The 72,089-nt window shown below is 38.4% G+C and overlaps 2 protein-coding genes across 7 annotated transcripts; one reads left to right on the forward strand and one right to left on the reverse strand.

Annotated features, from left to right (window-relative positions):
• Positions 1-23,423: 23,423 nt before the first annotated feature.
• On the reverse strand, positions 23,424-30,892 carry LOC110944743 (glyoxysomal processing protease, glyoxysomal). 4 transcript variants are annotated; one of them, XM_035990429.1, is made up of 14 exons: positions 30,714-30,892; positions 30,588-30,634; positions 28,254-28,326; positions 28,122-28,178; positions 27,953-28,015; positions 27,305-27,433; positions 27,112-27,189; positions 26,903-27,009; positions 26,715-26,800; positions 26,337-26,431; positions 25,639-26,164; positions 25,385-25,541; positions 23,875-23,966; positions 23,424-23,780 (listed from the first exon to the last, which is right to left on the reverse strand). In XM_035990429.1, the coding sequence occupies exons 1-14, from the start codon at positions 30,777-30,779 to the stop codon at positions 23,545-23,547; spliced, it is 1,812 nt and encodes a 603-aa protein (XP_035846322.1). In that variant the 5' UTR covers positions 30,780-30,892; the 3' UTR covers positions 23,424-23,544. The 4 variants fall into 4 exon arrangements, with proteins under 4 accessions (XP_035846322.1, XP_022042092.1, XP_022042088.1 ...); XM_022186400.2 differs by having other exon boundaries at positions 23,424-23,783; XM_022186396.2 differs by having other exon boundaries at positions 28,254-28,389.
• Positions 30,893-37,343: 6,451 nt separating this feature from the next.
• On the forward strand, positions 37,344-42,048 carry LOC110944738 (putative E3 ubiquitin-protein ligase RING1a). 3 transcript variants are annotated; one of them, XM_022186386.2, is made up of 10 exons: positions 37,344-37,494; positions 37,609-37,654; positions 38,773-38,831; positions 38,949-39,030; positions 39,113-39,233; positions 39,688-39,729; positions 39,802-40,209; positions 40,289-40,396; positions 40,476-40,670; positions 41,744-42,048. In XM_022186386.2, the coding sequence occupies exons 1-10, from the start codon at positions 37,425-37,427 to the stop codon at positions 41,771-41,773; spliced, it is 1,161 nt and encodes a 386-aa protein (XP_022042078.1). In that variant the 5' UTR covers positions 37,344-37,424; the 3' UTR covers positions 41,774-42,048. The 3 variants fall into 3 exon arrangements, with proteins under 3 accessions (XP_022042078.1, XP_022042081.1, XP_035846324.1); XM_022186389.2 differs by having other exon boundaries at positions 40,289-40,387; XM_035990431.1 differs by having other exon boundaries at positions 37,615-37,654.
• The last annotated feature ends 30,041 nt before the right edge of the window (positions 42,049-72,089 follow it).

Here is a 72,089-nt window from a genome sequence, read left to right on the forward strand (position 1 = left end):
ACCTAGTCCATTTTGAAGTGTTAATGGTTTTCACCCATGGTTTTGCAAAACCATGGGCTGGTATTCAATGAACATAGTCCACATTAGGGGCTCCCATGGTTTTAGAAAACCATGGGCACACATGTAAGGTCCAGATCAAAGCTCAGTTTTCGAGGAACGATCTTAACGGTTCTAGAAATCCTATATATACCCCATCCATTTCACTTCAAAACCCACAATTTGAAATCTGATTTATGCTCTCTAAGTGGAAGTATATGCTTCCTACCTGAGAGAAAAATCGGAATCAAATCTTGCGGGGACCTTCTGTAAGCGTTCTTTCGTTCTTTTCATTCGTTTTAGCGTTAAAGTCAAACTGCGTTTGACTTTCTGCATTGACCAGTTTATGGTCAATGTGAAGTTCGTTTGAACTTCATAACGTGAGCATAATCACGATGGTTATAGTCCCTAGTGACTATACCTACTGATTACCATGTTATCTAGGCTCAGTGACGAGTTGTAGTTTCGGCCAAAATGCGTTTTCTCGCGTATTTTGTAACCAAACAACTCTAGGATATCAAAACCGTTTGTTTTGATATCAAAACCTGTTTTCTAACTTAACTAAACATGTTCTAGCATGTTTAGCTCGTCACTTTTTAGATTAGTGCTTGTGTAGAGTCGTAAGTCAAGCGGACTAAACACCCGCTTAGACTTTCGAACACGACCCGTTTGGTCGATCATTAGGATCCGACCAAACATACTTAGTGACCATAGTTGTATAGGGAATAACCTTCCGAGGTTATACCTTATGGTCAGTTAGGTTTAATTAGTCGCATGATAAGTAGTTTATATGCCTTAGGTAAATTACCAAAATACCCTTTTCATACATAATTGGTGATTAAGCGTATGTAACCTAAACTTTTGTCACGTAACTAATTATGTAACATATTTAAACATGTATTGGCATATAATACTTGTCATAGGACTAGTTAGACGCCTCAAACGCGTTTTACGCGAACGACGCGTTAAAGTTACCTTAATGGGTCACAATGGGTCGAAAGCACTTAGGTTAGGTTTCAATTTAGGATGTAGGCTTTGTTAAACCATATCACATGAGTTCCAACACTCATTTGGTTTACAAGACCTCATTCTGTCCGATCGTCCGATTTAGGCGTCTATTGTTTGACTAGTGGTTCGATTACTAGGTGCTACTTGATTTCTCTGGTTTGCTTGAGTTCTATTGATTGAGGACACTTTGCACTTCATGTGAGTACATAGTTCCCCTATTTTACTGTTTTCAATTGTTTTGGGGTGATTCATATGTACGAAATGTTTTCAAAGTTTAAACGATGATTTCAAAAACGATTAAAACGATTAAAACGATTTTTACTAAACTAATAACGATTTCAATAATGTGAACAAAACTTATTGGTTGTAGTTACATAACAAATGACATTCATTAGCATTGATCAAGCCGACCAGTATTAGGTTATGGTACCATAGGATCTGACAAATCCCGTTACTTTACTACACCCATGGTTATGTGTGGGGGTTGTGGGTAGCGACTGAATCTGATGTTTGTTAACTTACCATTTGGTGGTTTGTTAATTCGAGAAGCGAGAAGCGAGGTGATCGAGTCACGAAGGTTTGAATGTTGTTAGCGAGATGACCATAAATAGTTTGTCACAAATTAAAACGAGGATGATTTAAATGATTTTAAACGAGTTAACAATTTGAAACGATTTCAACGAGTTAAACGATTTGGGTAAACGATTGTTTTTTTATTAGTGTTTAGATAACGGGACGGGTGTAATGTGATGAAAGCATGGTGGATACGCCGCTGGTACTTTCTATATATAAGTGTTTTCATCATATTACATATCGTGGCGTTATTTAGTTCACTTGGATAAACGATTTTGAAACGATGTCACACAACGATGTTTTTCTAAGAGATATAAACTATACGAATTTTTAACAAGTTTTTACAATATGTTTTACAAGTTGGTTTTCTAAAACAAATGTTTTTGGGTTAAGAAGCATGGCTACGAGATTTTATAAAACTATAATCAACTTGATTTGAGTTGGTTAACTATGTTGCAATACATTTTTCAAAACAAGGTTTGTATTTTGACTCTTGTAGTCTAATAAAGTACCGCAACATATAAACGAGCCATGATTTCGATACTCTTATAAAACCTATGTACTCGCCAACATTTCTTTGCTGACTAAGTTTTTACATATGTTTCAGGTGTTGATGCTTGATTGATTTCTAGGATGCATGCGTCACATAGGATCTGGACGAGGCCTTAGTGACACAATAATAGTGATAGACGATGTAGAACTTGTTTATTCTATGTTAAGACAATGTAATGTTTAAATTATTCAATAAAACGAAACTATTTTGTATCCATGGTTGTGAAACAATAGCTTCTGTTACAACACTCCCCGACGTTTCCGCCACGGTTTGTTGTCCTACGTGGTCGGGGTGTGACACCAGGTGACACCGTAATTTACGGTGTCCACCGTAAATTCCGGTGGACCTGGCGAACTGAAGGGTCGAGTAGGGTATCGTATGTATATAAAAAAAATGAGTCACGTGAACAAAACCCCAGCCAGTCAAATCCCTTTCTTCTTCCCTAACCACATACATTCATCTATCACTCTCAAGTTCCCCACAAAATCCCCAAACTCCATAACCTTCCAAGCTTCATTTCTCCTCCAATTCTTAACCAAATCAAGTGAAATTTAGGTCTAACTTGATTAATTTTTCACGTACTTGCTGATTTTGCCAAGAGATTTGCGAGAAAATGATGTTTTCTAGTCTGAATCACAAACCCTAGGTTCGAAAATTTTGGGGGTTTTTGAAGTTCTTGCTTCACTTGTGTTTCTAGCATTTTCAAACAAGGTATGGAAGTTTATTTGCTATGTTTTGTTGATGCATTGTGAGAAGGAAGGTTATTTTTTGTTACTTGTTCATACCCACTTGCTTGTTCCTAGATTTTGTTATGAAAATGGTTACTTGAACATTGTTATGGTTTGTAGATGTAGGGTTGATGTAAAGTTGTGAACTTTTTGGGAATCTCTACATTGTAGAGATACCATGCCCAATCTTTGAGAAAATAATTATAGAACTCTTGGTTCACTAACATCTACAACCATAGTAACAAGCAAGTGTGGGGATGTTTTGGAGAAAAGGGTCTAACTTTTTTGTGTTAGGTTGTGTTGTTTGCTTTGCTATGTGTGTAGGAAAATGGTACGAACGTAAGAAAGAGCGGGAGCTAGTTCATCTTCTTCGTCGAAAGGTAAGGGCAAACAGCCGGAAGTACAACCAAAGAAGAGGCGGTACTTGGGTAGAGTTAATGAGAGTGAAAGCGAGGATGAAGAGATGGTAGAGTTGGATCCGGCTAACAAGCCAAAATGGGAGTCGGGTCCGTTGGACGAGCAACCGGATGAATGGCAGCCAACTCTATACCATGATAGTATGAACCGATTGAAAAACAAGGCAGCTGCATTCATTTGTGAAAGGGAGGTGAGAGAGGTTGAATTTGGGTCATTCAATGTGTTTGCCCAATTCCGCGCCCTAGGATGGGAGGCGGCTCTCAATTGCTATGATAAGGATAGCAAGAATTTATTCATGGATGAAATTCAAGAATGGATGGCAACCCTCAAGTGCAATAAATATGATCGGCCGTCGCAAATGAAGTTAACGGGTGAGGTGAATGGGATTCCGGTAGAGATGTCTTTTGATACACTCTGAAAGTTGGCAAGGTACGACAGTTTTCCGGCTCGTGACTACATGATTCCTAGTCTTGATGACCTTTTGATAAAACCGGAGAAGCATCCTCGTTGGAATGATATGTTAGCGGCGTTGTTCTTGCCCGGTACTTATAGTGGAGTCTTGTACCGGAAGAACTTGAAAATTGAAGGGAAGTTGTTGTTAGCCATTTGCATTTTGAATGTCATCCCGAGAAGATGAGATAAGGAGCAAGTGAGATACCCGGAAGTACCCGTTCTCTATTCGTTACTCAATGGGTCCCCGCGTTTTCCAATTCGATATTTGATTATGAACCATCTCTTGATTTGTCGAAACAAGTTGGGGAGAGATATTGTCCCGTATTGCCGGATTATCACGGGATTGATGAAGCAATTTAAGGCAATTACGTCGGAGGATAGGGGACACCCGAAAAGGCATCAGCCTTTTACTTTACAGAAGATGGGTATCGGGTGGACCTACACCCAATCGGAAAGGTATCATAAACTCAAGTCGGAGGGTCAGCGATGGCGAGCACTGAAAGTTGATGCAAGAGCTCTTCTACCGGGAGAGGAGGACGAACCGGAAAGTGATGCGGAACCTCCAAGTGGTGACGAGGATTATGTGGATGAATCTCATGGTGGTGAGAATGTCAATATGGGCCAAGGGGGCCTAGGTAGAGGATATGGTGGTGCTTTTTATGATTACACGGAGCATTCATATGAGCCAAATTGGGCCTACGACGGCACGATGCAAGAAGTTATCGAGAACCAACGTCCTCTGGCACCTATTTTTGAGTCATGGTCGGGTTCGGAGCGCACGTTATTTGATCAACAAACGATGATGAGTGCTAGTATGGAGCGGTCTTTGAAGCATAACTTCGATCGTCAAGAAGCATGGAATCGTGCACACGCCTACTCCCATGAGCTCGAGATGAACAACCGGTATGAAGATGACCAAGCGAGAAGGATACATGCGGATTGGCATGCCGGGCGGCCCGTGGTTGTTGATCCACCTCCGGTGGATTATGCATCTTTACCACCCTACGATGGTAGTGTATTGTGACACCCGAGGAAAACCAGTAAACGATATAACTTACCTAGCTTCCTCAGTAACCGCATGCTAAATTTCGGGACGAAATTTCTTTCAAGTTGGGGATAATGAGACAACTCGAGTTTCCAAGATTCCAATTTCGCATTTATTGCATGTTCATTGTTTGATTAGTTGTTTATTTGCACAATTGATTTACTTTGTAATTGTATACGTTTTGATACAATAAAGTGTATTGTGATTGTGCATGGTTATGTGTTAAGATTTGTCAAATGTATGAACTTGGTGGTGAAACTGTGAAATTGTTTGAGATGGTGTACTATTGTAAAATATAATAATTAAGGGTGTATAGAGTAATTAGTGAAACTCTAAACATTCTTAACCCTAATCATTCACTAATCACCACACACAACCAAAACACGTACTTGCTTATGCTCTGATCTTCTCTGGCAATCATCATCATCATTGGCACAAGTTCTTAATCACCCTTGATTCCACACTTTCACCTAGAATCAACCCAAGGTAATTGTTTAATCATTGCTTGTTGTTAATTGTTGATTGACTGATTCATGTAAACCCTAGTTTCACATGTAATGATTTTGTGTTGTCGAATTCTGATTAGTGTGAATTGATGTTGATTGTTGTGTAATCGCTGCCTGATGATTTAGATGATTGATTTGTCAAACTATTGATGATTGATTTGATTCTGCATTATGAAAGCATGAATTAGGGTTTTGATCGTACGAAGGTTAGAACGTAACTATTTCAATCGATTCTGTAAACTAGTTCTGGAAATCACGTGTCTGAGTTTTGTAATGATATGTTAATCCGACCTTTGAGTGAAATAGTCTGAGTTTTAGAAGGCATGCCATGTCCGAGTTTTTATAAAGAAACACATGGAGGTCCGAGTTTTGTTATAGATATCATGTCCGACCTTTGTTAAGTTGTAAGGTCCGACTTTTACTTATAACAATCATATCTGACCTTTGTGATATATATATCATGTCCGAGTTTTTGTATCATATGCATATGAGTCCGACTTTTTAAGGTTCAAGGGCTGTCCGACTTTTATAAGTACATAGGGGAGAGTTCGAACTTTTTGATATGATGTCCGAGTTTTGTATGGGGGTGATGATGTCCGAGTTTTAACCCCCACCCCCTTAGTCCGATCTTTAAACATTTGAAAGGGGTCCGAGTTTTGTGAGCCCAACCCATTGTCCGACTTTTTTTTCTGAACAGGGAACCCCCCCCCCCCTTTGTCCGAGTTTTGCTAAGAGAAATGTTGTCCGAGTTTTCATGAATATATGTTGTCTGAGTTTCATGCTTTTCCTTGTCCGAATGTTAGTAAAGAATGAATGAGTGGTCCGACTTTTGTGAGGTGGTGTGAAGTCTGACTTTTGAATGATTAAAATATAGAGTTGATCTTATCTGGTAGTCAATCGAGGTGGTTGTATAGCATGTGCACTTTGATATTATTTGTCTGTGTATTTATGAAACATGTTAATTCCCATATCTGTTTGGATTGAAAAGTAAGTGCAAGTGCCTTGTGAACATGAAATCATGGAATGAATCCGCTTTTGAACAAATGCATGCTAAGTGACTACTTGCTAATACTAGACTGAAGTGTTAATTGATCATGAATTAAACTATATGTACGCTACTTGCGCAATAATTGTGTGGTATGTGAACGAGCAATACATGAATTAATTGTATGTAAAGTATGTGGGTTAGGTGCGCCTGAAACTGATTGATGTTGGTACTCATGCTAGGACGTGTTTGATCCATTTGGGACAAGTAGTGTAGCGTAGTTTAACATACCGAGCAAACCAAGGTGAGTTCACATAGCCAAGGCATGGGATTCCCGGGTTGGGAATTGGGTTGGGAAGATTTGAATTGGATAATTATTCGTACTTACACTATTGCTAGACTATATACCATCGTCCTCAGGTTAGTCAGGACACTTACGTAAAACCTACGTAAACTAGTATCTACCACTGTCTCCCGGGTCGGGAGGACACTTACGTAAAACCTACGTAAACTCATACCTACTACTGTCTTCCGGGTCGGGAGGACACTTACGTAAAACCTACGTAAACCCCACGCGTACCACTGTCCTCGGGGAAGGGCACTCACGTAAAACCTACGTGACCTTGTACGTATTCCTGTTCTCGGATTAAGAAGAACACATGGTTACAATAGTCTAGTAAGGATAAACATGGGAAGCCCCCATTAGTAATAAATATAATCATGGGAAACCCCCACTATTAGTACATACATACGTGGGAAGCCCCCACTAAATGATCATACGAATTTCTGCTACGAACTTACTTTCTGTGAACTCGCTCAACTAGTTGTTGACTCTCTGCTGCATGCCTTGCAGGACCTTAGGTACATATGGAGCTTGCATAGGGAGGAGCAAGTCGTTGTGGACAAGGATCGTGAATGCTATGATTGAACGTTATGACATTACATACTTATTTATGATTGGGCTTTTACTTATTTGCTTCCGCTAAACGTTGAACTATTACTTATGTTTTGAACACCTTTCATATGGATGGGTTTGGTTTAATGACATTTACTTTTACTATATACATTGTTCTATATGATTGGTGGCTTGATCCTGGTCAGTCACGCTCCCAAGCGGTAGTACTCCGCGTGTGGATTTTGGGGGTGTGACAGATTGGTATCAGAGCCATTGGTTATAGAGAACTTAGTTTTAATATGGGAAAACGTTTTTATTAAAACCAGACTATAACCAGTACAGTGCTCAACGATCCACAACGACGCTTCGCTCCACGTGCAAGACTCAACATCCTAGGTAATAAGGTTTATGTTTATTGCCTACTTGCTAGAATTACATAGAACTTTGCTCGTGGTATGCTTAGATTACATTACTTGCTATTCGTTATTACATGAGGACACCTATGTGCTTACACTCTTCTGTCATCGCACTACTCGCGAACCATTCTCACTTACACTACTTTTACTATGAAGAACAATGGCTGGACGCATTAACATGACTCAAGCCCAGTTGACGGCTCTTATCAATGAACAAGTTGCTGCGGCACTTGCAGCTGCAAACGCAGGAGGTCAACACGTTCAGCAACCTGTCTGCACATTCAAGAACTTCATGGACTGTCGTCCAAGCACATTCAGTGGCACAGAGGGAGCAGTGGGACTACTCCATTGGTTCGAAAAGCTCGAGTCAGTATTTGAAATGTGTGAATGCCCTGAGGATCGCAGGGTGAAGTACGCCACTGGCACGCTGGAAGGAATTGCGTTAACTTGGTGGAACGCGCAAGTTCAGATTTTAGGGTTGGCAGCTGCTAACGCCACCCCTTGGAATGATTTCAAGGAACTTATCAAGAGGGAATACTGCACATGGGATGACATCCACAAGTTGGAAGATGAGTTTTACCATCTGAAAATGATAGGGTCGGAAATCGAAGCTTACACGAAACGGTCGAACGAACTGGCCATCTTGTGTCCAACCATGGTGGACCCTCCGATCAAGTGCATTGAGTTGTACCTCAAGGGTCTAGCATCAGAAATTCAGAGCCATGTGACATCGGCTAATCTAGACAATATCCAAGACATTCAGCGTCTTGCTCGACGCCTCACAGATCAGGCGGTGGAACAGAACAAGTTGCCCAAACGTATCAGCGCTACTACTGCTACCACATCAGCCGCTACTCCTACTACCCCCAGTGACAACAAAAGAAAGTGGGAGGGGGATTCTAGCAAGGGTTCAGCAACAGTTCAGTCTCAGGCTCAACAGCAGAAGATTGATCACTACCAGAGTCCTACTCAGCAATCTTCTGGTGGTCACAGGCAGAAAAGGTATCAAGGATCTCACCCCAAGTGTCACAACTATAACAGGCATCACAGCGGCCAGTGCAACAAGGGTCGTTGCCAAAGGTGTCTCAAGATGGGTCACGAGGCCAAAGACTGTAGGAGTCCACGGCCTGCGAATCAGAACCAGCAACAGCAATTACCAGCTCCACAAAACCCGCAGCAGCAGCAACAACGGGGCAACAGGGGATGTTTTCAGTGTGGGGCTGAAGGTCATTTCAAGCGTGATTGCCCCCAGTTAAACTAGAACCAGAATCGCAACAACAACAACAACCAAGGCAATGGTAACAACAACGGTGGGAACAATAACGACAATGAAGCTAGGGGTCGTGCTTTTGTGTTGGGTCGAGGTGACGCAAGGAACGATCCTAACGTAGTCATGGGTAAGTTTCTTCTCGACGACTTTTACGTTACCGTTTTGTTTGATTCGGGTGCGGATACAAGTTATGTGTCTCTTAATGTCAGTCAAATGTTAAAACGTGCACCCAGTCCCTTAAACACCAAACATGTCGTAGAGTTAGCTAACGGAAAAAGTCTAGAGGCCACACACATAGTTCAGGGTTGTAATCTTATCCTCGCTGGTCAGACTTTCTCCATCGACCTCATTCCTATAGTTCTGGGTAGTTTCGACATCGTCATCGGCATGGATTGGTTGTCCAAGCAGCAAGCAGAGATCATATGTAAAGAGAAGATCATCCGTATTCCTCGTTCTGGTAAAGAACCTCTCGAAGTTCAAGGCGACAAGAGTGGTGCTGTGGTTGCTATCATCTCCTTCCTGAAGGCCCAAAAGTGTTTACGAAAGGGGCACACTGCCATTTTGGCACTAGTTACTGATGCATCAACGAAAGAGAAAAGAATAGAGGATATTCCTGTGGTACGCGAATTTCCTCAAGTGTTTCCTGAAGATTTACCTGGACTACCGACTCATCGCCAGGTCGAGTTTCAAGTCGAGCTAGCTCCAGGAGCAGCACCTATAGCTCGCACACCGTATCGTTTAGCTCCAACTGAACTGGAAGAACTGTCTAAGCAACTACAAGAGCTCTTGGATAAGGGCTTCATTCGTCCAAGTTCTTCGCCTTGGGGAGCTCCAGTACTATTCGTGAAAAAGAAGGATGGCACTTTCAGGATGTGTATAGACTACCGCGAATTGAACAAGGTCACAGTGAAGGACCGCTATCCTCTTCCTCGTATTGACGACTTATTCGACCAGTTGCAAGGGTCGAGTTACTATTCCAAGATTGATCTAAGGTCAGGTTACCATCAGCTGAGAGTCCGGGATGAGGACTTCTCTAAGACAGCATTCAGAACTCGCTACGGCCATTACGAATTTCTAGTCATGCCTTTCGGGCTTACGAACGCGCCTGCAGTTTTCATGGATCTAATGAACAGGGTGTGCAAACCCTACCTAGACAAGTTCGTCATTGTCTTCATAGACGACATTCTGATCTACTCCAAGAGTCAGGAGGAACACGAGCAGCACTTACGACTTATCTTGGAACTTCTTCGAAAGGAGCAACTGTACGCCAAGTTTTCAAAATGCGACTTCTGGCTTCGTGAAGTCCACTTCTTAGGCCATGTGGTGAACAAGGATGGGATTCATGTCGATCCATCCAAGGTAGATTCGATCAGGAACTGGCCTGCACCGCGTACGCCAACGGAAATACGCCAATTCTTGGGTTTGGCGGGGTATTACAGACGATTCATCAAAGACTTTTCAAAGATCGCACAGCCGCTTACAATGCTCACACAGAAAGGTGTTACCTATCGCTGGGGTAATACACAAGAAACTGCTTTTCAGTACCTAAAGGATAGGCTTTGCAGCGCGCCTATTCTCTCATTGCCGGAGGGCACGGATGACTTCGTGGTATATTGTGACGCATCGATACAGGGTCTTGGTTGTGTATTGATGCAGCGGGATAAAGTTATAGCTTACGCCTCTCGTCAACTCAAGGTTCATGAACGGAACTACACGACGCACGATTTAGAGCTGGGAGCTGTTTTTTTTGCACTTAAGATATGGCGACACTACCTGTACGGTACCAAGTGCACAATTTACACCGATCACAGGAGTCTCGAGCATATCTTTAAACAGAAGGAATTGAACATGCGTCAACGACGATGGGTCGAGTTACTTAATGATTACGAATGCGCCATCAAGTACCATCCAGGCAAGGCCAATGTCGTGGCTGACTCCTTCAGCCGGAAAGACACTACACCTAGGCGTGTACGAGCACTGCAGCTCACTATTCAGTCCAGTCTTCCTGCACAGATACGAACTAATCAGATGGAAGCATTGAAACCCGAAAACGTCAAGACTGAAGCCTTACGCGGCTCAAGGCAACGAATGGAACTGAAGGAAGACGGCGCCTACTATGTAACGGGGCGTATTTGGGTCCCACTATATGGCGGATTACGGGAACTGGTAATGGATGAAGCACACAAGTCTCGCTACTCGGTACATCCAGGGTCGGATAAAATGTACCACGATCTCAAAACAACATATTGGTGGCCTAGCATGAAAGCCCACATCGCGACTTACGTCGGCAAGTGTTTGACATGTGCAAAAGTCAAAGTGGTGTATCAGAAACCAACGGGCCTACTACAGCAACCCAAGATACCGTAATGGAAATGGGAAGAAATTTCCATGGATTTTGTTACAGGCCTACCCAGATCCCAGCATGGGAATGATACTATATGGGTGATCGTGGATCGACTCACCAAGTCTGCACACTTCCTGGCTATTAAGGAAACGGATAAGTTCTCCACTCTCGCAGACGTTTATCTTAAAGAAGTTGTTTCGAGGCACGGGGTGCCCACCTCCATCATTTCGGATCGGGATGCACGATTCACGTCAGAGCTATGGCAAGCGATGCACAAATCTTTTGGCTCACGGTTAGACATGAGCATAGCATATCATCCTCAGACGGATGGGCAGTCTGAGCGCACGATCCAGACTCTCGAAGACATGCTTCGGGCATGCGTTATCGACTTCGGCAACGGCTGGGAAAAGCATCTCCCTTTGGTGGAGTTTTCATATAATAACAGCTACCATACCAGCATTCAAGCCGCCCCATTCGAGGCATTGTACGGGCGTAAATGCCGGTCACCTCTCTGTTGGGCAGAGGTGGGGGATAGTCAGATCACGGGTCCAGAGATTGTAGTGGACGCCACGGAAAAGATTGCGCAGATACGGCAACGTATGGCGGCAGCTCGCGACCGTCAGAAAAGCTACGCGGATAAGCGTAGGAAACCATTGGAATTTCAGGTCGGGGACCGGGTTTTACTGAAAGTCTCACCCTGGAAGGGTGTAGTTCGCTTTGGCAAGCGAGGCAAACTAAATCCGCGGTACGTCAGACCGTTCGAAGTCATTGAGAAAATAGGCAAAGTGGCCTACAAGCTAAACTTACCAGCTGAACTCGGTGCAGTTCACAATGTGTTTCACGTGTCGAATCTGAAGAAGTGCTTGTCAGATGAGACCCTCATAGTTCCATTGAAGGAGCTCACTATCGACGAGCGGTTGCAGTTCGTCGAGGAACCTGTCGAAATCACGGACCGGGATGTTAAGGTCCTCAAGAACACGAGAATCCCTCTTGTTCGAGTTCGTTGGAACTCCCGTCGCGGCCCAGAGTTCACCTGGGAGCGTGAAGATCAAATGGAACTCAAGTATCCCCAATTATTCGAAAACCGTGCAACCACTACTGAAGCTGAAACTACTACAGCAGAATTTCGGGACGAAATTCCAAATCAACGGGGGGATGATGTGACACCCCAGGAAAACCAGTAAACGATATAACTTACCTAGCTTCCTCAGTAACCGCATGCTAAATTTCGGGACGAAATTTCTTTCAAGTTGGGGATAATGTGACAACTCGAGTTTCCAAGATTCCAATTTCGCATTTATTGCACGTTCATTGTTTGATTAGTTGTTTATTTGCACAATTGATTTGCTTTGTAATTGTATACGTTTTGATACAATAAAGTGTATTGTGATTGTGCATGGTTATGTGTTAAGATTTGTCAAATGTATGAACTTGGTGGTGAAACTGTGAAATTGTTTGAGATGGTGTACTATTGTAAAATATAATAATTAAGGGTGTATAGAGTAATTAGTGAAACTCTAAACATTCTTAACCCTAATCATTCACTAATCACCACACACAACCAAAACACGTACTTGCTTATGCTCTGATCTTCTCTGTCAATCATCATCATCATTGGCACAAGTTCTTAATCACCCTTGATTCCACACTTTCACCTAGAATCAACCCAAGGTAATTGTTTAATCATTGCTTGTTGTTAATTGTTGATTGACTGATTCATGTAAACCCTAGTTTCACATGTAATGATTTTGTGTTGTCGAATTCTGATTATTGTGAATTGATGTTGATTGTTGTGTAATCGATGCCTGATGATTTAGATGATTGATTTGATTCTGCATTATGAAAGCATGAATTAGGGTTTTGATCGTACGAAGGTTAGAACGTAACTGTTTTAATCGATTCTGTAAACTAGTTCTGGAAATCACGTGTCTGAGTTTTGTAATGATATGTTAATCCGACCTTTGAGTGAAATAGTCTGAGTTTTAGAAGGCATGCCATGTCCGAGTTTTTATAAAGAAACACATGGATGTCCGAGTTTTGTTATAGAGATCATGTCCGACCTTTGTTAAGTTGTAAGGTCCGACTTTTACTTATAACAATCATATCCGACCTTTGTGATATATATATCATGTCCGAGTTTTTGTATCATATGCATATGAGTCCGACTTTTTAAGGTTCAAGGGCTGTCTGACTTTTATAAGTACATAGGGGAGAGTCCGAACTTTTTGATATGCTGTCCGAGTTTTGTATGGGGTTGATGATGTCCGAGTTTTAACCCCCACCCCCTTAGTCCGATCTTTAAACATTTGAAAGGGGTCCGAGTTTTATGAGCCCAACCCATTGTCCGACTTTTTTTTTTGAACAGGGAACCCCCCCCCCTTTTTGTCCGTGTTTTGCTAAGAGAAATGTTGTCCGAGTTTTCATGAATATATGTTGTCTGAGTTTCATGCTTTGCCTTGTCCGAATGTTAGTAAAGAATGAATGAGTGGTCCGACTTTTGTGAGGTGGTGTGAAGTCTGACTTTTGAATGATTAAAATATAGAGTTGATCTTATCTGGTAGTCAATCGAGGTGGTTGTATAGCATGTGCATTTTGATATTATTTGTCTGTGTATTTATGAAACATGTTAATTCCCATATCTGTTTGGATTGAAAAGTAAGTGCAAGTGCCTTGTGAACATGAAATCATGGAATGAATCCGCTTTTGAACAAATGCATGCTAAGTGACTACTTGCTAATACTAGACCGAAGTGTTAATTGATCATGAATTAAACTATATGTACGCTACTTGCGCAATAATTGTGTGGTATGTGAACGAGCAATACATGAATTAATTGTATGTAAAGTATGTGGGTTAGGTGCGCCTGAAACTGATTGATGTTGGTACTCATGCTAGGACGTGTTTGATCCATTTGGGACAAGTAGTGTAGCGTAGTTTAACATACCGAGCAAACCAAGGTGAGTTCACACAGCCAAGGCATGGGATTCCCGGGTTGGGAATTGGGTTGGGAAGATTTGAATTGGATAATTATTCGTACTTACACTATTGCTAGACTATATACCATCGTCCTCAGGTTAGTCAGGACACTTACGTAAAACCTACGTAAACTAGTATCTACCACTGTCTCCCAGGTCGGGAGGACACTTACGTAAAACCTACGTAAACTCATACCTACTACTGTCTTCCGGGTCGGAAGGACACTTACGTAAAACCTACGTAAACCCCACGCGTACCACTGTCCTCGGGGAAGGGCACTCACGTAAAACCTACGTGACCTTGTACGTATTCCTGTTCTCAAATTAAGAAGAACACATGGTTACAATAGTCTAGTAAGGATAAACATGGGAAGCCCCCATTAGTAATAAATATAATCATGGGAAACCCCCACTATTAGTACATACATACGTGGGAAGCCCCCACTAAATGATCATACGAATTTCTGCTACGAACTTACTTTCTGTGAACTCGCTCAACTAGTTGTTGACTCTCTGTTGCATGCCTTGCAGGACCTTAGGTACATATGGAGCTTGCATAGGGAGGAGCAAGTCGTTGTGGACAAGGATCGTGAATGCTATGATTGAACGTTATGACATTACATACTTATTTATGATTGGGCTTTTACTTATTTGCTTCCGCTAAACGTTGAACTATTACTTATGTTTTGAACACCTTTCATATGGATGGGTTTGGTTTAATGACATTTACTTTTACTATATACATTGTTCTATATGATTGGTGGCTTGATCCTGGTCAGTCACGCTCCCAAGCGGTAGTACTCCTCGTGTGGATTTTGGGGGTGTGACATGTATCATATCCAACCCCGCCGCTCCATCATTCACAATGGCTTGATCCACATCAACGACAACAAGGAGCTCCACAACAAGGTGGAAGTGGTAGCGGTGCATTCGCTTTTGGAGAATGGAACGAGATGATGTCGTCCATTTTCGGACCGCCTCAACCGCGCTACTACTAGTCAGGTCGTGCTCCTTCTTGTATATTTTGTGAATATGTGTTATTTTATTATGTCTTCGGTCGGGTGGATGGGTGGAGTTAGTTTGTTTTGTTATGATTTGGGTTGGTAGAGTTGGTGGTGTTATGTCTTTAAAAGAAGAAAAACATAAAAAAATATAAAATGAAAAATACCAAAAAGAAATTTGTGGTTTGAGTGTTGAGCTTTCATTTGGTGTTGAAAAGTTTAAGCGATCAAAGCCTCTCAAAACCATACATTGGGGTCATTGTATCCCAAGTGTGGGGATGAGGGGAATTTTTGGGATTTTTGAAATTTTTTTAAATTAAGCGAAATAATGTGAAAATTTGAAACAACTTGGATTAACCCCAAATGATGCACCGGCAACCCTTAATACCCTTTATTCTTGGTGAGAGTTGAAGCCACACATGTAAATAAATAATACTTGTCTTTGATGAGAGTGGCAACGGGTGGGGGTGCATTAGAACTTGTGCTTTGATATGGTTTGAGTCTTTAGTTGGATATGAATGCGAAAAGGATAAGGGCATTTAGGTAGCCTCGTCATTGGTGTGTGCGAGTGTGGGATTTGGGGGGTTGGACCTCATAAATTATATATATGAGCTTGGTTGCGAGAGGGGCGGGGGTTTTGACATTTAGTTGCCCATTTTGTGCCTTAAAGCCTATCGTTTGTTGCCCTTAGCTAGTTCCTAAAAGTTACCCAACTTAATCTGGGCTTATAGCGTAAGTAGTAGTTGTAGTATTTTGTAGAGGCATTTGATGTTATGATGTGTTTGCTTTGTTGAAAAAAAAATGAAAGAAAAGAAAAGAAAAAAAAATGGGAAAAGCAAAGGAAAAAGAAAAAAAAAGATTGATGTTCCATTGTCTTGTACATAGTAGTTTAAGTCTGCTTTTTGTTAGTTTGTTTTATTGTGTAATAAAAGACCGGGTTACGTTTTTGCTACTTCATATATATTTCATTTCCTACCCATTCGCCTAGCCTTGTTACAACCTTAAAGTCCCTTAGATTTGCATTCATATTTGACAATTATAGGAGGAGGACCGATTTAGGTACAAGCTTATAGTTGTGAGCCACTCGTTTGCCTTTTGTGTGTCTAGCTTGTAGTTGCTAGTGTGCTTACTTGTTGCCGAGAGGAGAGGCATAGCGAGGGGTGCATTATTTTGGGTGTTAAGAAAAGGGGTAGTAAAAGGATTGCATGTTTGCGCTTGATTTATGTCGATCGCTTGTTTTAAAAATGGTTTGATGAGTTGCTTGGGACAAGCAACGGTTAAGTGTGGGGATGTGATAGGTGGTCCATAAGACAACCCTTAATGATGTTAAAAGATGAATTTATCCTTCACTTAATCGTGTAATTATCTTGAATTAGATAACTACAGTTGCATATGTTTCAGGTATGTTTTGGGAGCCAAAAGTGGATAAAACGCTGTTTAGGATGGAACGGAGTGGAACAGGGCATGCATGGAAGGAAAGAAGGAAAGAAACAAGAAGATCAGGGTTCCACCGTAATTTACGGTGGGTACCGTAAATTACGGTAGACCCTGAATTTGCCCACTGCTTCTCACGTTCCGTGAATAGCCGGGACTTGTTTCTCGAGAAGAGATGGGAAACATGCTCAAGGCCCGTATCAATAATTATGATTTTACGTATGGACAATTCCTCAATATCTTGTTCATTCGCATCCCACCGTAACACAGTTAGATCTCACCGTAACACTTTGCAGACCACTGTAATTTATGGTAGAGACCGTAAATTACGGTGGAGGTGACGGAAAACTTGTAACTGCCTCATTAAAACAGTTTTTGGGGGTGCCTTTTCATCTTATCTCATCATTGGACGTTTTCTCCGCATATTGGGGGCGATTTTGGCTAGTTTTTCTTGGTTCCAAACATTTCTAAACAATTGGTTTGTGTTTTCGATTCGTATGAACATTAATCGTTGTGTGATGATGATGTACCAAGTCATGCGTGGCTAAACTTTTGGGGATCATCCTAGATGTAAGGTTTGCTTTTGAAACACTATGTTTGTGCTTGAATTTCTAGAATAATAACTTTGAATGTTTGTTTAAGTTATTATGGTGTTTGAATGTTTGTTGTAAAGTGTTGATTTTTGTTTGATGATAATCTAAACCATACGTTCTTGGTGCCGTTGGCAATCGAGATATCATGGGAGGGATTAGGGTTGGATAATTGTCCATTGATCATCGGGTAAAAACCTCGCATTTTATAATCCGAGTACTTAGTTCCCTTTCATCACAAACAGGTAATCAAACATGAGCCATGTCTATGTGGTTCTTTCTAGTTAAGCATAAACATTAGTGTGGATTAAAACCTGAAATCTAGGATGGTCGCTTGTTCCTAATCTGTTTACAAAACCAATCTTTGATTTGCAATTTAATTAGTTAATATTAGTTCTTAAAACCAAAACAATCAACTCTTGAATTTTAATTTCTGCATTTTAGGTTAATTGTAGTTAAATCACAAAGCTATAACATAAACACATTTTCCACATACTCCCTGAGTTCGATACCCATTTACCGCTATCTACTAGTTGTAATTTGGATTAAATTTGCGTGTACCACGACAAACACGTCAGTTTCCACTTAGTTGTTTGTACAAACTGTTATGGAGCATCATTTAATCAAGATCGTCCCAGATCTAAAGGGATTTTCACAACTTTTATACAAAATCTGATGGAATGTCACTTGTTTTCCGGCTCAGATCTGAAGAACACCACGTTTTACAACCGATTTTTAGACTTTCTTCAACTTTTATACAAAATAGTGGCGAAATCAGACTCAAACGGACTTTCGACTCTTCCTTTAGTCAAAAGCCGGCTTGGACCGGAAAACGGACCGATTGACGGGTCCAAACATGAAACACCACCAGAAACAGTTCGTCGGTTCGAGAAGGGATGGTTCCCAGCCGACCGAACGAGCTGGGTTTGGTACATTTTCGTTGTTTGACGTGTCGTTACACCGTCTCCGTTAACTCAAAAACTTAGCAAATTTCACGAAAACTACACTCACTGACCATCTGTCCGAATGGTCATCCAATCAGATGACCATTCGGACAGATGATCTGATTATGATGACACTTGTTTGTTTTACAAGACACTATCGGATGACCATTAGGACAGATGGTCTGATTATGATGACACTTGTTTGTTTTACAGGACACTATGATCATAACATTTGAAACTTTAACAGTTCGCAAACACCCACTGTTCGAATGGCCATCCGTTCGAATGGTCATCCGTTCGGATGACCATCCGATCGGATGGAGTCCATCTGTTCGAATGGTCATCCGACCGGATGACCATCCGCTCAGGTATTCTTTCAGACACTTTTACTCGATTTTCGCACCATTCGACGCTCTGTTCCCAACCGGGTCAGCACTTAGAGGACTTATGCTCTGTTCCCCGTACGCAGGCTGATCCAGTGCTCCCTTCTATCCAATCTTAGCTGGCGGCCAAGTTTGTCAGTTTGGCAGATTTGGCCTCTGGACTTGTATTGTCGCGTTTTGTCACTTTTAACCCCTTTTAACCTAATATTTAGGTTATATAAAGGTGTTAAGGCATGTGTAACTTGGATTTTGTCTAGAAATGTCGTGGATATCATTTCGTTCGATCGTACAGTTATGTGTTTCGTAAAAAAATATAACATTATATTGAACGCAAATATGATCGAAATTGTTTAACGATTGAAATTATGCATTCTTGCCAATAAAATTCAAGATTTTATTGAATACAAAAATGTTCGGAATTGTACAATGATAAAAAAAGTACAGATGTCACACTTTTGATATCCTTTCGTGACATTTTTTTGAACTCAAGCATCTTTGAGTTTTGTAGAAAGAATAAGCTATCTACTAGCTTGACCCACTCCGAATAAATGACATCTGCAATGTGACAACTCGAATTTCCAAGATTTCTATTTCGCATTTATTGCACGTTCATTTATTGTTTAGTTGTTTATTTGCACAAATAATTGGCTATGGAACTTTAACGTTTTAATACAATGAAGTGTATTGTGTGATTATGCATGGTTATGTGTTAATTGTGATAGACTTGTCAAATGCATAAACTTGGTGGTGAAACTGTGAAACTGTTTGAGATGGTGTACTATTGTAAAATATAATAATTAAGGGTGTGTAGAGTTATTAGTGAAACTTATATGATACTTAACCCTAATCCTTCACTAAACCTCACACAAGAAACCAAAGCACGTATTTCACATTCTCTGGCAATCATCACCATCATCATTGGCAAGACATTCATCACTTTTGTTTCCACATTCTCTCTAGAATCATTCAAGGTAATTGTTTATTGATTATTGTGATACTTGTAAACCCTAATTGATTGGTTGATGGTATCAATTCTTGATTATGTGTTCATGAAAACCCTAGCTCTCATATGATACTTCTGTGATTTTGATTTGATTCTGGATAATTGTGAATATGATGATGATGATGATGATTAGTTACATGCTTGATAGATTGTTCTTGTGATGATTATTGTTGTTAAGCATTGATCGATTGATTATGATTTTGCCGTCAATATGTATGAAATTAGGGTTAGAAACCAAGAAACGTAACTGCTTTAATTGCAAAGAATGAAGGATTAAAATGTTTGTCAGAGTTTTATTGAATGTGTTTTGTCTGAGTTTTATAACAAGATAGCTTGTCCGAATTTTTAATGGGGTAAAGGATGTCTGAGTTTTGTTATAGCAAATCATATCCGACTTATTCATGTATTGATAGTCTGAGTTTTGGATCCTTGATGAGTGTCCGACTTTTAGACATGAGATTGTGTCTGAGTTTCATATATATACATGATGTCTGATCTTGTTAGATGTGAAGGATCCGAGTTTCATAACACTTGGTGATGTCCGAGTTTCATAACCACATATACATGTCCGAGTTTTTAAGTGATAAAGTCCGAAGTTTTGGAAGTTGTAGTGGTCCGATGTTTATAATCATGCTTGTCCGAGTTTTGATCAATGCATATGGTAGTCCGACCTTTGTCTTTGTGTTGTGTATCCGAGTTTTAACCCCCTTATGTTGATGTCCGTGTTTTGTGAGGTTCACCAAGTGTCCGAGTTTCTTTACATATAGCATATCAGGTCCGAGTTTCACAACACAAGGACCGAGTTTTGGCCATTACCCCTGGTCCGACCTTTGTGGGGACTTGGGGAGTCCGAGTTTTAGAGGGGGGGCAGCCCCTCCCTTTTGTTCGACTACTATGTTTACCTGTCCGACTTTTTAAAGCATAGCGATGGTCCGACTTTTTGTCTATGATGCATGTTATCTATATTTTTCTTTTAATATTCATGTGCCGCCAAACTGAGATGATGATCGATATTGTTTAATGGATATTATATGTCATGGTGTGGTCCAATAGCCCCTTGAGGATTGTTTGCAATTGTCGGCCATGTCTTATAATATTGTAGGTGGTTAACTTTTGTTAACTCCGTTAGCAGACTCTGTTAATTAATTAACGGTGTTACCCTGTTATTCCTGTTATGTTTATAAACCCTGATAAGTTGCTAACTTAGTTAAGACTGTGACTCTCTCAGGCATGTTAATCAATAACCATGTTAGTACAAATTATGATGAACATTTGTGTGAAACATAAATTGTATGAGAACTTACTAACTGCTTACGGGGTGCATGTTGCCAATTGCTAAACATACTTGTGACATAGATTACATGTGAAGTATTGCGAACTTGAACTGATTAATTATACGTGCATACAATAGGACTTGATTGATTACTTGTGAGTGCATAACCTAGCATACCGAGCAAACCAAGGTGAGTTCACACAGCCAAGGCATGGGGTTCCCAGGGTGGGAATGGGATTGATTTATTTATTTGTACTTCTTTAGATAATGGAACGTGGTGATGTGATCCTCGGGTGAGGAAGGTGATTGGTTAAGATACTGCTAGACTAGTGATGCTTATAGAACTGATCTTCGCACACATGCCTAGGAAGGCTGCGATAATATGACTAATCTTCGCACACATGCCTAGGAAGGCTGCGAACTATACACTAAAACTTCGCACAGGTGCCGGGTGGCCGCGATACAAACATACCTAGTCTAGAATACTTGAGAATTTTCCCTAATCTTCGCATACATGCCTAGAGGGCTGCGATACGAACTAATACGAAACATGACTTAAGGAACGAACACAGGGCTTACTATACTATTTCAATTACTGAACTATTAACTATGAACTCGCTCAACTAGTTGTTGACTCTCTGCTGCATGCCTTGCAGGACCTTAGGTACTTATGGAGCTTGCACAGGAAGGTGCATGTCGTTGTGGAGCATGGATCGTGGATGTTATGTTAAACTTTAATACACTTGAACTTATTACTTACATTGGGTTTTCATACTTATGCTTCCGCTATACTTTGAAACTATAATTACGTTTTGAACACCTATCGTATTGAATGATTGGTTTGCATTTATTTTACTTGATATTAATTACATGTTCAATATGATTGTGGCTTGATCCTGGCCAGTCACGCTCCCAAGGCGGTGATACTCCGCGTGTGGATTTTGGGGGTGTGACATGCAAGATAGTACTCTTTGTTGTACTGCATCCTGTTCAGCGTAAAATGGCATGGATGTTCAAACCCAATTATTATGTTGTTGAATATCGGTGACTGATATATGATGTTGAGATCATTGTTCGAACCATTCTCTCTAGAAATGCAAGTCAAATCCAAAGATTATGGGATGCAACTGCCTCGAGTATTATGGTCGGACATCCTTGGTCACCTCGCGTATGCTGCTCTTTCCATGCAATAGGATAATTTTTCCATGGCCAATGGGTACAATCAATGGTGCCCAACATTCCAGGTAACCCGTGGATGAAACTCTAGTAACCATTGTGCATTAATTTTGTTAGGCCTTCTAAGATACTTATCGGAATAAAATTTAACAACATACGCGCAAGAATTACCTAGGCACATGTCGGTCATGAATTCAGTATTGCGTACGTATTCATCTGTTGTGTCGCTTCGAATGTCGCATGCCAATTGACGTATGGCAGATGTGCATTTCTAGAGTCGTGAATGACCCTTTCGATTAAACGCATCGGTTCTTAGCGTAAAGTATTCATAATTGTCAGGCAAATCCACAATTCGAAGGAAAAGATTGCGACTCATATGGAACCAAACATCTAAAGAAGTTTTCCCCGAACACCGGCTCAAGAGCAAAATAGTCGTTCTAGAGACAACCTTTTGCATCTTCATGATTCTTGTTTATCACTTTACGCTTCCTTGGAGGTATAGAACTTGATCCTTCTCGTCTTTTATGTTGTGTAAGAGCCAAAGACATGTTGTCAATGTCATCACAAACAATTTGTTCAAACCGTGGTCTGGGCTAGTTGCATGAAAAGTACGCTCGAAATCTAAGGACGCATAAACTGAATTGCGAAGGGAGATTCCGGTGTCTCTTTATCACTAGAACTCATTGTGAGGATTATGAGATAGTTCAGAGATGGGTTAGAGAGAATTGTATGAAAAATGGGTTGGAGATAATTGTGTGAGCTAGGGTGGAGAGAATTGTGAATGGGTTGAAGAGATTTGAGTAAGAAATGGTTTATATAAAAAATGAATTAGAAAAAGAAATGTTTTGGTTTTAGAGGAAGCGGCCCACCTATATAAGTCGGTTGGAGGTCCAGACAATCGGACTTGTTACGTATCGGACAAGCTTGACAATGTTACCGGACAACTAGACGAGTGGTCCCCTAGGAGTTATTGTTTTACTAAAAAGTGAAAAAAAAAAGTAAATGCCACATAGGTAGGAAACATCTCACTTACTTTTTTTTCTTTAACCACTTTATTAAAATGTTGTTTAAATTACATTACATATATAAAAATAATTAAAACAAAAGATTGTGATGTAAATGTTTGATTGGATAAAACAATTAAATGGGAAAGATGGACGTGGGTAAGGGGTAAGGGGTGCGGCTACAGCCACGGGCAAAAGGGCTCACACCCCATCAACAAATGGTAGGGTTGGTGTGTGTGTCGTTATTATACTAATGTGTCATTGAGTGAGAGCACATAACACATGATCTCCAACAATGTGCTAACGTCCAATGCCACATCAGCCCAAAAGGACGTGAACATAGGGGGCGGGGCGTGAAAGGCTCAAGCTCACTGTGTGGCCACTTAGCCTTGAGTCACGTTTTTACATACATTGGGACAATAATGCAATATTATTAGCAAATAGATATATTAAGAGTTTATACATTTGATTATAATACATTACAACAAATCACATATTCTTGGCCAAGAAACGACGTGATTACTGTTTTTTGTCACAACTTGCTAGGAAGAACTTTTGAAGAAGCAAGACCCGTCTTGTCAGGCGGAGATGTTGGTTTTAAAAGTTGTGTTTCAGCTATAAACTTCGCAAATCTTGAACCCTTGGGATCTTTAATGCCATCTCCACGTGATCTGGGCTTGGGGGATACGGGTGGCATCAATGCCCATACCGCAGACAGATGTTCATTGGGTCGGTCAAGATCTTCCAAGATCGATAAATCCTTCATGTCTACTACATACAGTTTCAACAAAAAATCACTCAATTTACACATTACAAAGCACAAGATACAACGAATTAATGCATGATGATGATGAAGAAGAACCTTTTGAGAAGTTGAAAACTGGCTCCAATGCTGCACATGGAATGCTGAAGTTTAAATGAGGTATCACAGTGCCCCCACCATGCCTAGCATTGCTGCACCAAAAGTCAAAATCTCATTAACCTGAATAAAAAGTCCAAATTTGCAGATTCGACCATTTTAATGGTGAAGAATGAATCCATGTTTGACTTTGACAAAACTTATTTTTTTGGCCGCTGGATGGTAAAAGACATTTGTTCCATTGACTTTATACAAAAAGTCACCCGAACATGAGAATAAGATAACTTAGGGGTGTTCACTGTTTGTTTTTGACGAAATGTTGTGCTGAACCACTAACTATGGTTTCAGTGAACTACAAGCCAAACCAGCTGGTTGGGTTGGTCAGCCATGGTTTTACCAATTTGGCGGTTTGAACCAACCTTTTCCTTTTTTTTTTTTTTTAACCGTTAGTTTATATATGACATAGTTGTTGAAGGCGCACTCAAGGAGCAAAGGGTAGCCTTGAGACCCAGTGCAAGGCGCTTAAAACGTGAGGCGTATAGTATAAAAATACAAATGTTTTTGGATTAGTTTTGCTTGTTTAAGGTTCATTCCAGGCTTGTTTTGGGTTGGTATATCGTTTTTCAGACGATTCTTAGCCGGAATTTTATCCGAACATGGCCTGAAAAAAAGCGCCTGAGGACCTGAGAGTGGGGCTTTTGAAGCAAAGCGAGAAGGCTGTGCTGGGCCTGAAAAGTGAACCTAGGCGCGGGCCTTGACAACAGAGATTTATAAACTGAGATATTCAAAAATTAAAAAGAAGACAATAAAGGTTAAAAGGCCGGTTCACTTTACACGGTTGGATCCAAGCTCCACGCCCTCAGCCAAACCGCCAAAACCAAACTGTGAACCAACCACACTATAAAAACCTCAAACCAGCCGACTTGCTTCAGTTTGGACGGTTAACGGCACCTCTAAAATAACCTAATATATATATTATCCAAAAAGTACTAGAAATTAAAACCTTTAATGGTGAAAGGAAATGAAAAGTTGAACTTTAATAGCATGAATGCTGGGGCAATGAAAATGGCATCCATCATCAAAAGAAAGATGGTCTTTTTAAAGGTGTCAATTTAGACTCATTTAATTATACATGGGTCTATCCGGGAATATTTCATCTCTAACGGGTCAGACATGTATAATAAAAACAATAGACTGAAAGGAAACAGGTTCAGCGTGTTGTCCACAGCAACTTTTCGACCCCTCAGGGGCGAGGCTTTGTTTTTAGTAGATTAGGGTTTTCTATTCAAAAGGGGATGGCAGCGCAGTTTGTTGCCCGTCTACCTGCTATCCTTATGTAATTTGACTTGTTCATTGGAATGAAAAAAAAAACAAATTAACGTTGTTAAAAAAAATTACATTAGCATAACTCTTGTATTCATATTTGACACGTTGGATAAAAAGGTGGTTGACACATCCATCTTGCCAAACCAAGTTTCATTGGCAGAAATTGATGAAACATATAATACCATACCTTGTAACAAGACTGATCATATGACCATCCGAATTAAGAACAGCACCACCACTACCACCAGGATGCACGGCGGCTGTTGTTTCAATCATTGCCGGTGCCTCTCCTTGTGCTTTAACTACTTTTGCTACCACTCCAACACAAGATGAAGGAAGAAAATCTGAACATGCCAAAAATCATATTATGACAGATTTTGTAACGATAGAAAACTTTCGCCAATCACTAAAGAAAGATGGTCATGAAATTAAAAAGAATACCACAACGAGGTCCAAAAAGCCCATGTCCAGTAACATAAACCTTTGATCCAGGAGAGGGACAAGTGAAATCCATAACAATAGGTACAAGTTTATCAGGCACAAACTCAAGTTGCAACACTGCAATGTCCAGAGGACCTTTAGAAACGTAGACTACGCTTGCATCACACCAAATCCAACGCTCCAAATAATCCACACGAACCCGTATGCTCTGATGATTTCTCTTAGATTCAAAGGCCGCCGTATCATTTGAAGGGGTAAAAAAGATATTTGACACGGTTTTATGACTGGGTGCTGTTTTCTTAAACCTCCATGGCTCCAGAAGGTGAGCATTTGTGAGAATAAGTCCATGGTTGTTAAGTAAAACACCAGATGCCCACACACCATCATTGATAGTGATAAGACATATAGAAGACATTGCCAGCTCAACAGGATTTGGATGTTTCACTGAATCTTCTTTCAGGGTGGTTGTGTTGGTTGGTAGGAATCCGGCACAGGTCTTTATAATGGCTTCCCATGGAATTACAAGCTGCCATCACACCCAACCCAACTATTAATATTTGTGAACAGAAAGAAACACATATGTTTATATGAGCTTGGATTCTGTTTCATTGCTAAATGGATCGATATTTTAATAATTTGTATTTATAATCGCATTTAATATATCGGTTTGAGAGGGAGGGGAGTAAATATTTTATCACCTGGACTTCAGCACCAGTACCCCTTTGTCTCAGTGGTCTTGTAAGCATACCAACAATCTCTGATTGTTCCCCAAAAACTGGACTACCTTCCATTCCTGAAAAATAAAAAAATAAAAAATTATATAGCTAAATCTGTAGCCTAACTCAGAAAAAAAGGCGGAAGTCAAAAAGGTTAGTTTTAGTACCCAGAGCCAGAACATCTTTTGTACAAAACTTTCAGATGTTTATTTAGAATAGTTAGTGTGTAAAATAATCTAACTTACTAGAGTTGAGTTTAGACCCATTTGGCCATTTCCTCTAAATTACCCAACTGACACGTTACATGACCCCTTCCTGCCAGCTGTACATTGATAAAAGAAATGTGTTATGTGCACGCACCAGGAAGACACCGAATGTCTGCCATCAACAGTGATGCTTTGGAGGAAGTAGGAGGGTAGCAGTTGGAAACATAGCCAACTGATATACTGCTCCATGTAGCAAAATGTCAATTCATTCATGTAGTCAGTCAGTCAGTCAAGGGTAAGTAAACATACATAGCCCAGCCAACTCATTGATTGATTGATTACCTGTTACAGAAATGAGCAGGAGACAATACACCAAATGGAGCACCCATTGCTACAACAAGATCACCCCTCTTATTTCCGGCTGATGATGTCTTCAGCTTTGGCAGATCCTACACAAAATTATTTTCCAACTGAAACAAAAACAAATAAAAAGGCAGCAAAAGCAGATTTAAAGGACCCTTCCTTTCTACATATAGAAAAACAAAAAGCACCTCAAAACTTGTTGAAGAAGCTTTCAGTATAGCAATTCGAGTTCCATTTAGACTTGGTTCAACTTGACTTTTGACTGCCTGAAATAATCACTCACAACATAAGCATTCCTACAACTAAAGCCAGCATCAGGTAATAGGTTGAAATGGGTCGTTGTATTCTAGTGTGGACCATAACTGGATTGGTGGAACATACCTCCTCCTTCTGTGTAGCATCAAAATATGGTTGATTGTAAGAGGCCAAAGTCCAACCAACTTCCCAGCCATGATCCAATGATCCACCCACTAAAGATTGGAGAGCGACAGATGAAGCAGGGATGTCGACCTTTATTTGCAATTTGCAATAAACCAAAAAAATAAAAACAATGATCATAGCAGGAGATCCTTAATAATAACGTAGGAACTTTAGAAAAAGGGAAAGAACCTAGAGGTGACAAAATGGACAGATTGGGTAATGGGTCAAAACAAGCTATTTTTAAATGACTTTGCACATTTCTTGAAATTTTCTTATAATAATTTAGTGTGCCAAATATGATTTACTTACAAAAGTCATATGCATTAATATACACTATCACTATGGAAGACTTTCGGCCCATTTTCTTTTTAGCTTGCCCTATCTAACCCGTAGAGATTAAAAATAACCCAATGTAACCATTTTATAGATAAATGTATCGAAACTGCCACATCTAGGTATACCAACTTTCATGAGGAAGAGTACATTACATCCACTATAACCTTTGAGCATGCATATCAAATTTGAAGACAAATTATTTTGTAAGTTTGTTTTGAACCATAATAATAATAAAAAATAAAAATTATTGCAGGACAAGTAAAATGTATCTACCAAAGCTATAAGTTGAGCAGGTAGCCAATGAAGAGTTTCAGTGTCAGACTTTGTAGCATTCCCCTGCATCACAGGCACCAAGTTATGCAAATAAATCTTAACCTATCCGCATTTAAACAAGGGTTCAGAGCAGGCGGTAGGGTAAAGCGTCAAAAGTAATTTGTTTTACCTCTACCATTATATCAATCCGCGCACCAGGAATCAAATCTGGTTTGACCTGGTCAATCTTATAAGAAAAACAGATATACACAGTTACACACAAATAACACTATGGCATTAAAAGATAAAGTTGAAGTGTAACCTGATCCCTGTGCTTTGATGAAAGAAATGGCTCGACTATTGATGCAACTGTTATAACCAATGACATTGGCTCCCTGCTAACATCAAAGGAACTAGGCAATATGATTCCAGATGATGAAAGAGTGGTTTTCCCTGAGCTATAAATAACCAATGAATTGAGTAGGTTATACTTGATCTCTAATGGTTCAAACAATATATATATATAAAAAAGGAAAAATTTACGAGTTTTGTCCCTTATCTTTATACCACTTTTCAGGCGGTGTCCTTTTTAACGAATGTTGACAGGCGGTGTCCTTTACTAGGTATTTTGTTGCAAGTTTAGTCCTTTACACCCAACCCAGTTAAAAAACCTGTTAATTGTTGGGTGTAAAAGGACTAAACTTGCAACAAAATACCTAGTAAAGGACACCGCCTGTCAACAATTAACAGGGATTTTTAACTGGGTTGGGTGTAAAGGACTAAACTTGCAACAAAATACCTATTAAAGGACACCGTCTGTCAACATTCGTTAAAAAGGACACTGCCTGAAAAGTGGTATAAAGATAAAGGACAAAACTTGTAATTTTTCCTTAAAAAAAAAAAGAAACACCGGAGATGGGTTGAACTTGAACAAGTCAATTGTAAGCTTGTCACCTATAGTGTTAATACATACAACCTCCTAACTCAAAGTTGAATTAACTGAAATATCATTGTGATACTATAACATTTTACATATCTAACATGAATTAATACTCTATAAAAAAAAGGTAAAAAGAACATAGAAACAATTATTCACAAGTCAACAGAACATTTGCATTGCAAAAGAACATGTGTTGACCGTTAACTAACCAAAACAACCCACCCACCTCTAACATAAAGTCTAATGACACTTCAGTTATGCCCAACTCTTCCAATCAACTCTCACCTTCAGTCTGACAAAGGGGACACAACATATAGTGTTGACTTCTGTTAAACCCGTATATATATATGGATTAGGATCAAATACAAAGGCTCCTAAAAAAAAACCTACAACACAAAAAAAAAAAAAAAAAAAAAACCCTAAACACCCACCACCACCCAAAAACCTAAACCCCCCACCCCCACACCATTTATTCTTTTGGCCGCCGGGGGGGGGGGGGGGGGGGGGGGTTAGCTTTTTGGGGGATGGGGGTTTAGATTTTTGGGTGGTGGTGGGGTGGGTGTTTAGGTTTTGGGTGGTGGTGTAGTGGGTTTAGGTTTTAGGTTATTGGACATTTGTCACTCTATAAAGTCTTCTTACACTTCTTACAATTAGGAGCTTTGTGGAATAACTTGAGTTCTCAAAACAACAAGATAGACATTTTGAGATTTAAAAACAGTGGTGTAGCATTTATGAGCGCTGCTAGGGGCGAATTGGGGCTAGGATTTGTAAATCAATACACATGTGTATACACAAGTATAAATCAAGGGCCAGGATTTGATGATGAAAATACAATAGTGTATTTTACGATTTGATGATGTAAATCAATGGTCAGGATTTGTTCACTCAGTTCACAAATACACTAGTGTTCACTCTAGAACCCCACCCTATATATATATATATCCAAATTTAAAAACATGATATGAATTTTGTCACAAATTTACCGAAAATAATAACATTTTATTTTATTTTTTTATATAAAGCCATTGAACATTTGAGGTTTAAATTTGGACTAATTTTACACCAAAAGTTAAACTGTGCCTCTCAATATATAAGAAACAAGGGAATACATGACAAAAAGGGCATAAATTTCTTAATCTGCCAAACATAAGAAAAGACACTAGTCGCATGCAAAAGTAAAACTTTGTCTGAGAAACTTATAAATAAGCTTTAGTCCAACAACTCAAGAAGACTTAAGGCTAAAGCGAAAAGGGGTTTGCCCATAGGTCATAAATCAGGAAGTCTCTATATTCTGTGATATATATATATATACTAGATGTACATCATTTAAGCCATATGCTTAAATCACTCCCTATAGGTGCTCATAGTATTGGCAAATTGGTTCATTTGATCTACCAATTACATACAGTTTGTTATTGATAATTATTATATCATATTCAAACTGCCATCACATTCGTGTTTGATCATAAAATTCCACCCATATACAGAAACAAATGGTTTGGTTTACTTCCCGTGCATAAGCCCTCCCTCCTTAATTCCTTATAATTAATTAGATATGATAATATCCAGTTTCTAAAAATCTCCTTGGAGCTCCAATTGATGAATCTCAGACCATAAATGTTATTAAATCATATCCTAAATGCTTCAGTTCAATCACTCCCTATAGATAGATATAAGTCAAAACAAAAACAAAGAAGACAAGTGTGATTAACTTACATGTAATGATGAAAAGCATGTTTTCTCATCTTTAATCCTTTTGGGTCCTGTGAAATTTTGGGTTGTTAGCAAGCATAGAAAGGGAAAGGGAAAGGGGGCGTGCGTGTAAAGTGGATAAAAGCTCACCGGGCCCTCAACTCTGATCATCACGGCGAAACTCCGAGCAACTTCAACAACCTCCGGCAGACCCATACTCGGATTTTGGGTTGGGTTGGGGTTGTCTAGTCCTAAGGAAGGAAGAATGGTTGCGACTTACCAGGTCACTTCTTCATCAGCCGCTTTGCTTTGCTAACTATACGACCTCGTATTCTTCAACTATATGTTTGGGTGAATAGTGTCTCACCATCCTTGTCCGTCACATGTCGTTTTAGTCAGCAAACCGTTTTTCTAAAATGGGTGTAGTAGAGATGTGAGCATTATGTTAAAAGAGTTGTAAAGAATTAAAAAAAAAAAAAAAAACCATGAAAAAATTGATGGGCTAAAGAAGAAGAGGGTTACATGTGATTGGCATCAAAATGGGGCTTTGGTGTTTTCGAGCAAAAAAACGCCCCAAATCCGGATATCGAACTCACGAGACTCTATTTAACTACACTAACGACTGTATCTAGACTGACACTGATACGACACTAACCATTTTTGTGTTTGTTTGGGGGGGGTGTTTCTAAAAATCCTAAATTTGCAATTAAATTAAATACTAATTAACTAGACAAACTTGAACACGACTCAGAACAAAGGTTTTACTCAGCGGTGATGAAGAACTACCTAGGTTGGAATCCCACTTGCTATCGAATGAATTTCTATCAATTACTAATGTGATATGGAACCGGGATCTTTTAGTGCTAAATCCTAAGAGATATTGAACAGGACCCCCAACCCTTCTCGGGAAGACACCTATGGAACTCTAAAGGACTGTTACGACTACAGCGGTAACTAGACTCCCCTACAGTTGTCTAACTTCCTAGAAAAGTGTCACACCCCAACCGATGGCGGAATCATCGGGGCGTGGCACTAGGCGAATCAGATTGCTCAAGAGAATCCATAACAACTAAAAGCGACAATATTTATTACATTTGTTATCCCATACTAACAAACGAAACAATCATATAAGTTATCACTGATTTCTTGTCCTCTCAACAATACAAATCCGACAACCTAGATTTTAGGTGAGTTTCTAGACTTCCTAGCTTGATTTTGATGTAGGCTGCGACTAAACCTACAACATACGTTAAAACAACGTCAATACGAAAGTATTGGCGAGTATACAAGTTTTGATAACGAAACATAGTAGATAAAAGTGTTGCGAATTACCACATACATAAACGAGATACCTCAACACATATATTAGACAGATACTACCAGCTAAGTCTCTCGAGCTGCGATTGCGGTTGCTATTCATCCTAACTAGACTCCGTCGGGTTCTATAGTACTATACTAGTTAAGGCGGGACCTCGCGAGTAAAAGTCCTAACACATATGTAACTAGCATCACGTGTAAATATGCATAACAGTTATTCGCAAGTGATAAACAGTTTGATTGAATAATTCATTTTGATAAATTCGATTCGATAGGAACGTATGTTACACCCAAAATGCGTTAAAACGGGTTCGAGCATACTCACAGTCGGTGTTCAGCAAGTAAACACAACTTGGTTGGATTGAAAGGAGCGCATCTGAGATTAGCCTGATTACAGATTGATAGTGTAAGCGTTGAACAGTGCGTTAAACGGTGGCGGGTGAACCAAGTGTCGAATAGTAATCCGATCGGATGGCTATCCGATCGGTTGACGACCACTCGATCGGATGTCAATCCGTTCGGGATGGATGTGTTTGTGTAAGATGGTTTTGAAGTTTTTGTTGTAGCATTTTAAAAATAGAGAAGTATCTCTACCCTTCAGGTTGTTTGAACAAACTGTCGTTCGATCGGATAGCAACCCGATTGGTGAGACATTTCTAGTGAGAGCAAGTTCACAGCAGGAAGGTCACTTGATCGGATGGCAATCCGGTCGGATAGCAATCTGTTAGGAACTGATGTTCTTTGAAACTCATGAAAAGTTTAAGTGTCGAAGTTCCAAATGTCAGCTGATCAGATGGTCGTTCGATCGGAGGGCAATCCGTTCAACGTTCAGAGCCTTGCAAGTTTGAAAAAAAGTTTAAGTGTGGAACCAAGTGCAATCCAATCGGATAGCAGTTCGATCGGATGGCAATCCGATCGGACAGCAATCCGTCCCAACGAATCTGATCGTCTTGAACTTGATTATTTTTGAAAGTTTGCGGTTTGATCGAGACGGTATGACAACGTATTAAATAAGGGAATCCATCAAGGCTAAGTCATCAGATCGGATAGGAATCACCCCGTTCGATCAGTTAACTGTCCTTGACGGTTGTTCGTGTTCAACCCGTTAACCGGTCATCTCGTCGATAGAAATCAGTTCTCAAACCGACACTTCACTATAGAATGAGTAGAAGGTCTGAGCGAGCTCCGATTCTATCGATTTTGAGTAAAAAGTTAAGAAAGCTTGAGAGAAGCTTGAAATACTTAGATTCAGCTTAGATCTAGGTGCGATTAGAGTTTACATACCGTGGAATCCATTAGATCTGAACTGTTCTTGATGAGATGAGGTCACACTTCATTGTTCCTAAGAACTCCATGATGACATCACCTTAGAACGCCCCAAATCAGAGGATTTTACGGTGAAAAGGTGAGATTTGTTGTTGGAAAAGGTGAACGAGTGTGTGTAGATCATAGAAGTACAAGATTTGAGGTAGAAACTTACAAGAATCGGGAGAAAATAGCCCCAAAGCATGCTGGTCGAGTGAGAGCTGTCACATCACTTGAACAGTGATTTGACAAGGGCTATTTATAGGTGAAGAGGAGAGAAGGTGATGGAGTGCTATGGATCGGATGGCAATCCGATCGGATGGTCATCTGATCGGATGGCCATTCGATCGGTGGCCTCCGGCGAATTGCGTTTCGATGTTTCGTTTTGTTCGTTAAGCGTTGCGATAGTCTGGTTACACATTTTCGTACACACATTCATATATTTATTATAATTGGTCACATAGGGTCGTATAAATATCCACATTTCAAGGTATGCATTGCGATAATCAAGTTGCACATTTCGAATATGCGTTGTGTTGCGACACATCACGGCTATCGAGGAGGGTAGAATAGGTCCTCACTCAACGTCATCGTGAGTGTTAGTGTGTGCGATGTGATGTGTTATAGCGATAAAGTATGCGTAATATGCAAAAATATTACGAAGTAGCGATGTATTCGATATGGCTACATTATGATTCGAATCTCTGGTGCTAGGCGTAACGACTATAACGAGTAGTAACAACGTACGAACGTGCGGGTTGTTACAAAAAGAGCCATAAAGTGACAACTACCTCACACTGGAAGTCTAAGACGACTAAGGAACTCGATTTAGTTTAATAGACAAGATAGTGGCAAGGCAACTAAAACTGGCTTTTTACAAAACTTGATCCTAGCAATTTACCAATCTAGACCTATTAATAACCTAGCACTTTACGGTGACTAAAGTTAGTAGAATATCAAAACCAAATTAACTCTTGAATATTGTTTCTATGGTTTATTGGCCAATTCACCAAACGATTACCCAAAACCCGCAAGGACTCGATAATCAACACAAACTCATTACATGAATGACATTCATCAGAATTTATGTGAAACAATAACCAATGAATAATCAAGTAAAGATACGCAAACACACCAAATCAAAGAACCAAAGTCTTTTACTTTTCAAAGAAAATCCATAATCACACTAGAAACCGATAAAATTCCAATCTTTAACAAGTTTTCATCCTAACCTAAGTAGTTTAAGGAATTTAGCCAGAAAACATGGTTTCAAGAACAAAACAAACATCTTAACAAAGGAATTAATTGACAAAAGTAAGAAACACGAAGAACAAAGTAAATCGGGAGACAAAACCCGTTAAATCTTCAATCCTTCGATTCCAGCTCCTACTGAATGATTCCTCTACTTCGAAAGCTTCAAAACCTTGCCAAACTTGGTGCTGAGTTTGCCTTAATTCGTCCAAGATTGTAACTAGGTTAACTTGCATGTTTATGATCTATATATGTGACTTTCAGGAAGGAATCCAGCACCAAAACGACTCTGTTGCGAATATTACCCCCGTCGCATTACACAACGGGTATCCCATGTAGCCTACGCATAGCGCGGCGCCTCGAATTTCTAGAAATCATATTGAATTTCTTGGCGTTACGCGAAGCCATATCCTTCTTAGGGTCACGTAGCGCGACAAGAGCCTTTTTCCAGAATTCTTCGATTTTCGTTCCCGTTCAGCTAACTCTTTTCCAACAGATTTTACTCATTTTCTTCACTTTTCAGCAACCAGAACCTGCGAACAAACAAACTATCAAAAGAAACTAATTCTACCTAAGAATTGAAACAAACGAATACGAAATCTATACAAACTATGCATGATAAATAGATGTATTTTGCAATACATCACTAGTTGATCTGCAAAATAAAAGGAAAAGATGAAGTTTCATGGAAGAAGGCAAGAGTCTTAGAAATCCTAGGAAGTGTTCAACAGAGGGTGTATGTTTTATTATTTTTGTGTATGTTTTATTATTTTTCAAAATCTAACTTTTGTAATACTATTTAAATATCAGATGAACAAAATTCGGACTTTTTTTTTGTTGTTTATTATCATTATCAATGATCAAAACATGCATTTTAATAATATAAACTTTCAAAATCTTAGCAAGTGTTATCCCTAGCGTGTAATACTTTATAAATATTTCATTAAATTCCTATTTTTCTCTGTAGTAGTTCATTTTGATAATATAAACATGCATCTTAACAGTTAATCAAAAAAAGAAACAAACCTAAAATGCAAAGGTCTCTTCTCAACTGTTGTAGCACAACTGACTTTTCACGATAGAAGATACATTTCGTCGGTTGAAGTTGCAACTCTCCCATCAAAGAATGTAGCACATGCAACTTTTCACGATGTTGCAACAATTATATTGCAACATCGATATTGAAAGGTTGATGTGTGATGGGGAGCTTCATTGAAACGACGATGTTGGAACAATGATACCGGAACGATAACATGTAAACAGAATCATCAAACATTCGAACAAAGAAGTGTAATCGGATAATAGCGGCTGAGAGAGAGAGAGAGAGAGAGAGACACGCTCGCAGATATTAGCGAGAAAGATTTGAATGGGTGGAGCCAGATAATTATGTCTTATTTATAGAATTAGAAAATATGGTTTGAATTTTGAATTTTGAACGTGGAGCCAGAATTTTGAAGTTTGAATTTTGAATCATCAGTGGTTTGATTACAGTGGTTTGATTACATTCGTTTGAATGGACAGACCTTTGAATGGACAATGGTTTTGATTACAGTTGCTTGAATGGACAGTGGTTTTTTATTACAGAGGTTTTAAATGGGCAGACCTTTGGAATCTAAATGTGAGCCAAGTTTGAATTTTAAACTCTTTTAATATTAGGCATTATGATGTAATAATGACATAAGAAAAACCTTGTTAGACATGCTCTCTAGCTGACACATCAGCTTTTCTTATGTCACTTGGATTTCTCCTTTTATATAGAAAGTATAGATTGACAAGAGAGAGATTTTTTTACTTGTATTTTGTTGGTGGTGGGTGCATCTTGATAGAATAGAGCTATGAGAGTTAATTGGTGAAGGGTAGTGACTGAGGTTAAGGGCATGTTTGGCTAAGCTTATTTAACTTAAAAAGGACTTTTTTATTAAAAGGACTTATTAACTTATGACTTTTTGAGACCATGTGTAGTGGGGCGTTTTTTTTAAAAAAATTTCAAAAAAAAAAAAAAACGCTCAAAAACGCCTACCTCACCATTACATGGGGCGTTATTTGAGAATTTTTTTGAAAAAAAATTGAACCAGCGTTATAAATAAAACGCTCAAGAAAGAAGTGGTCAACTTTGACTGACCAATGAGAAGAGACATAAGTGGGCTGACACGTATGATCAAACAAAGTTTCTTTTTTTTTTATCCTTTTTAATAATTGGAAGGGGCATTATTTGGGCATTATTCCCACTACGTCACTTTTGCAATAACGTCCCATGCTGACTGGGATGACACGTGTCGGATAATGCCGCATGGTGGGGGTATTATAACAATTTACCACTACACATGGTCTGAGAATGAGTTTTTAAAAAAGTGTTTGGATTAGCTTATTGGGTGGAAAAAACCAAAATTACTAAAAAGGACATTCTTCATATTAAAAAGTTGTTTGGTAAGGGGTAAAAAAGTTGTTTGGTAGGGGGTAAATTTGTAATTGTGTTGAAAAGCTCTAAAAAGTCACAAATTTCTGACTTTTCAAAAATGATTTTTTCTCCCTACTGAAAAGTTGTTTTGAAAAGGACTATCACTAGTGCTCTAGTGGTGGCCACGGGTATTTAAGTTCCACTTATGGTAGGCCCGGGTGAGTTTTTCCCTCAAGGTCTCAAGTTCGAGTCTTGGTGATAGGGGTTTCTCATTAAGGAGTTTAAATTGGGGATCTATTGTGGGAGGGGGCTCTCTAGCGCGGACCCGGTTAAGACAACATATGCTAGACCTCTCGACATTCGCGAATAATTCACACCTTTCAAAAAAAAAAAAAAAACTTAGCCAAACACTATTTTGACTTATTGGCTTTTTGAAGAACCAATAAGTCAATAAGTTGGTTCAAAAAAGCTTAGAAAAAAAAAAAAAAAAAAGATACCGGTGGCCAGAGTTATTTTTGCTTTGAATAGGGAAGGATGGATTCGCATTGACCATAGCAGCACGGCACCACGCTATTCCTCTCTCTCTCTCAATGCCGGCTCAAAAGCGTTCGCTTTACGAGGACGATGAAGAGCTGCAACGTAACAATCACGACGAACAAGGTTTGTTTGTGTTTCGGAGTTTTCAACTCCCTCCCTCCGCATTTGTTTGTATGGATGGATCTATCTAATCTCCTCATATTTCTTGTTTCTTTGTTTGTTTGTTTGTTGGATCAGCACCAGAAACGGATGACGCTTCCTCTAGTTGCAGTGACAAGGAAGAGTGAGTTTAATCTAATCTAATCTAATCTCTACCCACTTATCATTTCATCACCGTATGTGAGTGAGATCTGCATGCTCTTTTGTGTCTTCTGTGCCAGTTTGCTTGCTACCATACATACCATTCTAATAATCATTTTGTCAGATTCCTGTGGATGATAAAACCATAATTTAAGCTTACAGTTCCATACCCTACCTAGATGGCTAGATTTCTCATTTCTCTTCTAAATTGCAATTTCTCATTCCACCATATCTTTTAATATGTTTTCTCAGACACTCACTTTGTTTAATTATAAACTTAGTAAGTCATTTTGGATCAAAAATCAGTAGGTAGCTTGTAATGATAAAATACTTTAAATGTAGTTTGTTTTATGAAACGCTTAATATATTACCATACTAATTTATATAGATATGGATGGAGGATATAAGTATTTAGAATATTATGGATCTGTTTTCTGGAGGATATTGTATAAGTTGCTGCCTACACACACACACACACATATGTATATATATATATATATATAGAGAGAGAGAGAGAGAGAGATCCAACAAACATATACACATATCATAGTTGTTGCTATTTATCTGTAGACACAGGTCTGTCTACTATTGAGTAGTCAGTAGACCTGTAAATTGGTATCAAACACAGCAGACACATTTATATCTACACTGCATTTGACAAAAGAAAACCACTAGCTATAAGATGATTATAAATAATTGTAATTACACATAATAAAGCATATGAACTTGGACTGTCTCTGCTTTTTGCTATTCCTTTTATAGGAACACGTCTGATATTCAGCGGACACAATGTATATCTGCATTGCATTTGATTAAAAAAAAACTACTAGCTTTAAGATGATAACCACTGAATGCTTATCCAGTATTCAATAATATAATGATATACACACATACTATATATGGATATATTTATGTATGTATTCAATAATATAATAGAAAATTTAAGAGAATGCAGTTAATCTGTGATAGCAGGACAAGGCGCAATACATAGTTGCTAATCGTTTTTGTGTTATTTTAAATGGTTTGTATTAGTTTCTGTTGCACACTTGACAAGTATTTTTCAGTGGCTGATTTTACATCCTTTTTTATTGCTTGCTGCAGTTTTATCCTTGTAAAGCTGGCTGAAATTCGCAAGGAAGTGCAATGCCCAATTTGCTTAGGTACTACTTTCCAACCTCTGCTTCATTACAATTATCATTTGAATATTCTCTCTACTGTCTGGAACAACAATTTGTAATATTCGAACATGTTAATTAATCTGTGCTTGTCGTGAATAGGAATAATTCGGAAAACCAGAACGGTTATGGAATGCCTGCACCGCTTTTGTAGGGAATGCATAGACAAATCAATGAGAATGGGGTATGTTTACAAACCAACTATTGGATGCTTTTTCACCAACCAACTGCTCTGAATACTTACTTAGCTCAACATGGTATGGTAGGAACAATGAATGCCCTGCTTGTCGTGCTCATTGTGCAAGTCGTCGTTCTTTGAGGGATGACCCTAATTATGATGCCCTCATTGCACTTCTCTATCCTGACATTGATAAATTTGAGGCAGAGGTCTGCTTTCACTCCATAGTTGTTAATAGCGAATAGTGACAAATAGCGACAAGGGACCTATATGGACAAATAGCAACCGCTATTTTATAAATAGCGATACACTAGAAAAAGAATTTAAAATTTTTTATATGTATATTATATCAAAATACCCTGGTATATATATGTTATTTTACATGTATATTTAACAAAAACCTATAAATCCAGCTATTTTATAGCTATATCTAATTGCTATTTACATCAAAAAAAGTGAATTGTTGCTATTTATGCTATTGGTTGCTATAACCCAAATAGCGACACTCCATCGATTCGCTACATTATACATAGCGCGCTATAGCGATCGCTATAGCCGCTATTGACAACTATGTTTCACTCAGACCCATTTTCGTGTTCTATTATATTTATACCTAGTAAACTTGGTTTTTTTTTTTTTATATATTATTAAATAACAATATAGGAGTTTGCCTTTGAAGAAGAGGAGAAAGCTCAGAATAAGCAGGTGAGGAATATGTTGAAAACTTATCTGCTTTTATTAGATTAATACAATGTAAGTAATGAGTAATGTTGACAGATCCAAGCCTCAATTGCTCAGACATCTCGACGTCAATTAGAAGCATTGGCAAAGAAACGCACAACTGCTAAAGCGACACCTTCAGTATTTATGAGAAGGTCACAGGAAAACAACACGAGGGGAAGAAATAGGAAATCGTCTGATAATGAAGATGATGATGGTGTTAACAAAGATTCATCTTCTGATGATGAACATGAAGTAAGACCTAGAAGACAAAGGAGAGGTGTAAGTAGTGCTGATGATGTTAATAGAGAAATGACGACTGGTGTATCCGTTGAAATTCCAGCGTGGGGTGGAGGTGGCATCAGAAGTCACACACGACATGGTAGCTTAAGCAATAGTTCAAGGAACGCTAGAGTTTCTAGGCTCATGGATCATATTAGGAAATTACCTCAAAACAATCACAAGGTAACTTTTCTATTCTTATTCTTCTTCTTACTGCCTGCCTTTCCCTTATCATGATGATAAAATGGCTTTTGTTTTCCAGCTGGATATCCATCTGAAGCTCATCTCTTTAGATGAAGAAAATATACCTAATCCGCAACACGTGTATCTTTGCTGCAGCCCCACCATGCCAATTATACATGTAAGCCAGGTAGGTAATATAATATATGCTCTCTGAGTAGCTAGCTTCTGTTTAACTGGTAATTGAAGTTGGCCTTGTTTCTATATAGTATGTTGCTCTTGAGAAAGGCTTACAAGATGATGAGATCGAACTACTGCTGGTGAAAGGGGATCATTTTGAAGTCAATCCTTTAAAGGTTGTTGCTGGCGAACAGCCTGTTGTTGTTATCAATCCTTTGCAATTGCTGGAAGAGCAACAAACCTTGTTAGATATTGCAAAAACTTCCGCTCAGGAAGATTTTCTAGTAAGCAACCTCTCTTTAACAAACGTACATGTGGATTAAAGTAGTAGATACCTGAAATTTAGGCTCCATTCTCGTTGACCATTGTTTAAGGTGTCAAATTGGGCGATAACGGTTCAGGCAGGTTGAAACAGGTGGTTGGTTGGTTGCCACAAATGCTTCTTTGCCTATATTTTAACTAATTTTTGGATGTTTAGCAATTTTATATTTGACCCGTTTTGAGGAAAAAACACAACCCAAATCCAAATCTACTCTTTGTGTTAAGTTGGCTTAGACTACTAGGTCTTCGCTTCGGATAACTTTTCATGGTTTCTGGCTTCCCACTTTTTAGACTTATGGTTAAGAAGCGGTAGTTTTTACTAGATGAAAGCAACTGGATTCAATGGTTGACCAGACACACCACATAGAGGTGGTTGGCCTGAGTGCTTGACGACACTTTTTGTTCATAGTTTCTAATCCTTATTAAAGTTTAGTGTATCAATATGTTTTTTAACACATTGGAGAGAAGATCATGACCCAAATTGACCGACCCATTATTCATAAGTGAATGGGTCAAAATTAAATCTAGTATTAATAAGTGACTACTTAGTGGATGATCTGATGCAGCAAAGCAATCTAAATGGAGAAGATCAAAATTATCTTTTATTGTTGATTTGAATTTTGATTTCCTATTTTATCTTTTTGTTCCTAATGGAATTATGTTTTCTTCTTACTCTATGAGTTATGTTTTGGTTTCGACCGTATGCAAAATGTGAAGATACACACACCCCAACTTGGGCAAAAACAGCAGCTGCTATTTGAAGCTCTTTCTGTATCTATGCAGCCAAATCACACAAACACTACCTGGAAACTATTATCATTTAGGGTCAGGCATCCAAATCAACAAACTGCACAAAGAAACAAGTTATTAGTTTTCAGAAGAAACATTAACCCGATCAAAACACTCACTTTTTTTCCAAACTTTTTGCTTTAATCTGCTACGAAACTTTCAAACCATTTGACCCTTTTGAACTGTTCATGGAAGTATATCCCTAGTTGACTTACTTTTTTTGACTTTGTTTTCGGTGTGTTTTCAGACTCTTGCTTACAGGAAGAAGCTCAAGTGATCAACTTTTTAACTTCAGAAAGGAAACGAGGGGCGGTTGGTATGTACTCTCATGAATGTTTTAAGCATTTTAGTAGTTAAAAGATTGGTTTAATACAATTTGTCGAAATTTTCCTATATTTAGAAAAATGCTGGCCATGTCAGTAGAAACTAGAAACAGGCCCGTGATTACCTATACCTTATTGTACATTAAGTTCACATTGGCATACAGTGTAGTGAAAACTGATCTACTACCATTTACGTATCGTATATATTGGAGAACATTATGAGGTGCAACATGATGCATGTGAAACACGTCAAGAGTTATCAGGTTTGTTTTGGTTGACGTGTCATATCAAGTAATAAACGAATGGTGTTCGCGTTGTGCTAAAGGCAAAGGGGCGGACACACAAATCTGTTTAAAATTATAATAAAAAGGTTAAAAATGGATAATTTGCAAGTGCATCCTGCAATCCATATACAACCTTATTATAAACAGTGTACAACAGTCATATGCCAATTACATGCGGGTTAGGGTAGATGTCGTTGACACGAATAAATACATGAACCGTGTATGTCATTTCAGCCATCGTACCTTTCACATTGCTACAAAACAACCATTGTTCCATGGAAGCTTGCAATTTATAGAAATTACTTTTGTGGTTTTGTAAGTAAGCGATAAGTTTGTTGGTTAAAACGCCGGCATATGATAGGACCGGCCCATATGCCTTTGAAATGTTTGAGGTGGTCTGAAGAAATGTATGAGACTGTATTAACTTTATTTTTTTTGAACGGCGAAAACTTCTATGTATATATATAGAAATCAGCAAGAAGTTGGGTAACAAAACAAGAAGGAACAACAGAACAGAAAAAAGAAAAACGAAACAAAGCGAGGCAGGAGTGAGTGCCACATTACAGTAATCCTACCATATTAAAACTAAGCCAGTCGTCCCAGGTTGGAGTTGGAATGCTTGATCGGTGTGAGACCCAAGAGAAGGTGTCCTCCTTTATCAAATCAACGGTCTTCTGTATACTCGTTGTCGTCCCTTCGAGAACTTTTTTGTTTCGCGCATCCCAGATTCTCCATATAGTGGCCATTGCAGCTAAACGAACGAGCCTTTTCCATCTCTTTGCACCCGGGCTAGAAGTTAGAACTTCAATGATCTCCTTTGTGGTGTTAAGATTAGGAGGCATGGGGACCCTAACCCAAACAAACACATGCCACCAGACACTTCTGGCAAGCATACAGGCTGCAGGTCCTGGAGGGCAATTCCTCTGTTGTGTAACTCCCTTTTAGTCGTCACTTTACCTAAGAGAACTCTCTATAGGAGGTAGTTGGCCTTCAGTGGTGCCCAAGAATTCCAAAAGAAAGCCGACCCGCTGGCATGTTCGTCGGATCCTGCTTTAGTGATTTCTAAACGAAGATCTTTAATAGAGAAATCAACACCACTTCCATTTTCCCAAACCCATGAGTCTGTCTACTGTATTAACTTTATTACTTTGATAAGGTACATAGTTCTATACTAGTAAGGTGCCCGCGCGATGCGGCGGGAGCGACACTTTGCATTGCGGCACTCGTTTCTCATAGTTTTCTTATTCGTATAATATTTGTGATGATATTATTGTGGGGGATATATGTCATAAATGTTACACATATGTAAAATTTTGTTTTTTTTTATAAAAATTAATAATCAAAAGATAAGTTGTTATAATTGTAAAGTATGTTTATTTTATTGGTTAAATTATAAAGTATAATTTTATTCTTTAAAGTTCATAACTTTTTTTAAATATTCACATAGTACTCATCCAATAAACTTTAATTTAAAATTTTTGTTTTTATAAAAATAAAAAATAGTATTTGACTCGTAAGTACGTTTTAGACCTTTAACTTAAATAGTTAAATTTCATTTTTTTAAAGATATAAAAACATTATATTTTAATAAAATTTCAAGTACTGTTTTAATAGAAAAAGGATGTTAAGAGTTAATATCTTTATTAATTTTATATCATACTAAGTTCATATTTTTAGTTTCTAACTAATCTTATCTATATGAGTCTACTTTTAACTAATAATCCCTAAAAATATGCAACAAAATCTACTATGTATCTAGTCAAATTGGTACATAAATCTTTTGAAACTTACTAATATTATCTATAACAATATAGTTAACTTATAATTTCTAAAAATTTGCAACACAATTTAGTATTTATCTAGTAAAGATTGTAAATTTCTGGAGTATTTTATTTATATTACTTGTTACAAAAAATGTTTATAAAAGAATTATTTTTTTATAAAAACAAAAATGTTTTGTTTATTAATAAAGTAAAAAACTGTTTTACACGTGTAAAGTTTCATTTTTTAATAAAAAAATAACAAAATCAAATGACAAAAAATAAAATATAAGTGGTTATAGTTGTAAAGTAAGTTTATTTTGTTGATTAAATGATAAAGTTTATAATTTTATTCTTTAAAGTTTATAACTTTTTTTAAATATCCACATGGTACTCAACCAATAAACTTTAAGTTAAAAAAAAAAACTAAAAATAAACTTTATTCATACGCCTAGATCAAACATAACAACTGAAAATAAAAAAGAACATAAAAACACTTGATAGGTTTCATATTAGACTGCATGAAATCTGTTCCACTTCTGAATTGACACTCGAGGTATTTTTAATCGGGTTTTCTGGTTTGTGCTTGACTCGGCGGTATCTTCTAATTCCTCTTCTTTGTCATTGTTCTCAGAATAGTCTAAATTAATAAGCTCACTCGATTTCTATTTAGAGAGTCTCCTGGATCTCTTCATTTGAGTCTTAAACTTTTGATCCTTAAAAAGGACAAAAGAATACAAAAGTTTTAAAAAAAGATTAAATAAACCTTAAAATTACCTTTTCACTAAATTCATGTTGAAGATTAGACTTGTATGGACTAAACATTAAACCATAAGAAATAATATCAACACTTTTATCACCATCCTCCTGTAAAAAAACACACATATAATAACATAACGAACATGTTAATATGAAAGATATATACAAAAATAATACTTAAAAATCAATACCTTAGAAGCTTGTTCGACAACTGGGTTGTTTAAAATGACATGTTCATCATGCAACTGAATCTGAAAAATGAAATAAGTTAACATTCACATAAAAGTAAACAAAAGAAAACAATTATTCACTGCTGCGATATAATAGAACTGACCTTAGAATTTTCAATCTCGCATACTTGATTTTTCACAACAATTGAATTCAGAACTGGATCCATTTTTTTAAACTTTGTTTAGCAATAGATATATGGGTGTCATGCTATGTATTTATAGTAGTAACTATAAAAGTACATTAGGGTTTAATTTTAGATTTGCCAACCCTTTATTTAGGAAGTTTGTTGTGGTTAGTTTTAAATTTTTATAAGATATATCTAAGTATAGATATTAGACAATTTTAATAAAATTAAATGTGACACATAATATCTTCATTTTATGTTATGGTACTTTTAATTTTTTTATTTTTGTTTGCATAGATGGAATCCATCTTTGTAGATTAGGCGCATTAGATCACAAGTATTAATTACTTGTACATTAAAGCATTATCGACTTGTACCTTTTAATCCGTGCGTCAATATTGAACAAGACAACAACCGAAACGTCGAAAAAAATGTGTAGATCGTTATGCTATCTTTGGATTATTTTTAAACAGTATAGTTTATAAGATATGTCAAGAATACGTAAAAAAATTATAAGTTTGTTGTGGAGGGGTGAGTTGTAACTAATTATCTATAATTTTGTTAAAAACTCAGGGATCTAAGTGTAATAAGTTTAGGGGCTAAAAAATAAATAACGTTTAAAAGACCAAACTACCCTCATTTTAGGGGTCTTTCTATAAATAAAGGGGGTGAAAAGTTCTTATTTTTTAGGTATCTTAAAATACCCCTCCCTCATGCATTATAATATAGTATAGATATAGAAAAGAATTTAGTGATGGTGATAGTAAAACTCACACTACCAAACCCTAGTCGACAGCCTAACTAATATAACTAACTCAATATGGACACCCTATACACATACATTATCAATACTTTGATATGGTACCCACACAGTTTTACATCCAAGTTTTACATCTGTGAGTTGATCTCCTTTTGCTGCGGATCGCGGGCTTCCACGGGTCACGGACCACTAAGGGGAACCTGCCGTTGGTCGCAACAGGTATAACCCGGACCATTTTTTTGGTTTTTGACATAATTAGTCCCTATGGTTTGTTATTGGCACATAATAAGGTATTCCATGCGTATAAAACATATATTTAGGTATCAATTAAGCATAAGGACATAGATTTAAGTCTCGTAATTGAATAACCAAGTATTTGCATATAGTGAACGTTTAAAGTCGAGTATTTATGGTAGGTGTTCGTAAGATAAGCATGTTTTTACGAGAACCACGAATGTGCATCAAGTACGTATTTGAATTAAACGTATAAACAAGCATGAATAAGCAATGTATAATTCTTACACCACCACAGCCCACAACAACCATCAGTACCACCATCACCCCACCTCCATTATCATCCTAACAACCACCGCCTCCACCATCACCCACAACCATCACCCTACCTCCACCATCTCTCTAAAAAACTCTTTCTACAGTTCATCCTCCCCCACCCCATGCCCGAAATCTCTTCAATCTTTCCAATTTCACCTCAGATTCCTCCTCATCCACCTTTAAATTCGTCCCCTAATCCTACTGATACATGGCCAATCGATGAAGATGATGACGTGGCCAATCGATTTTGAACGATTCTGCTGAAGATATATGTGTATGTATATGTACAGATGAAGATGATGATGTGGCCAAAGCAAAATTTCAGTTTTATAGACAGAGCTGACTAGCGGCCAATCGATTGATGAGGTGAAGGATTCTGCAACAATCGATTGTGAAGGATTTTGCTTTGCTTTGAACGATTGATGAGGTTAGTGCAAAGTTGAACGATTTTGCTTTGCTTTGAACGAATTGATGACGTGGCTTGTTTTTCATCTGTACATACTCATCATGACACTCATCGGTTTTGCTTTGGTGTCATGATTGTGAAGGATTCTGCAACAATAGATTCTGCTAAAGGTATATGTGTATGTATATGTACAGATGAAGATGATGATTTGATTTTATTTTTATATATTGAATTTGGGGATGATTTATTGCCTGTACATATACATACATATTTGTTGTATATATGAATATATAATTGGCCACCTCATCATGACACCTCTTAAAAAATAAGTCACGTCATCAAAAAATGGTCACGCCAGCAAAAAAACTAACCAAGTTAGTGCAAATTTAACAGAGTGGTGCCAGCACAGACTAAAAGTCATGTTGGAGGTGTTGGGTGTTAAAGTGTTAGTTGGGGGTGGTAACGGCCAATGGCCGATAGTTGGGGGTGATAAAATCCAATAACCCTTTACTAATCACTAAATTATTAATCATTAAAGTTTTGAGATAGGTTAGAATGATGCTCAAGGTGTATTTGGGTTTATGTTTTGACAATGGGATGTGTAATGTGCAATATGCTGGGCCTGTTGATATCCAAAATTTTGTGATGACTATAGAATTTGCTTCCCATATCTTTTATCAAACACCATCTTTGAAGTTAAATTTCTTATTATAAGTTCTGATGACCCGTGTCATGATGAAAGTTTAATTCAGAATATGTTGTTGGTGCTTTAACTAAAAAAATTGGATTATACATATCTCAAGTAGGACTTGGCATGAGTTAGTTACCGGATCGAACCGAAAATACAAAAAAGGAAAAAAAATGGACCGGAGATCAGACCTAATGTGATCGGTCAGTTTTGGTTCTGTTCGGGATGGTAGGACTGTTCTTACATGGGTTTGGGCATGCAATTTTCGGTTATTTGGGTTAAACAAGTTATTAGTTTTGGGCTAAATAGTTCTATTAACTTTGGGCTACGATTTTTGTTCCTTTGGTTTTCGACTTTTGACTACAAGTTTTTATCATTTTTGGTAAACAAATTTGATGGTTTTGACTACATATTTACATATTATAATTTAGCAACAAGTTATAGCATAGTAGTGTTTTACCTCATGCTTTGGGGGCTTCTTTTTAACATTACACTTTTAACCCATAACTCTTTGATTTTTTTACTTTCAACCAAAAGTTTTCATCTTTTTCAAATTAACCTCACAACTTTTTTACTTTTAACTTTGGTCCTCTATACTTTATATACTCCTCAAAACTTCCGTTTTACGTTTCATTCAAAATGTTACGAGTTAAAACGGCGCAACGTACGTGTGTGGTTCAATGCTTTTACGTTTTGTTTTACACTACGCTCTAAATTTTGCGAGTTAACATGGTGGAACGGTACATGTGTGGTTCAACGTTTTTATATCGTCTATTTTTCCTGTTTGATAGGTTGTCGCAACGTGCGGGTCCTAAATCGATTTAGTTATTATTTTCTATATTTTATGTTTCGGTCTAATTTCTCCGCATTAACACGGCGCAACTTTAGAGTTGATGGTCGCTGATGGTAGTGTGTGTCACATTAATGCTATATGTCACGGTTTTACGCCCCTACCACAACGGGGGGACTTAATACTAGTTTATTTAAAAAAACAATTTTCTATGTGTTTAACAAATGACAATTACAAGAACTAATAATTCTAATCTTTATTCATAAAAAAAAATAATTCAAATATTCATTCTACAAACTAACAATCCATCAAAAACAAAATATTTGTGATATTTGTCGTGCAATGATGAGAACTAAGTGTTAAGTGGTTTTATTAGAGTTCAAACTGTTCATTGGAGTTGTTAGACTTAAGGTTTGAGTGAAAATGCAATAATTATGCATTTTGGCTGCAATAAATTCATTAGTTAATAAAAACGAGCACCCTTAGTCATTTGCAGATTGTGGGATTCAATTTCCATGTTGAAGTGAGTTGTCCTCTTTTTACCACTGCAATTAATGTCCTCTATGCACTTATAAATAAAACGAGTCCGAATAATCATGATATAGAGCAAGAAGATCCAAGACACGTGGATAAGACAAATGTGGCCTATAAAGAAAATCTTTTAAGGACTTGTGAATTTTTTTCGTATTCCTTTTTTAGTTCATTATAATTAATATTTACCTAAGTAATGGAAGGTTTTTTTTTTTTTTTTAATTTAAAAGTTTATGTCAACACTGTTTACTACCCGTGTAATACACAGGTTCTTAAACTAGTGAATCTATATATAATAAAATGAAAAGTGAATGAACAGTAGAGTTGATTTATTATTAAATTAAAATTAGAATTAGAATTAGAATTATTTAAAATTAGAATGGAATGAATAGTAACATCATTAAGAGATGAGCAAATGGTATCGGGTATAGGTACCGGTCTCAAATTTACCAAACGGGTGTATTTTCGGTACCGGTTCTGCACAGGTATTCACCGGTTTTTACCTTCAAATACCGGTGTCGTACCAGTACCGACCGGTACCGAACCGTACCATACTAGGTATATTCGGTACCGGTACCCACTTTTGAAGATTTCGGTAACGGTATTTTCGGTACCGGTTGGTACCGAGCTCATCAAATCCTGTAGCAACGCAGCAATGCAAGTAATTGCACCTTTTAGATTACTTTTCATACACACAGTAAGTAAACTGTATTTTGTTTGAATGAAGTTTTATATACACAACAACTTATTTTGCTTTCTTTTTTGTCTTTTTCTGTAATGAATGAATTGTAGCATGTAAAATTAACTTGGATATTTAGAATATTGATGAGCAAATCGTATCAAATCCTGTAAACGAACCGGTATCGTATCGGTACTAAATTTACTATACCAAATCATTTTCGGTACCAATTTGGTATCCACCTTTTGGCGTTTTCAGAATCGTTACTTTCGGTTCGACACCGGTCTAGCACCATACCTGTATTTATTGATTTTTACCTTCAAATACCATACCGTATTATACCGAGCATTTTCGGTGCCGATTCCTAATTTCGATGATTTTCCGGATCGGTACTTTCGCTGCCGTTACCGGTACCGAGCTCATCTATATTTTAACGTGTTAGTACCGTAATAACTGAACTGAAAACAACCGAATTTCCAACGTGTAGGACGTGTAGGTCCTATTATTATATATTAGGTTATTTAAAATCGTTTTTAATGACGGGGTGACTATACTTACCACATCATTTTACTTATGTTTTGATATTCGGTATCTGTTTGCTATTGCTGACACGCCTTTTATAGTCATTGGGTCCCGCCGCAACGCGCAGGCGGAAAATAACTAGTTAATATATTAATTCAAAAGTAGAGTTGATATGTTATTTGATAAAAAAAATCTTAATCATCATTAAATTAAATAATCATAAAAACCTACAATCTCGTTGTATTTTTTGTTAGGTTTACTTAAAAGTGATTTTTTTTATTTAGTTCTACTTAAAAGCAATTTTTTATTAAGTTGATTAAAAGACAAGGGGTTGGTTCCGGTACAAATCATATTTATCCTACAAATCGTGAAAACAAATCTTAGCACTTAAAAAAAGTTAAATTAACACATACTAAAACAATACATACATAAAAGTAGCACTTTTGAATTATATTAGCACATGAAAATTAATCAAGATAATTGATTCTAGCACATATGTGAATGATATGGCACTTTTCTTTATAAAAAATTATATCAGCACATTGAAAACAAAAGAAAGATCCAAATAATGAATTAATTGTTTGTTAGCATAATTATAAGAGTTCAATATAATTGATATTATTTAGGTTCTTATTTTACCATTTCTCTATTATTGTTTGGATACCACATGACACTTTTTAAATGGTTCTTAGTTCTCACAGCTTGTATGCAAAATGTAGTTTGTATTTGATCCTACTCCTAAACGACAAAACGTTTAAATAAATTAAAAATCCATAATTGATTCGGCCAAGTAAAATAGAAAAATGCAACCGTTGACTATATCTACGGTACATATTAAAGCTTCTTAAGACGATACATCTATACTATATAATAAAAGAAACCAACTTTGAGACACTTGTCATTATTCTAGATCATTCTTAATTATAAATAATTATTATTTAATTTAAATTATTAAATATCAATTAAATTAATATAAATCTTATCAACCCTAAATTATTGGCATAAACTTAACTTTAAAGCGTAAAATATTATCTAAACTAAAAAGCATTATTTCACTTAACAACTTAACAGTAGATAAATATGGATATTATTTATTGTTAACTATGAGAAATTATATTAAACAAGTTATTAATCAAACCAAAAAATTAAAATAGTATTAACCTAATTTAAAAAATAAAAAAAATTCTATTTTGATTTAGAAAGATTTTTTTAACAATAGATAAACCCGTGTAATACACAAGGTTTTTAAAGATATAACATTTTTTTTATTATTTGCTATATAAAATTAGATTTATTCAACCCGTATAATACACGAAGTTTTTTTTTTTAATATAACTTTTATTATTTAGTATATTGTGACAACCCTCAAATTTACATGTAACCGTACAGTTTATTAATGAAAATTAAAGTGTTTCATGACTGTGCTGAATCATTTAACTGCTTCTGATATCTGTGTTATACTTACATGTACTTGTTAATATACTAATAGTGTACAGAAAGGTCACTAAATAGTCCGTTATATTTTCCTGAGTGTTGAAATTTAAAAACGTTACAAATATATATATATATAGGACGCTTTACGAATTAATTAAGCACTGTAATGGAACAATATCGGACCGAACAACCGGACTTTACCCGGAACACCAAAATAATGCTAGAAGCATTGTTTTTATTTTCTGAACCAGTTATGGTCCCCCAGCACCATAACACCCCTAGTAACATGATAACACGTTAAAGTCCCAATACTATACTAGAAAACTAATTAGATTACTTACACTACCATGGGAATTTACACTTTACCCCCCCATTACATGTGGTGTCACACCCCGATTTCCACGTGTCACCGGTGGGCCTGGTGGGGGAGTATCGTGACGTGGTTGGCAACGTAATAGTCAAACAAAACAATATTTAATATGCACAGCGGAAGCAATTTAAAAGATGTAATACAACCGAATTTAATTATTGTAATATCAAGTATCACAACGTTCGATTGTTTATCCACAGACGGATCGAAATAAAATATGAGACAATAGTTCAACAGACTTCAGGCATCCTAAGCTTGCGAGACTTTTTATTAATGCTAAGGAGGCAATCCAGCCAATTTTGTTTAGTACCTGCATTCAGTCTTTTTGGGAAAATACGTCAGTTTACACTGGTAAATACAATCAACTGACTCATTTTGGAAAATGATTGAAAACTGGTTTGGATGCACGTGGCATAAACATTTTTATTTTAACTTGGGAGAATAATTTAATATTATAATCTTGTGAACGAATTACATGTTACTTGTGCGTTCAGTAGCCTGGATCTTGTCCGGGTTAAAGATTAATAGACACACCACATCATAGAGTTATACACTGACAGGTGTATGCCTACACCCCGTGCTCAGGTCGTGGCCATCTCGTAAGATGATGCCAAGGATATCCGGGACATGGTCATTAACCCCCCAAAGACTTTAAGTAATCACGACTGTTTAAACGAGCCGATCAAATTATTCAACTACCCACTTAACTGTGGAGATTTGATGCTCGATCAAGCGGTATGCTATATACCGTAACTCAAGCCCGTATAGGGAAAATAAGTTAAAAGTATTTACCTGAGTAAGTATTAATCACAATAAGCAAAATGCACGTAGCTTTTACTGGTCCTCCTTATCTGGAACGAAGGTTTATAACAACCTATTAGAATCTTAACGGGTCTTTATTAAGCTTAAGCTTAGACCGGCTAGTTTCAAGATACGGTTCGTACGCACGATTAAGCGAAGACCGGATAGAATGTGATTCAGACCCGACAAGTTTGAAGACTTGCTTAATATGGGTTTATTATCCACATTCTGGATTTTGAGATAAAACCGTTAAGGTTTGACCCGTTTCGATTAATTTATGTAAACTTGTTACATAAACCGAACCGTACACGTAATAAACGTGACGGGTAGTCATGAGAGCTATATACAGGTTTCCTAAGTTAATTATGTCTCAAATATGTTGCGACATCAGTAAGGTGTCTTTCATTATGCCCGAAACGTGTTTAAACACAAACTAGGCCCCGTAGGGGTAGTTTGGTCATTTTAAAGGTTGTAAAAAGGTTTAAGTGTTTAACTGAGTTACAGGTCTGATGTAATCAGTAAATATACTCCAATTAATGAGTTGTAACAGTAAGATAAGGCATATGTGTGAAATTTATCATTTTTTAACCAACTATGGCCCGTAGGGGTATTTTGGTAATTTCACATAAGCCGAAAAGCTCAAAACTGAAGTCTGAGTTTATCCACCTTTTCTTACTGTTAAAATATTATAATTTGCCTCTTATATCAGTAGGTATCAACCCGGGTATGTCCAATATGATTTTAAAACATACTATGCGTTAAAAACGCTAATTAAGGCGATTAAAGGCCATTTCCGGGTTTGATACTTAAATCTGATATTTTTATATTTCCAGAAGGTTTAAAAGAATTTATTTATCATATGTGATCAGTAGCAAAAGGTTTGGAGTCGTTTAGATATGTAAATCTCATTTTATGGCCCGTAAGGGCAAAACCGACATTCACCGAATTAAGCCTACGACTATGAGTTATGCTCAACCTAAAATTAATTAAAAATCTTTAAAAATCCCAAAATAATATATTACATCAGTGGGTAAAAGATTTGATACCAAAAAGTATGTTTAACTAGGCTATACGCTAATTACGCCATTTTATTAGCATAAAGCATTTATTTTGCGATAATGAGCATAACTCTTAATCTACAAGTCAAACTGATGTCAAACTTTGCATACAAGTCTATATATCAGTAACTAAGGTTTCTACACTTTTACATTTTTATAGATCACGTCTTAACGTAATAAGGGCATAACGGTCAGCATATGAGCAATTAACGGAAACATGCATATTAATTGGATAACTAATGAACCAAGGTGTATAATCACAGGGGGTTGTTCTAACATGTAACTTAGTCCAATTAAAGCTCTGAGGCATTTCTAAAATATGCCTAAACGGGTCAGAACTGAAAGTCAAAGTGAAAGTCAAACTATGTGACTTTCGGTTCCGAACCGGGTCTAAACAGGAAATTTTCGGGTTGAACATGTTTAGACATGTCCTTACAATAATTACCAAGTTATATTAATGATAAAACAGGTTATACGTGTTCTACATTGCTAATCGTGCATAAATCGCATTTTAAGCTTCCTGTTGACTTTTTAATTATACGTTTGACCCGACTCTTGACCTAGTTAGAGTGGTGATCAGGGGGAACCCTCTTAAGGGTTTATCACCCACATAAATACCATCTTATATCTACTTTTGATTCGAGAATTGACTGAGCCATTATTGACTAATCTCGAAGTCAAACCGTAATTACGACGGTTTGACTTTTAGCTAAATAACTAGGCTAAAATCAATTTAGAAAGGTTAAGACAACTTACAAGGGTCTAATGGATGATTAGGAAGGCCTGGAGAGTGCTCTTGTGCTCCACACTTGATCAGAAAATGTTGAGGAATGGATTGATCAAAGTGTTGCACTTTGGGAGCCTTATATAGTGATCCAAGACACCACAACATGTTGACAAATAAGTCTAGGACTAACCACAACATTCCCACAGGTGTCCTACATGTTTAGGGGTTGTCTAGGGGCCAAGGGAGATGAGGAAAAATCGGATAAAATTCAAAATTCGCGTTTAAACAGCAAAACAACAATTTTCTGTCGCTGGCACCCCCTTACGGACCGTAAGGGGGTGGCTTACGGTCCGTAAGCTTACGGTCAGCAGCCCAACCCTTTGATCTTTGGTGCTTTGAAAGGGTATTCTCTTGTTTCGAATATGGGACACGTTTTTTACAAGATTGGGGCCTCTAAAATGTGCCTCAATAGTTACATACACTACCCTTTTACTATGCTTGCTTGGATCCATCTTAAAAGTACTGAAAATTAAGGGTTACCGTAGGAATTCCTTCGTAGGGGACCACCAATTGATTCACGAATCATTCATTGCTAATATTCATTGAACTTGAACATACACTAGATGTTTTTAATACGTTTTGAGTCTTGGAATTTATAACGAGGTCGTTCAGAGGTGAAATAGTTAACATAACGACACTTTTAAATCCTGTCAACCATCTTTAATAAATCCGAGTTTATAACGCTTTTCGTTTTACACGACACGTGTCGTCATTTTATTTAACACGAATTTTCGAGGTGTTACATCCTCACCCCCTTAAAATAAATCTCGACCCGAGATTTACTGAAATAAATAAGGGTACTTCTCTTTCATGGTGGATTCAACTTCCCACGTATACTCGGGACCTCTTCGGGCATCCCATTTGACCTTTACAATAGGTACATGCTTCCTACGAAGCTTCTTTACCTGTCGATCTTCAATCGACAAAGGTTTTTCAACAAATTTCAAGCTCTCGTCTATATGCACATCGGTGTGCGGCATTACCAGTGATTCATCAGCGACGCACTTCTTCAGGTTGCAAATGTGGAACACATTGTGAATTCCACTGAGCTCTTCAGGTAAGTTTAACTTATAGGCAACTGACCCGACACGTTCGATAACCTCGAAAGATCCTATGTATCTTGGGCTTAGCTTGCCTTTCTTACCAAATCGCATCACTCCTTTCCAGGGTGATACTTTGAGCAACACTTTATCACCTACTTCGAAGTGAAAAGCCTTACGCCTAGGGTCTGCGTAGCTCTTTTGCCTATCTCGGGCCGCCTTGAGACGGTCGCGAATCTGGACAATCTTTTCCGTCGTTTCAAAGACTATCTCTGGTCCCGATAATTGGACATCTCCAACTTCCGCCCAACAGATGGGTGACCTACACTTTCTACTGTACAATGCCTCGAAGGGTGCAGCCTTAATGCTGGTATGGTAGCTATTGTTGTAGGAGAATTCGATTAATGGTAGGTTCTTATCCCAACTATCACTCAAATCGATTGCACATGCACGTAGCATGTCTTCCAATGTTTGAATAGTACGCTCACTCTGACCGTCAGTCTGAGGATGATAAGCCGTACTAAAATTTAAACGTGTGCCCAAGGATTGCTGGAAACTTTTCCAAAAATGCGATGTGTATCTAGTATCTCTGTCAGAGATAATAGACACAGGTATGCCATGCAAGGCTACAATCTTATCAACGTACAGCTGGGCTAACATATCGGAGCTATAAGTCTCCTTGATGGGTAAGAAATGTGCTGACTTAGTTAGTCGATCAACTATAACCCATATTGTATCATTTCCTTTCCTCGTCTTGGGTAACTTGGTGATAAAATCCATAGTTACACATTCCCACTTCCACTCGGGAAGTTCAGGTTGTTGTAGCAAGCCTGACGGCTTTTGATGCTCAGCTTTGACTTGCGCACAAGTCAAGCATTTGGCTACATGGGCGGCTACCGACTTTTTCAAGCCTATCCACCAATAATTTGCCTTCAGATCTTGGTACATCTTATCAGCTCCAGGGTGAACGGAATATTTAGAACTATGGGCTTCCTGGAGGATAACATCACGAAGTCCTCCATAAATTGGAACCCATATTCGTCCATTCAATCGTAAAATTCCGTCTTTGCTAAGAGTTAACTGCTCCTCAGTTACTCCTAACTTTTCATTTGGATAATTAGCTTCCAACACAGCTTCCTTCTGTGCAGCTAACAACCTTTCCATCAAATTGTTCCTTACTTCAATGCTCTTGGCATTGATTCGGATGGGTTTCACCCTTTCCTTACGACTTAGGGCATCGGCGACTACATTCGCTTTGCCGGGATGGTGTCGGATTTCACAATCATAATCATTCAAGGTCTCCATCCAACGGCGTTGCCTCATGTTTAATTCTTTCTGATTAAACAGATGCTGGAGGCTCTTGTGATCAGAATAGATCACAAACTTGATTCCATAAAGATAATGCCTCCACAATTTCAGTGCGAACACAACGGCACCCAATTCCAAATCATGGGTGGTGTAATTCTTTTCATGCACCTTTAACTGCCGTGATGCATAGGCAATAACCTTGCCCTTCTGCATAAGCACACACCCCATGCCGGTGTGTGAAGCATCGCAGTAAACTACGAATTCTTCAGTGCCTTCAGGTAATGTCAACACAGGAGCATTGCTCAATTTTTGCTTCAGAATCTCAAAGGACTCTTGCTGCTTAGGGCCCCAAACAAACCTTTCCTTTTTCTTGGTCAAGGAAGTTAAGGGTGCAGCAATCCTTGAAAAATTTTCAATGAAACGCCTGTAATATCCTGCCAATCCCAGGAAGCTACGAATCTCCGTAGGCGTCTTCGGCTCTTGCCAATTCATAACCGCTTCAACTTTAGCGGGATCCACCTGGATACCACGCTCACTGACCACATGTCCAAGGAATTGGACCTCTCGAAGCCAAAATTCACACTTGGAGAATTTGGCATAGAGTTTCTCGTGATGTAAAAGTTTGAGAATACATCGAAGATGTTTCTCATGATCGGCTTGGTTCTTAGAGTAAATGAGAATGTCATCGATGAAGACGATAACGAATTTATCCAAGTATGGCTTGCAAACGCGATTCATGAGATCCATGAACGCAGCCGGTGCATTAGTGAGCCCAAAAGGCATCACTAGGAACTCGTAATGACCATAACGGGTTCTAAATGCTGTTTTATGCACGTCTTCATCTCTAACCTTCAGCTGATGGTAGCCTGACCTCAAATCAATCTTCGAGAAATAACTGGCTCCTTGTAACTGATCGAACAAATCGTCGATCCTAGGCAAAGGATATCGATTCTTGATCGTGACCTTATTAAGCTCACGATAGTCGATGCACAGACGCATCGACCCATCCTTCTTCTTTACGAACAGAACTGGCGCTCCCCAAGGAGACGAACTAGGTTTGATGAAACCTTTGGCTAACAATTCGTCTAGCCGTGTCCTCAATTCTTTCATCTCGGTGGGTGCCAACCTATAAGGTGCCCTGGCAACTGGTGCCGTTCCGGGGATGATATCAATCCTGAACTCCACTTGCCTATCTGGTGGCAAACCGGGTAGTTCTTCCGGAAAAACTTCCGGGAATTCAGAAATAACAGGGATGGCTTCTATCTTTGGTTTAGGATCATCAATAATTACTTGTGCCATGTAGATGACACAGCCCTTCTTTAAACATTTTGAAGCCTTGAGCATAGTCACCTGCTCAGGCAGCCCATACTGGGTATCTCCTCGAATGGTAAGCGGTTCGCCAGACGGCGTCTTTATCACTACCTGCTTCTTGCAGCATACAATTTGGGCCAGGTTGCGAGATAACCAGTCCATACCCAGCACTATGTCAAAACCAGCCAACTTAAACGGAAGTAGAGACAGAGGAAAAGAATGGTTCTTAATGGATATAACACATCCATCTAACATAGTTGAGACGGTTTCTATGGTTCCATCTGCTAACTCTACCTCGTAATTCACTTTTAAGGCTTTGACAGGTAATTTCAGCAATTCACAAAATTTATGATCTACGAAAGACTTATCTGCGCCTGAATCAAAAAGTACTCTTGCAAAGACATCATTTACAAGGAAGGTACCTGTTATGACATTATCGTCTTGCATAGCCTCTTTCGCGTCCATTCTGAAGACTCTAGCATTAGTCTTCTTAACCTCTTCCGGCTTCTTGTTGTACTTAGGGCAGTTGGTTTTAATGTGGCCCTTTTCATTGCAACGGTAGCACGTCGCGTCCTTTATCTTCTTGCAATCCAAAGTTTTGTGATCCGTGGACTTGCAAATACCATAAGCATAAGATTTTGACTGAGTCTGCGAGTTGGACTCAAGTCTACACTTTCCATAGTGCTGCTTCTTGCAAATTTTGCATTTGGGCTTCTCATCAGACTTATGCCCATCCCTCCTCGACTCAGATCCCTTCTTGTTGTCACCGTTCCCACGGTGTTTCTTGCTCGACCTTCGTGAACCATCATCTTCACGCTTCCTCTTCTCAGCCTCCTTATTCCTCAGCGCTCTCTGCCTGACCGCATCCAGAGTGAGGGATAAGGAAATGTCAGCTACCGATCTAAAAGTAGTCGGCCGAGAAGCTTTCACACTTGCCTTGATCTCAGGGGCCAAACCACCTATAAAACGAGCGATTCTTTTTGGTTCCGGGGTTACCAGATAGGGAACCAACCGGGACATAGTGTTGAAGCTCGTTAGGTAAGCTTGACAGTCAAGGTTTGTCATCACCAATGATAGAAAATCAGACTCTATCTTCTCCACCTCATGCTGAGGGCAGTAATTTTCCCTGATAAGGGCAACAAATTGATCCCACGACATGCTGTACAATGGGATTTTCCCGGTGGCTTGAATCAGAGATCTCCACCATGCTAAAGCTTCGCCCTTAAAAGACTGCGACACAAACTTGACCACGTCTCTCTCAGCGCATCCGCTGATATCAACAACCGTATCCATCTCATCCAGCCACGTCATATAGTCAATGGCTCCTTTCTCCCCAGTGAAGTCCCGGGGCTTACATGAAACAAAATATTTATAAGAACAACCTTTCTCACGATGTCCTCTGTTCAGTATAACCTGCTGTGATGGAGCACTGTGGTTTGAGGAGTGTCGATCATCGTCTTTCTTTGGGTCATCCTTCTTGGACGGTGGCTTTGAAGGCTGTGTAGGTAGGGTCCTACTACGAGTCCCACTATACTCTTCGTACTGTCTTTCCAAAGCCTTTGTAACCGCGTCGTCGACCAACGCCTTTAATTCAGCACCCGTTAAGGTAACCCGGGCGTTATCAATATTCTCCGTTGGATGGCTATTTATCTCGTCTGAGTTAGCCATTTCAATTGAACTGTTACAGAAAACAAGGACAATAGTTTATGTGGGAGTTTATTATGGAATTTCTCCTTGAGTAATCCATTAACCATGGTCACAGAGACCATATTTGGTTAATTTATTAATTATATCTATTTAGGATTTCTATAATAATTTATCCTAGTTATAAAACAATAACAGTTTTATTTGTTGCACAAAAGGCCTAGTCACGTGGACAGTTTATTTTATGGGTTATGATTTTAGAGAATCAAACATAAAGGTATACTGGCACAATAGGCCTAGTCACAAGGACATCTATAAATTATATGCTAGGATTTCAGAGAATCAAAGCATTTGAGGTTGAACCTTGTTCATTATTTTTATTTGACAGGGCGTCATTGCTACTACTGTCTTTTGGCTCATGTGGAAATGAGCAGGGCCGTAGGCACATATTACCACGTAGGGTAAAAGGATGGTCATCTTAATTGATGATTTACCCCATGATTCAGAGATCGATGATTGGGTTTGGAATCTTTGAAGGATCCTCATATAGTCAAATAATGCGTGTGATTCAAATGAATCACATCTGCCAGGAGTGTTAACCTGTTTTTCAGATGTTAACAGGGATTTGAATCTTTCTAACAGGTCTTACCATCTTGGCCTGGCCTTATAATGACCCGAAGGCTAGGTTTCACACTTTAAGAAAAATTTTACATAGGCAGACACTTACTTAAAAGGAATGATTTTTGATTCATTTATTTCATATGTAATAGTTATGCATATAATAGCAACATGAAATTTATAAAACAATTATTCATTACTTTACTACAATATTACATGCTGCCCTAAACGGGTCTTTTCAAATAGCAACTTACCCACGCAGGGGTTTAAACAAGTACTTACCCTCGCAGGGGTTTAATAACACACGTACCCACGCAGGGGCTTAATATCAAAACATACCCACGCAGGGGCTTTAACAATATAATAGTCCACGCAGGGACTTACACAATTAAAATACCCTCACAGGGGTTTATTAACAAAACATACCCACGCAGGGGTTTATACTACAAGACTGGCCCACGCAGGGGCTCAACAATACTTGGAAGGATTCAGTGGTCCTTCTTGCTCTTTCCTTTGATCAAGCTTGTCAATCCTTGGAAGAACGTTTGTCGCTCCCTTCGCTCCCTGTGAAATTCTCGCTCTACATAGTCCAACCTTTGCAGAATTTCTTCACGCTCAGGCGGAGAGAACCTTGGTGGTTGCGATTGTGTCCGTATAATAGGTCTTGCAGGTATCTGGTACCCATGAGTTGGGTACCCTACTCCCCATGGATCTCCATAGGGTCCTTGGGTGTTATAGTTAGCCGCTACCACGTACGGATCGGCTTCGGCGTAATTGTAGTTGGTGTGTACTGGCTGCTCAAACGGGTTGTACGCCATGGAACCCGTGTATGCCGGAATTGGGTTATCAAAACCCATAGGCGGTGGTTGTGGTGCAACTGGGTGTGAAGGCCCACCCATTTGTGGATCTTCTTGATGTGGCGGGTAGTGGCTGCCACTTGATTAGCGTGGAGAACTAAAATGAAAGTCTCCTGTTCGCACAGATATGCGCGCTCCGGTTCTCCTACGCCTTGGTGGTTGCGGGGGTGCCGGTTGAACTGGTGGCGGAGGAGGTGGTGGCGTGACTGCCACGAACCTCGGATCCTCAGAGGGATCTTGTTGCTGTTGTTGCTGCTGCTGAGGTGATGTATGGCGAGGAGGCGTATAGTACCATTCGTGCCTGGTAAACATAGCTTGAAAGCTATCTGGACCAACATTGGGTGATCCGTGGAAGGAAGATCCATCCGAGATCTCTATCGGGTGGTTTGGTGTGCCACTGGCAGGCTCGACAGGGCCCGTATCCTCATCCATGTCGTCCGCATGATCTCCAGAGAAATGATCTTCTGGACCTAATGGGTTAAAATTCCCTGGTTCTTGCAGGAAGTTTGCCGGGTTAAACCGGCCCCTAAAAACTAGTGTAGGGTCACCGAAGGAGTTGTGCGATAAGGATCGCTGTAATGGTATGTATGAAGGTTGAGGGTTGTTGGGCTCATAATCTGGTTGTGGCCCATAAAGGTTAGGAGGTGTTGAACTGTGTGAGACCGACCGTCTAGCCGGTTCAAAGAGGTTCCTCCGGTTCTGCTGGGGATCGTCACTCTCCGTGGTAGATGGAGCTCGTGCATTCGAAGGTCCAGCTTCATTATTATTGGGGGCGGTGATTGGTCCCTTGCCTCTTCCTCTTCTCCTGAAGAATCTTGGTGGCATTTTGTTCGTCCCTGAGCAATATGGCATGAGATAACAAAACAAAATATATGTAAAAATAAAGGACAATGTAATTAAAGTGGAATTTGTCCTATGTTGTAGGTCTAGACTCGAAGTTTAGAATTGTGCAATTGTGTAACTGAGATTAAACACAAAAGGCTAGTGTTTAATTCACTCAGTGTTGGCTCTGATACCAACCTGTCACACCCCGATTTCCACGTGTCACCGGTGGGCCCGGTGGGGGAGTATCGTGACGTGGTTGGCAACGTAATAGTCAAACAACACAATATTTAATATGCACAGCGGAAGCAATTTAAAAGATGTAATACAACCGAATTTAATTATTGTAATATCAAGTATCACAACGTTCGATTGTTTATCCACAGACGGATCGAAATAAAATATGAGACAATAGTTCAACAGACTTCAGGCATCCTAAGCTTGCGAGACTTTTTATTGATGCTAAGGAGGCTATCCAGCCAATTTTGTTTAGTACCTGCATTCAGTCTTTTTGGGAAAATACGTCAGTTTACACTGGTAAATACAATCAACTGACTCATTTTTGAAAATGATTGAAAATTGGTTTGGATGCAAATGGCATAAACATTTTTATTTTAACTTAGGAGAATTATTTAATATTATAATCTTGTGAACGAATTACATGTTACTTGTGCGTTCAGTAGCCCGGATCTTGTCCGGGTTAAAGATTAATAGACACACCACATCATAGAGTTATACACTGACAGGTGTACGCCTACACCCCGTGCTCAGGTCGTGGCCATCTCGTAAGATGATGCCAAGGATATCCGGGACATGGTCATTAACCCCCCAAAGACTTTAAGTAATCACGACTGTTTAAACGAGCCGATCAAATTATTCAACTACCCACTTAACTGTGGAGATTTGATGCTCGATCAAGCGGTATGCTATATACCGTAACCCAAGCCCGTATGGGGAAAATAAGTTAAAAGTATTTACCTGAGTAAGTATTAATCACAATAAGCAAAATGCACGTAGCTTTTACCGGTCCTCCTTATCTGGAACGAAGGTTTATAATAACCTATTAGAATCTTAACGGGTCTTTTATTAAGCTTAAGCTTAGACCGGCTAGTTTCAAGATACGGTTCGTACGCACGATTAAGCGAAGACCGGATAGAATGTGATTCAGACCCGACAAGTTTGAAGACTTGCTTAATATGGGTTTATTATCCACATTCTGGATTTTGAGATAAAACCGTTAAGGTTTGACCCGTTTCGATTAATTTATGTAAACTTGTTACAAAAACCAAACCGTACGCGTAATAAACGTGACGGGTAGTCATGAGAGCTATATACAGGTTTCCTAAGTTAATTATGTCTCAAATATGTTGCGACATCAGTAAGGTGTCTTTCATTATGCCCGAAACGTGTTTAAACACAAACTAGGCCCCGTAGGGGTAGTTTGTCATTTTAAAGGTTGTAAAAAGGTTTAAGTGTTTAACTGAGTTACAGGTCTGATGTAATCAGTAAATATACTCCAATTAATGAGTTGTAACAGTAAGATAAGGCATATGTGTGAAATTTATCATTTTTTAACCAACTATGCCCCGTAGGGGTATTTTGGTAATTTCACATAAGCCGAAAAGCTCAAAACTGAAGTCTGAGTTTATCCACCTTTGCTTACTGTTAAAATATTATAATTTGCCTCTTATATCAGTAGGTATCAACCCGGGTATGTCCAATATGATTTTAAAACATACTATGCGTTAAAAACGCTAATTAAGGCGATTAAAGGCCATTTCCGGGTTTGATACTTAAATCTGATATTTTTATATTTCCAGAAGGCTTATAAGAATTTATTTATCATATGTGATCAGTAGCAAAAGGTTTGGAGTCGTTTAGATATGTAAATCTCATTTTATGGCCCGTAAGGGCAAAACCGACATTCACCGAATTAAGCGTACGACTATGAGTTATGCTCAACCTAAAATTAATTAAAAATCTTTAAAAATCCCAAAATAATATATTACATGAGTGGGTAAAATATTTGATACCAAAAAGTATGTTTAACTAGGCTATACGCTAATTACGCCATTTTATTAGCATAAAGCATTTATTTTGCGATAATGAGCATAACTCTTAATCTACAAGTCAAACTGATGTCAAACTTTGCATACAAGTCTATATATCAGTAACTAAGGTTTCTACACTTTTCCATTTTTATAGATCACGTCTTAACGTAATAAGGGCATAACGGTCAACATATGAGCAATTAACGGAAACATGCATATTAATTGGATAACTAATGAACCAAGGTGTATAATCACAAGGGGTTGTTCTAACATGTAACTTAGTCCAATTAAAGCTCTGAGGCATTTGTAAAATATTCCTAAACGGGTCAGAACTGAAAGTCAAAGTGAAAGTCAAACTATGTGACTTTCGGTTCCGAACCGGGTCTAAACAGGAAATTTTCGGGTTGAACATGTTTAGACATGTCCTTACAATAATTACCAAGTTATATTAATGATAAAACAGGTTATACGTGTTCTACATTGCTAATCATGCATAAATCGCATTTTAAGCTTCCTGTTGACTTTTTAATTATACGTTTGACCCGACTCTTGACCTAGTTAGAGTGGTGATCACGGGGAACCCTCTTAAGGGTTTATCACCCACATAAATACCATCTTATATCTACTTTTGATTCGAGAATTGACTGAGCCATTATTGACTAATCTCGAAGTCAAACCGTAATTACGACGGTTTGACTTTTAGCTAAATAACTAGGCTAAAATCAATTTAGAAAGGTTAAGACAACTTACAAGGGTCTAATGGATGATTAGGAAGGCCTGGAGGGTGCTCTTGTGCTCCACACTTGATCAGAAAATGTTGAGGAATGGATTGATCAAAGTGTTGCACTTTGGGAGCCTTATATAGTGATCCAAGACACCACAACATGTTGACAAATAAGTCTAGGACTAACCACAACATTCCCACAGGTGTCCTACATGTTTAGGGGTTGTCTAGGGGCCAAGGGAGATGAGGAAAAATCGGATAAAATTCAAAATTCGCGTTTAAACAGCAAAACAACAATTTTCTGTCGCTGGCACCCCCTTATGGACCGTAAGGGGGTGGCTTACGGTCCGTAAGCTTACGGTCAGCAACCCAACCCTTTGATCTTTGGTGCTTTGAAAGGGTATTCTCTTGTTTCGAATATGGGACACGTTTTTTACAAGATTGGGGCCTCTAAAATGTGCCTCAATAGTTACATACACTACCCTTATACTATGCTTGCTTGGATCCATCTTAAAAGTACTGAAAATTAAGGGTTACCGTAGGAATTCCTTCGTAGGGGACCACCAATTGATTCACGAATCATTCATTGCTAATATTCACTGAACTTGAACATACACTAGATGTTTTTAATACGTTTTGAGTCTTGGAATTTATAACGAGGTCGTTCAGAGGTGAAATAGTTAACATAACGACACTTTTAAATCCTGTCAACCATCTTTAATAAATCCGAGTTTATAACGCTTTTCGTTTTACACGACACGTGTCGTCATTTTACTTAACACGAATTTTCGAGGTGTTACATGTGGACGGCCCAAGGTAGTGGCCCCCACCAAAATCCTCCATAATCTTCCTAAGATTACTTAATCTTTTCTTGGATTGAGAAAGATTATGATCTAGATTTGATTATGTACTACAAGAAACACATGACAACTAATTGGTCCAAAAAAATTGCACATAGACCCCTCCCCCATAGGCATGAAATCGGCTCACATGGCCTATTTCAAGACCTTCACTTGATTCTACAAGATTTGTGGAGATTGTGTAAGGATATGCTATGTACCTTGGTAGACATAGGACCCAAGGGTTAAAAACTCATTGGAAATTATAAGTATGAACCTCTAGGTCATAACACACACATTTCACTCAACACCCCTCTTCCCCTCACTCTCTTGCTCTCGGCTCAACCAAGCAGCCCCATCACCACCATCTTCAACACTCAATCATCCATTCCAAGCTTGTACAAAGGTGCTACGGGTCATACAACGAAGCTCGGTGTGTTCGGAAGTTGAAGGACCTCTCTCGTTTCCTTTTAACCACCACTTTTCCACACTTGAACTTCCCTAGCCTTGTGCTAGTAGTAAGTTTCTTAAATCTTCATATTGTTCATGTATTTTATGGTTAATAGATGATTAATGGTTAAAAACTTATGAAACTCTAAAAGAACTTACATTAGTCTTGGATAAAAGATGAATAAGATGAATAAAGGGAAGATAGGTGTGTAAATCATGTAGATCTTGTGTGATTATGATTATTGGTGGGTTATCTGATGTTTTGCTGATTAATATTCATGTGTGATGTTGTTGTGATCACTAAACATGATTAACGGAATCAATCAAACACAAGTTAGTAAGTTGGAAAGTGAAAACAGAATCTGTCCCGGTTTTACAGCCAACTTCAGTTGGCTGTAAACAGGTCATAAACTCAACGAAAAACTGATATTTTGAGTCTAAAATGTGATATTAGGAAATACGGTTCTAATGGCACTGGAATCATAACTTTTGGACTCCGTTTACTATTTTTAAAGTGTCATTTCGTAACAGCAGCTAGAGCTGCATTTTTCTGCAGAAAACTGGCGATATGTTTTCAGTCATAACTTGAGTTCTGTGTCAGACCAGCCCATGAAATCTGTAAAGTAGATGGACACTGATGTCGTAGTAATTGTCCCACTGGAATTTCGTCAATCCGACTTACAATGAATTTTTAGTGAATTATTCCGTGGGCTGCAGTCAGAAAATAATAAATCTGAGCGCAGACCGGAAAATGATTTTTAATAAAATATTGGTGATGGATTAGATCCCGAGATTTTTATACAATAATATTTGGGTCGTTTAGCATCTTCTATAAAAAGTTGGGAATTTTTGAAATAAGATAACTATTTTATTAAAATGCTCGAAAACAGCCCAGTTTCGGATAATTAAGTTAAAACCACATAAGTAGTGATTTGCGTGTCCAAATGTCGAATATGTTATCTGTGAACGATCTAACATGTTATGTGTCGATAAAAGTGTTATGTGCAATGTCGTATGTTTATTTGTGAATGGGAATGGATGGGGAGTTTATATGGGCATAAACCGTTAAAGTAATGCATGTTATGTGATAGATACGTGTAGGAACTTTGTGCTCTATTTGAAAATCACTAAATGATTAACTGGTAATTATATTAGGACGTGATTGATCGACTCTGACTGTTAGCTATATTTGAGAATCTAACCGAGCAAATCGAGGTGAGTTCACACACTTTCTAAGGCATGGGATTCCCGGTGGTTTGGGAATGGGTTAAAGAACTTAAAATTGAATCTACATATCCTCCTTGGGTAGGATATGTACGGCCATCCTCCTTGGGTAGGATGCCAATATTATTCCTGCGTATTCTCCTTGGGTAGAACTACGTACGTTCGTCCTCCTTGGGTAGGACAACAACTTTAAAACTTACTAGACAAAACTCTATCATAAGTCCCTCATTTTATATCGACTTAATCGCCGAAGCCAATGGCGAGCGAGTCATTAGTTAATAGCGCTATTAGGTTTAACAAACCTCACACCGTGCCAGTCGGACGGGCGTGTACTAATGGACTATGGCAAACCATCAATGATGATAGACACTGATGTAGTTACTTGCGTAGTAGTCGATATCATACGGTCTAGTGGTTCACATGGGGAAGCCCCCACTAATCATGAACAGGGTATGGGTAATAAAGAATGAACTGGTTAAAACTTTCTTTTAACTAAGGGGTAACCCCCACGGCAATTACGCCAACGAAAGACAAACCACGTTTTCGGAAAACAACTTAAAAACTAGACAACCAAATGTGAACTCACTCAACTTTGTTGTTGACTCGTTGTTACATGCCTTACAGGTCGCTAACTGCTTAGAGCTTGCACGAGGACGGAGTCGTTGTGGTGTACGGACAGTTATGTCCAGTGTTTAATATTTAAATCATTATGAACTTATTAAACCTATGTGTCAGACTTTAAACTTATGAACTGCGAACTTATGTTTTGAACTTTATGTTTATGCTTCCGCTGTCTAAATTAAAACTTGGTAATCTAGCTTTTGGTCACAAATCGTATTGTGGTTGGCTTGATTTACTTAAATACGTTGTTCAGTATGATTGGTGGCTCGATCCTGGTCACGTCACGCCTCCAAGCGGTGGTATTCCGCATGGTGGATTTTGGGGGTGTGACAGATTGGTATCAGAGCCATTGGTTATAGTGAACTTGGTTTTAAAAAGGGAAAAGCTTTTCGATAAAACCAGACTATAACCTGTACAGTGCTCAATGATCCACAACGATGCCTCGCTCCACGTGCAAGACTCGACACAATAGGTGGTATGATTTATGTTATATTGTCGGTTAGATAGCTCACACTGTGCATTAGTTAACGTGATAACTGCTACTTGAACCTTGTGTGCTTACTCTCTACTGTCGTCCCACACTTACGCACTTTCACGACACTTTTCTCACTTACGTTGCTTCGTGATGAAGATCATGAGCGGACGCGGAGGACGTATCAACCTCACTCAAGCCCAGTTGACGGCTCTGATCAACGAACGAGTTGCTAAGGCACTCGCAGCTGTTCCTGCAGGAGGTATAACCTGCTAGTTCGACCTATCTTAGGATGTTTAGATCTTACCTTCGCAAACCTACCCTCGTGCTTAACCTTGTCATTTATTCTCGCACCACAGGTCAACATGCTCAGCCTCCTGTGTGCACGTTCAAAACCTTCATGGATTGCCGACCTAGCACTTTCAGCGGCACAGAAGGTGCTGTAGGCCTTCTTCACTTGTTCGAGAAGCTTGAGTCTGTTTTTGAGATGTGTGAATGCCTCGAAGATCGAAGGGTGAAATATGCTACTGGAACACTCGAAGGAGCTGCATTAACCTGGTGGAAAACACAGGTTCAATTGCTTGGGTTGGCGGTTGCTAATGCCACCCCATGGAACGGTTTCAAAGAACTGATTAGAGAAGAGTACTGCAGTCGTGACGACATCCATAAGCTGGAGGTAGAATTTTTCAATCTGAAGATGACTGGGTCTGAAATCGAGGTGATGCGTGTTAGTGTATATATGTTTTTAGATGTTTATTTAAGCCCTTTTTACACTTTTAGCCAAGTTTTAAATTTATAAAACACGATATTTACTAACACTAAGCACACATATGGGCAAGTGCACCCATCATGAACGTAGTATAGTGTTGGTAAGATACCGAGGTCGTCCAAGGACACAAGAGCTTTTAATACCGGTTTATCCTCAACGTCTAATCAAATCAAAAAGTTAGAAAAATGTTTTAAACTAAGAAAAATAAAAACTAAAAAAATAAAAATAAAATAAAAACAGATAGACAAGATGAATCACTTGGATCCGACACGTGTATTAGTATAACCTTTGATTATTTTCGCACTTTTGCACTTGTTTAAGAGATTATCTTAGTTATTGTAGTAGGCCCCTTTTTCGAAGGCGACGTTAACCTCAACCCAGTAGTTTGAGTCAGCAAGGATACAATCCTAAAGGGTCGGATTATTGAAAGATAATGAATTAAGTTATTAATGCAAATTATGGTAGGCCCCGTTTTCGGCGGTGACGTTACCCTCGGCTAAGTAGTCTGAGTCAGCAGGGATACAGTCCTAAATAGCCGGGTTATAGTATTAATAGTAGTTAGCTTATGAGGGGGTCAAAGAGTTTGGATCCCCGCCATCCAATACCTATGGGCATTGAAGGAGATCCTACTAAATTTGACCCAGGTCCCAAGCAGGACCTCTAAACGCTGAACAAGGGCAAGACCTTTACCAAACCGTTCCCTTAACCCCCGACCAGGTAGTCAACATACCTCCATATAGACCGTGGAGATATGAATGGTGAAAATCTTTTATTTTATATAGACAGTAAAATAATGCCAAGACACCACGGACAAACGATAAGGAAAGATCACCTTCAACATAAGTAACTAGTTATTAAAGTCATTAATACAAAACCAAATAAAAAGTGCAAAAGATTAAAAATAAAAAGTATTATACTAAACACTTGTCTTCACCAAGTGATGTAAGAGACTTAGGCAAACATGGCCTTGATTGTCAAGAACTCTTACGATCAATCTTGGATCCCGAGACGACTCACACACTCTATGATGGACAATGGATGATGGTGGTGGATGATGGTGTTATGGTGGTGATGGGTGGTGGATGAAGTGTGAGAGAGGTGGTGTGCCAAGGGATGAGAGAGAATGAAACCAAGCTCCTCTATTTATAGGCTGAACAGAACGCTGGACACGGCCCCGTGTCCGCTGGACACGGCCCCGTGCCCGTCTGACATTCTCTCTCTGCATTAATTGTAATTGCGAATTACAATTAATGCGCCTGCTGTACTTTCAACACGCCCCCGTGTCCGCTGGGCACGGCCCCGTGGTGAGCAATGGAAGCTTCTACTGGTTTGTCTTTTCTGCTGCTTCCTGGGCACGCCCCCGTGTTCACTGGACACGGGGCGTGTTCAGACTTCTGTTCTCTTCTCTTTGTCTTGGGAGGTGCCGTTGAGGGTCCGGGCAGTCTACTTTTGTTCCTTTTCTTGTATTTATGATAGAATTAGTGGTCTTTTTGCTTCTTTTGTGATTTTGAGCTCATTTCATCCTGAAAATACAAAAGGAAGACAAAAACACTCTTTTTCCAACATTAGTACTTAAAAAGGGTTAGTTTTATGCCTTAATTGATGTGTTTTATATGTTGCATTTTACACACATCAAATACCCCCACACTTGAACTTTTGCTTGTCCTCAAGCAAAACTCTTTTAATGTGGCTTACACTCCCAAATGGAATAGGTAGAAGAGAAGTTTTTAACTTGTCCTAGAGTGTCGGGAATCCAAGGTTTGTATAGGTTCTATTTTTATTTTATTTACAATCTTATTCGTCGTGGCTTATTTTGAACTTTTCATAAGATAAACTACTTATTTGGGCATAGCATGCCTTATTAAAATTCCATTTATATACAAGTTCACATACCTCACGGGAGATCACTCAATCACTCGGCCGAAGGTGTATATTTAAGTGAATCGCTCGAGAGCGGCACGGATTTACATTCTCCATATGCTTGCCAAGCGATCAATCCTCCTCCTTTTTAACTTTTTACCTTTGTAAATATCAAGAGGTCTTTTGGGGTGAAGGCTTGGGTTTAAAGGTGGGTGGTTGGTTAGTGGTTAGTAAAAAGGGCGAAAATCGTAACAAGTGTCGGTTTTCGTGAAATACCTTATTTTTGGTGACATTTATTTTTGAAGTATTTCTCCAAACAAGCTTTTTGTAGCTTAAGTTTGTTTTTGACTTCATTCATTTTTTTTTTTTTTTTTCGTCACTTAAAGGGTATGTTTATGAAAAACCGAGTTTGTTACTAAAATAAAGGTGAAAAAAAAATGAAAAAGGTTTTTGGTGGGTAAAAAAAAAAATTGTTTTGGGGGTAATGAAATGAAAGGTTTAGGCTCAAAGGGGTTTTCTAGGGGGGTTTTGGGTAGGTAGAAAAAATTGAAAAATAATGGTTTTGAAAGAAAATAGTTAGTCCTAATGCCTCCATCATTTACTTACTTGGGTTTAAGTTGGTAAGGACCGGGAATGTATCGTCGTGGCAAGTTCTAGATTTGTAAAGACCGAGCGGCTATTCACACAAGAAACGAAAAATGAGCATTTAATCTAAATATGTGTATTTTTATGCTCAATAAAGGCTCAAAACTCACTTTTTGTGGGAATGGGTTTTTAATGTGACCAAGCATATATAATCGAATTTTAGCTAGACTTGTTATACCGGTTCATAATTTTCTTATGTTAGTTCTTTTTATCACGACGTTATCGGTTGTAAGTTTGTAAAAATATAACCCTTTTATAACTTGTTATTCCCAACTTAAACTAAGACAAGTAAATAAATAAAAAAAAAAATGAAAAAGTTTTTGAAAAAAATTTGGGGTGTTTAGCGGTTCCAATAGAGTTTTGTGTAAGGCTTGTTTTAGGAGTTTGCAAAATTCCAAGGTTTTAGCATCCCCCCCACACTTAATTTACACATTGTCCTCAATGTGTCCAAAAATAAAGTTTTTGGTTGATTAGAATAT

The sequence above is a fragment of the Helianthus annuus genome, chromosome 1, assembly GCF_002127325.2.
Source record: "Helianthus annuus cultivar XRQ/B chromosome 1, HanXRQr2.0-SUNRISE, whole genome shotgun sequence".
Lineage (NCBI taxonomy): Eukaryota > Viridiplantae > Streptophyta > Magnoliopsida > Asterales > Asteraceae > Helianthus > Helianthus annuus.

What these genes read in the sequence shown, in the direction of transcription:
- LOC110944743 (XM_022186393.2), bottom strand. Translation starts at nt 30,779, where the DNA reads ATGGGTCTGCCGGAGGTTGTTGAAGTTGCTCGGAGTTTCGCCGTGATG. An exon ending in TGATCAGAGTTGAGGGCCCG is followed by an intron (nt 30,635 to 30,713) that starts GTGAGCTTTTAT and finishes AAAATTTCACAG; the next exon opens with GACCCAAAAGGATTAAAGAT. An exon ending in CTGCTCAACTTATAGCTTTG is followed by an intron (nt 27,434 to 27,952) that starts GTAGATACATTT and finishes TTGCAAATAAAG; the next exon opens with GTCGACATCCCTGCTTCATC.
- LOC110944738 (XM_022186386.2), top strand. Translation starts at nt 37,425, where the DNA reads ATGCCGGCTCAAAAGCGTTCGCTTTACGAGGACGATGAAGAGCTGCAA. An exon ending in GCAATGCCCAATTTGCTTAG is followed by an intron (nt 38,832 to 38,948) that starts GTACTACTTTCC and finishes TGTCGTGAATAG; the next exon opens with GAATAATTCGGAAAACCAGA. An exon ending in TTGATAAATTTGAGGCAGAG is followed by an intron (nt 39,234 to 39,687) that starts GTCTGCTTTCAC and finishes ATAACAATATAG; the next exon opens with GAGTTTGCCTTTGAAGAAGA.